The sequence below is a fragment of the Ursus americanus genome, chromosome 3, assembly GCF_024610735.1.
Source record: "Ursus americanus isolate L20-20 chromosome 3, mUrsAme1.1.p, whole genome shotgun sequence".
NCBI classification, from domain to species: Eukaryota; Metazoa; Chordata; class Mammalia; order Carnivora; family Ursidae; genus Ursus; species Ursus americanus.
Window position 1 is genome coordinate 6,892,107 of NC_142129.1, and position 70,158 is coordinate 6,962,264.

The 70,158-nt window shown below is 48.8% G+C and overlaps 1 protein-coding gene and 10 non-coding genes across 15 annotated transcripts in view; 5 read left to right on the forward strand and 6 right to left on the reverse strand.

The window, feature by feature from the left end:
• Positions 1 to 3,141: 3,141 nt before the first annotated feature.
• On the reverse strand, positions 3,142 to 3,213 carry TRNAC-GCA (transfer RNA cysteine (anticodon GCA)). Its single transcript has one exon. It is a non-coding gene; the product is annotated as a tRNA-Cys (tRNA).
• Positions 3,214 to 6,518: 3,305 nt separating this feature from the next.
• TRNAC-GCA (transfer RNA cysteine (anticodon GCA)) lies at positions 6,519 to 6,590 on the forward strand. The gene has a single exon. It is a non-coding gene; the product is annotated as a tRNA-Cys (tRNA).
• A 3,847-nt stretch (positions 6,591 to 10,437) lies between these two features.
• On the forward strand, positions 10,438 to 10,509 carry TRNAC-GCA (transfer RNA cysteine (anticodon GCA)). The gene has a single exon. It is a non-coding gene; the product is annotated as a tRNA-Cys (tRNA).
• Positions 10,510 to 14,235: 3,726 nt separating this feature from the next.
• Positions 14,236 to 14,307, forward strand: TRNAC-GCA (transfer RNA cysteine (anticodon GCA)). Its single transcript has one exon. It is a non-coding gene; the product is annotated as a tRNA-Cys (tRNA).
• A 4,984-nt stretch (positions 14,308 to 19,291) lies between these two features.
• Positions 19,292 to 19,363, forward strand: TRNAC-GCA (transfer RNA cysteine (anticodon GCA)). Its single transcript has one exon. It is a non-coding gene; the product is annotated as a tRNA-Cys (tRNA).
• A 6,867-nt stretch (positions 19,364 to 26,230) lies between these two features.
• TRNAC-GCA (transfer RNA cysteine (anticodon GCA)) lies at positions 26,231 to 26,302 on the reverse strand. Its single transcript has one exon. It is a non-coding gene; the product is annotated as a tRNA-Cys (tRNA).
• A 7,842-nt stretch (positions 26,303 to 34,144) lies between these two features.
• Positions 34,145 to 34,216, reverse strand: TRNAC-GCA (transfer RNA cysteine (anticodon GCA)). Its single transcript has one exon. It is a non-coding gene; the product is annotated as a tRNA-Cys (tRNA).
• Positions 34,217 to 35,609: 1,393 nt separating this feature from the next.
• Positions 35,610 to 35,681, reverse strand: TRNAC-GCA (transfer RNA cysteine (anticodon GCA)). Its single transcript has one exon. It is a non-coding gene; the product is annotated as a tRNA-Cys (tRNA).
• A 954-nt stretch (positions 35,682 to 36,635) lies between these two features.
• TRNAC-GCA (transfer RNA cysteine (anticodon GCA)) lies at positions 36,636 to 36,707 on the reverse strand. Its single transcript has one exon. It is a non-coding gene; the product is annotated as a tRNA-Cys (tRNA).
• Positions 36,708 to 40,901: 4,194 nt separating this feature from the next.
• Positions 40,902 to 40,973, reverse strand: TRNAC-GCA (transfer RNA cysteine (anticodon GCA)). The gene has a single exon. It is a non-coding gene; the product is annotated as a tRNA-Cys (tRNA).
• An 18,418-nt stretch (positions 40,974 to 59,391) lies between these two features.
• ZNF746 (zinc finger protein 746) overlaps positions 59,392 to 70,158 on the forward strand; it is a 20,815-nt gene continuing 10,048 nt past the window's right edge. The window contains exons 1-4 of one of the 5 annotated variants that reach the window (XM_045792384.2): positions 59,392 to 59,653; positions 62,657 to 62,956; positions 63,042 to 63,168; positions 64,129 to 64,242. In XM_045792384.2, the coding sequence (XP_045648340.1) occupies positions 59,630 to 59,653; positions 62,657 to 62,956; positions 63,042 to 63,168; positions 64,129 to 64,242 (565 nt within the window). In that variant the 5' untranslated portion in view covers positions 59,392 to 59,629. Of the gene's footprint in view, positions 59,654 to 59,960; positions 60,364 to 62,656; positions 62,957 to 63,041; positions 63,169 to 64,128; positions 64,243 to 70,158 lie in introns of those variants that run through there. The other 4 variants (XM_045792383.2, XM_045792388.2, XM_045792387.2 and 1 more) reach the window with 4 other exon arrangements.

Below are 70,158 nucleotides of genomic sequence, written 5' to 3' on the forward strand. Positions count from 1 at the left end.
TTTTATTATTATGAAGAACACTCTTTGCCCTGATAATACTTTTAATCTATAATTCATTTTGTCTGATATCGATATACTGAAACTAACTTTATTTTGGTTAATATTCGTTTGATATATCTTTTCCCATCCTTTCACTTTCAAACTTCCTGTATATTTATGTTTCAGGAATGTGTTTTATAAAAGCATACAGCTAGAGTTTGTTGTTGAATCCTGTGTGACGATCTCTATCTCAACTGGCAAATAGGCCATTTGCATTTATTGTGATTAGTAATATATTTTTCTTCATTCCTACCATCTCTTTCGTGCTTTCTATCTATTTTTATTTTTTCTTTGCCTTTCTTTCCATTCTTCTATTGGATCGATCCCTTTTTCTTTTTTCATCTTTGACGAATTCACCTTGATTCACCTTTTTCTCCTAATTTGAAAATTATTTAGTCTTCCTTTTCTATAGTTTTAGGGGTTACTCTTTAAATTTTTACACATTTTACACACACGTCTGATCTGATATAGTCTAACAATAATTAGTATTGCCACCCTCCTTCCACACACAAAAGAAGAACTTTAATGTCTTAGTTCAATCACGTCATTGCCCTTGTCTTCTGTGTAATTGTTCTCTTTGGTTAAGTCTTATTTTTAAGCCCTCCCCAACTCATTTTTTTGTCTTGTATCATCAGTGCTTTTTATTTTTTATTTTTTTTTAAAGATTTTATTTATTTGACAGAGAGAGAGACAGCCAGCGAGAGAGGGAACACAAGCAGGGGGAGTGGGAGAGGAAGAAGCAGGCTCATAGTGGAGGAGCCTGATGTGGGGCTCGATCCCAGAACGCCGGGATCACGCCCTGAGCCGAAGGCAGACGCTTAACTGCTGTGCCACCCAGGCGCCCCTAATCAGTGCTTTTTAGATTCACCAGTATGCTCACTAGTATTTTTGTTCACCATATTTTCTCTTGTCTCTTTCTCCTTCCTTCTGGGTTCAGTGTTCTCCTTTTGGAATTACAAGTTTTAAAAGCTGCTTCAGCAAGGATATCTTAGAAGTAAATGCTTTCAATATATTTCTGTCACTTCTGAATGATAGTTGAACTGAGTAGAGAATTCTAACGTGTTACTTTTCACTCAGAATACTTTATTCCATCGTCTTCTACCCATCATTGCTTCCGTTGAACAGTCTGCTGTCATTCTAATTATTATTCCTCTGTCCGTGATTTGTCTTTTCTGTTTGGCTGCTTTTAAGATCATCCCTTTGTATGGCACTATGGTACCATGAAAGCACTGCAGTGTGCCTAGGTGTGTTTGGGGGTTTTTTGGGAACTCATTCCTAATCTGAGGTCTTTGTACTAGTCTGGAAATCTCTCAGCTATTATATCATTATAGTTTATACTTGTAGAATTCATATTTGACATTTATCAGAACTCTATTCTACTCTGCACCCCTCTTAGCCACTCTTTTTTGTTTTGCATTTTTTTAGACCTTTATGCTTCATTCTTGGTAGTTTTTTAAGACATATTCTATTTCGTTCACAAATCTCTCTTCTTTCTATCTGCTATTATACTATTAATTTCAGTTATTGTATTTTTCATTTTAGATGAGTCTTTTTCCTCTTTTTGAAAGTCATATATTCTCATACATTCAATTTCCTATGTCTTTAATAATTTTGACCACACTTACCTCATAGTATCTGTATATTTCTCCTATCTGACATTCTTTATTTTGTCTGATGGTTTTCACTCATGGTTGGCTGATTCCTTGTTGATTTTATTATTTTGAATTGTGCACCCATTTTAAGCCAGGTGTCACCCGTGGGAATTCTGTGTGGCCTGGCCTGCAGCTGTGCCCTCAGAGTTTGTGTCTATTTCTTCTGAGTACTCCACAATCATTATTAGCCTAGGCACACTTTTTATGTCAACTTTTAGCATGGGGAATTTCTGAACCATGCAGGTAGCGTAAATTCAAAGTTCTAACAAGTATGAAGATAAATCTCTGGTTATGAATTTTCAGGGGAGATGCCTCCTCCCCCACTGAGAAGAGAAAGACCCCTTGTCTGCTCGTGCTCATGTTTTGCTAACCCACCCTTGTACTAATGGTGTGGCTCTCTGGGAGTCTGACTTTACAGGCAGGAGGGGCGTTTCAGGTCTAGACCTAATCTCCGGGATCCACATGGCTGTTAAAACTCAACACCTCTGCTGTCTCACCATAACCACAGGCATTCTTGGGGTCAAAACTTCAGTTCATTCCCCTGCCCCACCCCCAAGATAATCCTTTATTGTCATGCGAGCTCAGCTATACCTGTGATTGGGTATTTGTTTGATACCGTTTGTTAAAACCCTATTTTATGTTTCACTTCTGGGTGTTTTGAGGTAGAAGGAGTTTTAGATGATCTAGTCTAACATATTCCCAGTAACAGAAATCCTTTTATTTTAAAATAGCCCTCTCTTCTGTCTAGCTGTCCTCATTCCCATGACCATTTCTTTGTTTGACTGTTCTACCCACTGCAGACAGTTCTTGCTCAGCTCTGTCTTTCCTGTGTCTGGTATCAAGTGGGAATCAAATATGTCTTGAGTGAATGGATGAGTCCATGGATGAACAGATGGATGTCAGCCACTGCTCTGATGTCAGTAAGCATTGAGAGGATAGAGTAGGGGTCAAAAAGCCCATCCATGCCTCTTTAGGGAAGATGGATTAGGGACGGTTTGTGCTAGAGCTGGCTCGCACCAGAGAGTCACTTGTTAGCATATCTTCCCCATTCCATGTTCAGTGATCTTGTTTGTAGCTTGAAATTGACCACGGTGAGATTATTTACACCATGAAACTGGGAAACACTAAAAATCAGCAATGCCCTTCCCCCAAGAGCTGGTTGTTAAGTATGTAGCAGCATACCACTGATGTGGAGCAGTGAAAGTGTGTAGAAAAAGGGAGCCTAAGCCTACGTAGAACAAGACCCATGGTGAGTGAACTATGAAGTCACAGTTGGAGGAACCTATCACTCTGGGGCTGTGGTGCTCAGCGCCAGGGTTTTAAGCTGCCCCGGACTTTTTTTTTTTTTTTTTTAACCAGATTTGGAAATGCTCCATATCCTGAGGCTCAGTATTAGGGAAAGGAGCTGAATCTTTAATACCAGCTCCAGTGAACAAAAGTGAGAGACAGCAGGGGGCACCTGGATTTGAACCAGGGACCTCTTGATCTGCAGTCAAATGCTCTACCCCTGAGCTATACCCCCTGATGTAGGTGGGGGCCTAAGTAATACCTTTTACCTGTGCAGCCACACCCAACACCCCTATAAATTTTTGTCATAAACGTACATTAGCTGGACCTCCTGGAAGCAGCCAAGCCTACCTCACTGCAATTTTCTCTCTCTGATGAAAAACAAGCAACCGGTTCTCCTCCCTGTAGCTGCCTCCCTGCTTTTTCTGGAAGAGCACTGACACCAACATTTAAAGCTGGAAGGGCCTTCAGAGTCGCTAGTCTATGCCATTCACAGAGGGCATCTGAATACAGACATTCAAGATTACTAGTCTTTCACCACACAAAGCCCTTTACTGGTGGGATGAGAACCTGAATCCACTCTTCCTGACTTTGGGTTTAGAACCCTGTTACTGAACCAATGACTCTCTTACCTTCCTCTTGTCCCTAGCTTCCATCAGTCAAAATATGTAAAGGCCACATAATAGGAGCCATCTGAACAGATGTATACAGACCTGAGGCCATCAAAGGGACTAGAATGCAGGCTTCATAGAGCATGAGTGTGCCACACAGCTCAAAGACCACAAGGGGAAAGCTGATGGAGGAGCCCAGGATGTGACACGGTGCATGAACTGCATCCCTTGGGCCAGTCTCAGATTTTTGTACTTACGAATCATCTCAGGAGTTTGTCAAACATGCAGATATGATCTGGGCTAAGGAACAAGCTCCTTTTGGAAAGTCAGGAGACCCAGTTTGAGAAACACCTGCCACAGGTTTAGCTCGGCTTCCTCTTGCACCACCTGCAGGAAGACTCGGGTACCGCAACACCCAAGAAAGGAATGGGTTTGGAATTTGAACACCCTCTGGGATCAGCTGGGATTATAACCAAAGACCAGGGTCAAACTGCTCATCTTCTGATCTCTGCTCTAGGTCAGTGGTTCTTAATTTTAGGGGGCCTCAGAATCACCTGGAGGTCTTGTTAAAACAAAGATGGCTGGGCCCCCACCCTAAAGGTTTGTGCTGACAAGTTCTCAGGTAATGCTGATGTTGCTGACCTGGGACCATACCTTGAGCAGCACTGCTCTAGACCTCCACACATCTGTGACCAGGCCCTTATCATACCTGCAGCCACACCCAAGGCACCTGTCCACCGTTGCCTCTTCTGCACATTCACCGGACACTGGGGCCTTCACTCCGCCAAAGATAGTGTCCTGAGGTCCCGCTCGCTTTCCTCCCACCGCCTGCCTGGGACCAACTGTCAATTAGCCCTCCTTCCATTTTCCCATTTAGGAAACTAACACCCAAGAAGACTAATACCCCTCCCCAATATGGGGACCCCTTGTTCAAGCGAGTAAAGGGGGAGATGCACCTGTTCTGTCTGGAGCAGCCCAGTATGAGTTCAAAAGCCTAGTTTGTCTCAGCAAACTCAGGCTCGAGGGTGTTGTAAAATTATTCCCGTCTACAAATGAAACGGGAGATGAGAAAGTGTCTTCGGCCCCACAAAGGAAAGTATCCAGGTTAGACCATGGACATATGGAAACATCCGAACATTCTTGTCTTTGGACATTTCCTTCGCAGAAACTTACTTCTTAATTTGCTACGAGTTGTTTTTTTAAGCCGTGAGTAGTGAGACAGATAATGAACAAAGATCTATCTTACTATAATGCAGGTTGTAATGGGAACTGTGAGGAAAACAAAAACAGAGCAAGGGGATAAAAATGATGGGATACAGTTTAGACAGAACCACAGGAGGCCCTGCTGATGAGCTGATGCTGGGCAGAGCCCTGAGCAAAGAGAAGGCGCACCGGGAGTTTCTGGAGCAGTGCCCTTGGAAGAACAGCAAAGACCAGTGTGGCTGGAGGCAAAAAGGAAGGAGTTCGGGGAGGAAGCAGCTGGGGCCAGGTCCTGTAGGTCCCGTAGGCTGCAGCGTGGACTTTGTTCTTGGGGGAGCAGGAAGCCACTGAGCAGAGCGGGAAACGTCATCTGACTCCTGTCCGAAAGGGCTGTCTCAGTGGAAATAGAAGTAGGTGGAAGAGGCAGGGGGAGACCTGCCAGGAGAGGGTGGTGACGGGTCAGGTGGGCCTGGACCAGAGGTCATGACCGCAAGAACTGCTCAGATGCAAATATGTCTCACAGCAGAGTCGACAGGACTTGCTGCAGGCTTTGGATGCAAACAAAAGGGGTGACCCCACAGTGGCTGGCCAGTGTTTGGCCCTTGTCGCTGGGAGAATCATAGCACTTAGGTGGGCAACACGGGGTGGGAAGGGAGCTGGCTAGGGGTGAGAACTAATAATTCTCTCCCATGTTCAGTTTGAGGGGCCTATTAGATCTCTGAATGAGGAGGTCAAGTCTGAGGCTCTGGCTCCGGGAGGAGGCTGCCGGTCCCACTGGAGGGGCCATCATCCATGGGCTTTTCATGTCCTTGTTTCTCCCCAGGGTTCATGTCCATTCTCTGTCGGCTGTGGATTTAGTGGGATTCTGCTCTAATACATGCTTTCAGATCTTGTTCTTCTGGAATGTCCTTCTTTTGTCCTCATGCTTAAATATTAGTTTCCATGATTCAGAATTCTAGGTTGGAGGTTATTTTTCTTCATATGTAAAAAAATATTTATTTTATAATAGTATAAAATATCAATAAAGACAACTTTATTATTCTTCATCTCACCAAAGCAATTTTTTTTTTTTATTTCAAAATGCCACGGTTCAAGGTCTACACAGCTAAAAGGTTGTATATATCAGTGCTTAATACTTTGGATTATAATTCTCAACTACAACTTAATTTTTTTAATAACATGCACAGTAAAGGAAGGAATTACATAATTTAGAAAATATGCATTTTAAACAATCCTTAATAATTATGACCATCCTGGGTTTAATGTGAGAATATTTATGTCAACAAACAATGCAAACAGTACATTTGGGGCAGTGGTGATCTGAGCTGCAGTTTGAGTTTTTTACTTTGGGGGAAAATGTCTGTGGGGGGGGGGTTCCTACTAAAATATAGATCTGTTTGTTAGGTCTATTTAACTTTATTTATGTATATATTTTCACTTAAATATACAACTTTTTAAAATAAGAACGTTTTCCTGATTATAACAAAGCAATAAAGACGGTAGAGACCCACGGGACAAGATGGATGACTGTTAACTGGTTTCACATAGAAGAAAAAAAAAAATCATTCCCCTGAAATATAGTCTGTAGAGGAGTTAGTAGGGGAGGCTGATGGCCGGAAGGGTGCGGTTCTGGAGGCTCACTGAGAACGAATGGTAGTTAGTGTAGCGTTGGACACCCGGGTATTGCAACATAGTGAAAAGATGCTAGTTCAAAACATACAGTATGTGTGGGGGTATAGCTCAGGGGTAGAGCATTTGACTGCAGATCAAGAGGTCCCCGGTTCAAATCCGGGTGCCCCCTGTTGGTTTTTCTTTCCCAGTCGTTGCTTGTCCAGAATCAGACGTTTTGTCATGACCCTCTGACCAAAGTATATGTTTGGTGAGCTCTCCTGAGTCCACAGGAGGATGGGGGCACACACAGAAGCAGCCGCTGCGAGAACTCATAGGTTCAGCCGCAGGGGGGCGCTGTTCGTGCTCATGTGCCCTGGACTTCAGCCCCGGGGACTGATGCAGTACTTTTATTGTAAAAACGAGGCACACCTCTACCCTTCCTCCTACCCCCTCCACCCCGATGCTCACTAGACGATCTGACAGGCACGTTTGATTCTAAAGGGAGCTTGGCCTAAACGTGTTTGGTTCTCAAAGCCGGTGCCCTTGGCAGGGGCCCGAGAAGCTGCCAGGTGCGGAAGAAGGCCTAGTCAGAAAGCGGTCCGTCCCGGTGGCAGACCCCGCGGGTCTCAGGCAAGCCCACGGAAGACGTCGGCGACTTGCTGTGCTAGAGTCCTGGATAGGGCAGCTGGGGGGAAGGCGCCCTGGCTCCCGGGCGGGTCTTTTGAACACAGATCACGTGGTCTCTGATGCGTAATCCAGGGAGCGCCCACCTGCTGTCATTAAAAACATGCATGTTGTAGACTTTATTCTTAGAGCAGTTTAAGGTTGGCAGAAAAACTGAGCAGAAAGCACAAAGAGTTCTCATTTAACCCCTCCCCTCACCCTACCCCACCCCCCAGTTTTCCTGTGGTTAAGATCTTGCACTCGTCTGGTACATTTGTTAAAACTGGTGAGCGAATATCGATCGATACATTATTATTAACTGACACCTACAGTTTTATGGATTTTGACAAATGCATAATGTCACGTATCCACAATTAACTAGCATCATAGGGATAGCCCCAGTGTTCTAAAAATCCCGCCTGATATATCTAGTCATTTCTCTCCTCCCCCTGCCAATCCCTGGCGACCACCGGTCTTTATACTGTCCCAAGTTTTGCCTTTCCCAGAATGTCATCCAGTTGGAAGCACACTGTATGTAGCCTTTCCAGATCGGCTTCTTTCACTTAGCTATAGGCACGTAAGGTCCCTCCATATCTTTTTGTGTCTTCATAGCTCATTTCTTTTTATGGTTGAATAATATTCCGTGGTATGCACCTGCTGCCATATTTATTCAGACTTGCTGGCATTCCAGGTAACTGCCTCTTCCTGCAAGTAGGGAAGAGAAGAATTAAGCGTACACTTATCTTGATGAGCACCGAGGAATATACAGAAGTGCTGGCGCACCACCCTGTACACCTGAAAGTAATATACTGCTGGATGTTAACGACACTGGAATTGAAGAAGCAGAAGAAAAAGAAGAAGGAAGCGGGGAGGGGGAGGAGGGAAGAGAGAAGAAGCAGATCAAGCCTTTGCCAGAAAAGCTCCCCAGGCTGTGGCAGTGCTGTACAATTTCCCCCATTCCTTATTCCAGCACTGATCTAGTCTCACTTATGAGATCTGCGGTAGGTATATGCAACTACCTTTCTGACACCCTCAATGTTTGAAATTCCTTTCCGTGGTGGAGGGGAGGGGGATCCACAGCTGTCCATGACTGGTGGAAACCAGGACCTACCCGCACTACCAAAGGCAAAAGTACCAGACTCTGCCCTCCCACCAACCCCAGCAATGCCCTAAGCTTAGCCATCCACACGCACGTGATTGAGACTTGGAATATGGAATGAGGGACACACAGGCAGGAAGAGTCTGGAATTTATTCCAGGGGAGCTCTGGCATTGGCAGTGGGGCTGGGGGCTACAGCCAGTGTGCAACAGGGACATCACCAGCCCCCTAACCAGGATGCTGTTTGGGGGTGAAGGATCCTGACCCCCTGGCTGCCCTTTAATTCTGCCCGTTTTCTGAGTGTAGATCGCTAGGTTTCCTTGAGTGGTCTGAGATTTTTGTCTTTGTGCCAGTCATTTCCTTGTTTGCATCAATTAGCCATTATCAGTTTCAATTTTTGAGACAGAATGCTGCCAGTGTGAAAACTGATACTGGAAGTCAGGTGCAGGAAGTGAGGGGAACGTGGCGTCAGTTATCTGGTCGGGTTGGGGCTAAAAGCAGTGACCACCTGGCCAGGTATTCAGGAATTGGAACCTGGCCATCACGGACACACAGTGACAAAGCAGAGAAGTTGACTATTGCCTGGGTCACCTGGAGCCAAGTGCCCAGGGAGGGCCAGGCCCTGATACACTAAGTTACCACAGGGCACCGGGAAGCACTGTATGGTAGAGCGGCTGATTCTTTTGGCACAGGAACTCAGAGAAAGAAAATGAAGCTCAAACATGTAAATCCTCTATTCTCGGCAGCGCCAAGTGCACAGAGCCTTATCTCTTACTCCTGAATAACTGAAAAGGCCTCCAACCGAAAGTAGGGTTTGATCCTGTGGGTTACAGACTTACTATGTCAGTTAAAGGAACAATATCCTTGTCTCATGCGTGAAAGACAGGACACTAATCAGAAAAGAGTAGGGGCGCCTGGGTGGCACAGTCCTTGGGCGTCTGCCTTCGGCTCAGGGCGTGATCCCGGTGTCATCAGATCGAGCCCCACATCAGGCTCCTCCTCTATGAGCCTGCTTCTTCCTCTCCCTCTCCTCCTGCTTGTGTTCCCTCTCTCACTGGCTATCCCTATCTCTTCAAATAAATAAAAAATAAAATCTTTAAAAAAAAAAGAAAAGAGTGGGATCTGCGCACGCACTCGGCGCTAATACAGTGAACTCAGAAACAAAGGTCAAAACTTCTGGCATGGAGGCTAGGAACCAGCTCCACCAAATGGATTTCGCCTCACCCGGGGAACCTGGCCATGCCAGGGAAGGGCACCCGACATTCCAATTACGTCCCCTAATGAAAAGATGGTGTTTTAGAGGCTGGACAAGCGGCCAGCAACACGGGAGCAGGTCGATTATGTGAGAAACATCACGGACGGGGCGCTCTCTGTTCTCACTGGAATGCTGATTTTGAGTTTACCTTATGTTTTTGAAGTGAACCACCTTACCCGTGTAACAGAGGAATGTTATTGGTAAGCTGCACAGGAATGAGAAAAGAATCTCCCCTCTTCTACCCTATCTTCCACTGCATAGCTCAGTGTCCTCTGTGGTCTCTGGAAAGTGAATCTCACCGGTGTCTGAGGCCACATAGCGTCCCCTTCGGTTACTGCCCTGATGCCTTGTAGGAAGGACGGTGTGTGTGCTCTATGCACGAAGGTCTGCGAGCCGGGAGGGAGGGGATGGGGGTTCACATTCAGGGCCTGGGCTCTCCTGCTGGGGGGCAGAGGAAAGAGAGATCTCTGACCATATAGCAGGGACCCTTGAGCCGGGGCTGTGGGCCCCCAAACAGCAGCCTTCATGCGGCGCCCTAGCTTCCTCCGCTTTGCTGCCGGAAGGATTCAGGCGCTACTGCCTCTCCGGCTTTGTCTCTCCTGGGTTCACCCAAGCCCCTAGGAGACTGCCTCAGGAGGGCACTGGGCCGGGGAAAGGGGGGAGAATGGGAAGGCAAACAGACAGCCAGCTAGGGTGAGGCTGGGGAGGGCGGGGCGGAGCGGGTGGAGCTCAGCGAGGAGGGAAGTAAGGAAGGAAGGATGGGGGGGCGGGGTCCCGCAGAAACCTGGTACCTCCCGCAGTTCTTGCGCGGCTAGCGGAAAAGCTCCTATTAGCCAAGCGAGGGGTCTCTGGGGGAGTGGGAAGGCGGCCCCATGGGCACAGAGTGGTCTCTAGTGCGTTTGTGCTAGACCTGCTAGTTTCATAGGCCTACCAGCAACGAATGGAACTCAGGGGGCGCTGTGGAATGCTTGGGTGCGGCGTCACAGGTGAAGTAACGTAAAGAGGAGCCAACCCAGCGCAAGGGGGTATAGCTCAGGGGTAGAGCATTTGACTGCAGATCAAGAGGTCCCCGGTTCAAATCCGGGTGCCCCCTGCTGGACCTTTGCTTTATTGCCGAAGGCGGAGGAATGACTTCCCAAGTACCACCATCCATTTAACGTGCCCTCCCCGCCGCTTTCCCCAGACCTTGTCTCAGGTGCCTTTTCTCCCCCAGCATTGACCCATTGGCTGCAATTCTTCACCTCTAGGTTTCTGTGGCTCTTGCTTGCGACTTTTCACTCCCAGAGGTGAGAGCACTCTGCACCCCCTTGCTCTGGGCTCGGCGGTAGGTATCAGTCTGGACCAACCAGGAGACAAAACCCACACAGTAACTTAAGTGGGAAGTTTAATAAAAAGAATTATTGTGTTATAAAAAGAGTAACTACGGGGGTGGGGGAATGGGATAGGCTGGTGATGGGTAGTAAGGAGGGCACGTATTGCATGGTGCACTGGGTGTTATACGCAACTAATGAATCATCGAACTTTACATCAAAAACCAGGGATGTACTGTATGGTGACTAACATAAAAAAAAAAAAACCACTGGAAAAGAATTCGGTACAAACAAACAAAAGAGTAACTACACAGATGCAAAGAAAACTCTAATGTTATCCTGGGGGGACAGGGACACAAAGAAGGATAAATTTAGAAGGGGGACCCCTCCCCAAAGCTGGGACGAGACCCTAGGGAAAATGTGGTTGCAGTCCACGCTCCAGGTTGCCGCAACCTGACCTAGTCACAGTCTTGCAAGCAGGAAGCAAACTTCTTGGGCACAGGAGAGCGACTTGCAAGTGTGAAGTCTGGAGCGTGCAGCATCTGCACCTGGAGGGCTCGGGGACCAAACCTCTGAGCGGCAGAGACAAGCGGGCGGGCCGGCGCCCGCAGTGCGTGGGCGGAGTTGGGAGCGCCCAGGGTGGGTCACCCGCCGAGCTGGGGCTGCGAGGTCGCCATGGGACTTCGTTCTCTGGGTGCCTGGTTGGGTCCTCACACACTGACACCTCTGACCAACCACGCAGCAGAGACCAAAGGGAAGGAGGAAAAACAGAACAAAAAACAAAACCACCACCACCAACACGTAGCAAAAATCAGGGAGACAATCCCTTTTTTCCTACAACATCCCTCCAGCGCCCTCTACTGACAGCTGTTCATATTACAGGGGAAACGCTTCTAGAAACCTGTCGGTTATTGCAGGGCAGGTATGGGGGCATGAATTTGGACCCGACATTCAAAAAATTGATAGCTGGCACATCGTGTGACTTGTTTTGGCCAACAGGATGTTAGCAGGTGTATGCAGGCAGGGGCCTGAGATCAACTTGCGAGATTGGGTTTGTCCTCTGGCGCTTCTGGTATTACCGTGAGATGTGTTTATCCTGTGAGCTGCTGCCCCTTCAGCCAGGGCCCTCAGCTCGGCTCACCGAGAGCAGCCACAGCCGGCTGGACCTGCAGCTTGAAGCGGACTTACCCAGCCAAGCCCAGCCTAGATCAATTGATTCACGTTCAATATTCTGACCCACGGGCATGAGAATAAACGCTTATTGCTGTGTGTCACCGGTTTGGAGTGGCTTGTTTTGCGACACTATTGTGGATTAGGCTGGCAAATACTAAAGTCGACATACAGAAGGGGACTCCTGCTATAACAAAAGCCTAAAGTACGTGGCATGTCTTGCCAATGAAACAATGGGTGGCAAGGGAGCTGTTAACAATCAGCTGAAAAAATAGGAAACTATTGTTGAGGGCAGAGAAATCAGAAGCTCATGATAACCTTGAAGGCAGAAAATACACTTGAACTTGTAACGTTGGGGGTAGGATATTTCAAAGAAAAATATTGAATGCATGAGCTATCTTGTGTAAGGTCCTACAAAAAAAAAAAAGCTTTGAGTTCAGAAGAGAACTTACTGGTTTGCAGTCAGAATTTAGAGGCAATCTAGATAGTTCAGAATTGCATAGTCAGAAAAATGAAACCATTCTCTCCAAAACAAAGGTGAGGCTATTATGATATCACTTTAGGAAAAAGACTAAATCCAGAGCCTTCCGGTAAGACATAGTCTCAAACCAAATCAAGCTTAATGCCCTCATAGTTGGAATGCACTTTATTAAGAACACTGAAGACTTGAACTGGTACCAAGTATATCGTCTCAGTTGGACAAAAGTATCCCCAGAAAGACTAAGGATGTGCCCAAATAATTATAATTGAGCTGGAGGGAGAGCATATGTCAAAAAGAATTGTGATCACGTGGCTTTGGCACATGGATTCAAATAAATAGAAAACCCACACGTTGCTTGAGAGAGCGGTACTGTCAAGAGCATCACTAGCCTGAACAAAAAGACACGAAGACTGGGAAGTAATAGGACCTGGGCTTCCAGCATTCTACAGGGGGAAGCGAGCTGGGAAGAATGTCCAGCCACCAGAAAGGACATTTTTCCAATGATCTCTTCAAAAATTGCAGAGAAGCCGGAAGGAAAAAGAAGACGTCTCAGAGTCATGCAGAACAGTGGACAGGGAGCTCTCCCGAGTTAGCAGAACCAGAGCCAAATCATGTTGAATTTTGGGGTAGTCTGTTAGATAATAATATTGCAAAAAGGCTGGCAAATACAGACATTGGGATCCAGAAGGGGGCTCTGGCTGGAACAAAAGGCAAAAAAGAGCACGGCCACTTCTGCCTAGCATTTCAATTTCTGTGAGTCAACTTCTATGACTCTCGTGTGCTTCCCATCGGAACCCATCTTTGAATGTAAATGGTTTACTGCAGTTAAGTCTGTTCCTGTACCATCAATGGATTTTGGGTGTGTGAGTGGTAGATAATTTGTTTTTTAAGTTTATAGGTCTCTGGATTAAGAGAAGCCTCTCCTGGATCTAATGTAGGTCATAAGATCCTGGACTTTGCCTGAATGAGGTTTGGGGGGCCTTGGGATAAAGCTGAGTAGATTACACATGCGGGAGAGATGGAAGTAATTACGACCAAGAGGGCAGACCACGGTGGATGAAGATGTTGGCCCCAGTTCTGTGCTTATTCAGTGTGTTCCCTTTGCCACAAGACTTTTCAGATGCTCCCATTAAAAGTGGAAGAGATTTCCCTGCCCTTGATGCAGGGCTTGGTCCTGAGACTCCTTTCACTGGTGGGATGTTAGCACGTGGACACAAGCCGAGGCTTGAAACCTGCTTGCACAGGTGGCTGGACTTTTTTGCATTTCTACCGTTGCCAGGAGAAAAGTTTCCCTTCTAGCTGCCGCTTTTCCAACTTCGACCCAGGAATAAACAGACTTGGAGCAAACCTGAGCCCAACTCACATCAGGGATCCAAGCACAGATGACTCCCAGCTTGAAGCCGGGCCGCAGGTCAAGCCCAGACTAGATCCACTGACTGATCGCCATGCATGTTGCTGACCTGTGAACGTGAAAATAAATGCTTACTGTTGCATGCATCTGCATCTGGGGATGGTTTGTTATCCCCAAGCATTACTGGACATAGCTCATCCAGGCACGATTCTTACACTTCCTCTCCCTTCTCCTTCCCACCGGGTACTGAGTGAGGCGAGGGGAGGAGACCGCAGTTTACCCAAGGAGCTCAGGTTGTGGCTACAGAAGAGAAGTGCTATTAAACAAGGGAGGGTCTCTGGGGAATGGAAGGACCAACTCCTGGCCAGGGTGGTCTCCAGCCAGTTTATGGTGGGCTTGCCAGTTTCATAGGCCGAGCAAGAGAGAATAGGGTGTCCAGTGCACTATGGAATGCTTGGGTGTGGCAGTGCAGGTGAACTACACTAAGGAGGAACCTCATTCCACCAAGGGGGTATAGCTCAGGGGCAGAGCATTTGACTGCAAATCAAGAGGTCCCTGGTTCAAATCCAGATGCCCCCTGCAGGTGGCTTACCTTATTGCCAAGTGCAAATAAATGGCCTCATTTAGGGTCCTGCTCATTGTAAAATCACCTACATCAGCACCCTCCGTGCCGGGTCTGTGTCAGTTTCCGCAAGTGGCTTCTGGGGTGCTGTAGCTGTCATGGTGCTGTTGTTAAGGATGTATACGTGGCAGAAGTTTCTTACTTCCTCTTTAAAGCTGATCAGTTGTTACCCAGCCTGGATGTATACGTGGCAGAAGTTTCTTACTTCCTCCTTAAAGCTGATCAGTGGTTACCCAGCCTATCTGCCCCAGAATTACTTAGGGACCTTAGTAAAAATACAGCTTAGCCCCAGGAATTATGACTTAGTAGGACTGAGGAGATGCCTGGGAGCTTCCGTTTGGGGGAGGCACACCTCCCTACTAATTTCGATGGTAACATCCAGCCAATCCAAGTGGCTGGAAAGTTATTTTGGAACTTACGATGCTATGTTATTTTAAACAACATTCTGGTGGTAAACATCAATGATTTTTCAAGTTAGTCCTTCAGCCCAGGACCGAGGGAATTGTAAGAGGTGGGCTGTAGACGGACAGAGAGTGGACAGGGCGCAGAGGTAAGAGAATGTGGCCATGGTAGCATGGTGACAGATGGCACTGGCACAGTCCTGCTAGGTGGGCTGACAGCCCATAACTAATAACTCGACTCTGCATTAAAGTTCAGAATTGAAACACACTTATTTGACAAAACCGAATAAAGCATTTGATTGACAACCTAGAGGTCCCTGATTCCAATTCAGATGTGTTCTTCTTCCCTTTCAACCTTTGAACCCTCTTTCCATCTTTTGAGGATCCCCAATTATGTGAGCCCTGGTGGAAGAAATGGCTCTGCTTGCAGCTGCAGAATTAAAGGCTTTTTCTCCCTTCTCCTTCCCCCCCCCCACCCCCGCACTTCTGGCCAAATAGGTGCTCCTGACTCACACTACACTTAGACCGAGTGACACAAATTCCAGGGTTGGCAGAGTTCAGGCATCACCCAGCATCTCCCTAACGGGTGCGCGAGAGCCTAACTGGCTGAGTCCCCTTGGATCGCCCCTGCCTCGCAAACCTGCAAGCCCCAACCTTCCCTTCAGTGCTTTGGGCTCCCTGCCACCTGGACAGTGATTGTCTCATCTTTTCCAGTAGGCAGAACCAGCTTCTGTTTCTGTAACAATATGCCTAAGCTGATACAACATTTGGAGTCGGTTGCAGGCAAAAGACCTTAAAGAAAGTGGGGTGGATGTAGAATTGCTTTTCTGTTCTACTCGGGTTTGAAGTGGAACTCCAGTGAATCCTTCAGGGCTGAAAATCTGAGAACCAATGGGCTCTTAGTGGCAAATGAGCTGATTGATCGATCACATAGATTCAATTGACCAATGGATTGGAGGCAGCTTATCCATCTGGTAGGCATTTAAAGGCTGTTTATGGCTGACGTCTATTCTGATTGGTCAGTGTCCGTGCTGCAGCAATGGCTAAATATTTTGAGTATCACCCCGTCTTGGAATAAAGTTCCCACTGCAGGACAAAACCTTCAGGGACCAGCAGGTTATAGAACAGGATGAAGGGACAAGCCAAGGTGGACGGTCTAGGGAAGCGCAACGTCATACAATGGAAAGCTCAAAAGTCTATCTTCTCTTCTCCTGACACAGACAGACGTGGCAGACTTCCTGACCACTGCGCTAAAAACTCAGCTCGTGCTGCTGAATGACTGAGATCCGAAACACAAAGACAAGATCGTCCAATTGCGATCCTAGTTGGGTTCACAGTTTCACCCGCCTCTTGGATAGTTGCCACTTCACTGAAGCTTCATGGGAAGTCAGGGCACCTCCTCAAATTCCACAGGCAAGTTTCTACATCTGGCTTTCACCTTAGCCCTTATTGGGGCTTTTCCCATTCCCCAGGTAATGGTGCCAGGGAGGACAAAATACTCGGGCACAAAGGATCTCCCCAAATGGTCAGGTAGCACAAGGGGCATGGTTACTCCTTGCCAAGTTTCACCTACATGTATGTATGTTTTTATACTGTTTTTATATTTTATAATCCTCAAAGCTTTTCTCTAATATTTAACTTGTGTGCACCTGTACACGCACACGAACACACACACACACACGCACGCACACACACGCACACACACATGCACACTTTGATATCTCCCATTTGAATATATGTGATGGCTTAAACTTTCTGCTTTTTATTCAATAATGAGTTGAGCTTTGTAATAAGAGAAACAGCCCTGTTTCTTAGTCAAGGGCATATTTAGCAGATGCCTCAGCAAAAGATAAAGAACAGGAAAGCGCTGAACTCCTAAAGTCCCTTTCTCTCATACGTCCAGATGTGACAACAACTATTTCCTTGGTCAAGCACAACGGCCATTCCTATATATTTGCTGATGCAAATGTCTCAATAAAAACTGGTGTTGTGGACATGTAGGAATTGTTTTGGCTTCCCAACATCCAACTCCCGTCCTAATAATATCCCAATTTTCCTTGGATGCAGGCTGGTAAAACTGGAATCTAGGGCCCTCTATACCTAGGAGGTAGGCATGCCCTGATACTAGCTGTCTCATGTAGATGCTGTCGTTGGGATTCCGGCCATGGACAAGAGACAAAGCGCTCAGAGTGGCTGGTTCTAGATCGTGCAGAGGGACTTCCCTGCCCACACTGGCCTCTTGCCTTTCCCAAGCCTTATCTTCTGCTTCCTAGCAATTCTGTGATGTATTTCCAATCAGTTCCTTTCTAAAATTAAAAAAGGCAGTTTGCTGAAAAATACCAACTGATACAATGGCCTTCACTTTCTTCTTGCTTTCTAGAAATTAGAATGTGGCATGATGACATACTTGGACTGGCCCAGTGAATGAGGGACAGAAGCTTTGTAAGAAAAATCCATCTGATTCTACAGAAATGCAAAAACTCTCCCAAATAATAAAACCACTGGAGCCACCAAAATGATCTTGAATCTGGTGTCCCCGCACTCTGAGACCACCAGCCTGTGCACTGGGTCCTTAGTGCAACATTATCAGGAAGGGAACAGGTGGGATCAGGGCCGTTGGGACCCGTCTCCACTGACCCATTTCTAATCTTGATGGAATCAGTCTCTTTTCAGATAAAAGCATCTCTTGTTTAAGGGATACAGACAATTGGAATCGTTGCTTTTTTTTTTTAAGCAAAACTAACGTGTGTGGAGAAAGCAACTAGATCATTTCAGAGATAATATGTTTATAATTTATATATCCCTTTCTTACAAAGATGAAACTCTTTTTCTGTGATGTTTTTAACATTAAAAGGAATTGATTACTTTTTCATGCCAATAAAAAAAAGCTTTTAGGACACCTTTTTAGTGGCTGCAGAGGGTTCTTCCATATGGCTGCTGCGACTACAACAGACTCAGCCAACCACCTCTCCAGTTTCTGACTTGCACTGTGCGGACAAATCTACAATGGGTCTGTTTTTCACCTAGTTTTGCCTCCACGTGTGATGCCCATTTGGGTGATTGTCCTTTCTATGCATTCTTGGGGTCTCTGTGGTCTTTTGGCCCCACAGGGGTAACTTCCAGGGGAAACATCCACAGAGGAAGAGATCCCTGGTCACAGTCCAGGAGATAGTAGAGGCCTGAGTTTGGTGCTCAAATAGCCAGAACTTGTATCTGGTCTCAAGTCCTCCAGCTGTGCTGAGCTGATGGTGGGGAGTGGGGAGCTAGCATGGCGTCATGACCTCCTGGTGAGGCAACTTCCTTTAAACCCAAGGAGTAAGGGATGAGAAGAGCGGGGGGAGCAGAGGAAGCAACGTGAGAACCCCATTGTGCCGAGGGTGAGAGTCAGAGTGGGACTAGGGGGAGTGGGGCTGGTGAAGTAAAACCTGAGTGGGAGGGAAGGAACGAGGGAAGATTCCTGCTCTAAGCGATGATTCGTGCCCCCCACGGAGACTGAGGAGGTGGCAGTGCTGTGGGCAGAGAAGATTTCTAGAAGTCTCTGGAAAAGGACAGAATAAGTTCAGAGTCAGACAGAGGTCTGTCTGGATGAGGTGAGTCAGTCAGTTCCCCCTAGTTCCCTAGAGACGAGAAGTTACAGTGCACGATGGCTCACAGGTGACATGGGGCCCATCAGCAACGCCCAAACCGATAAGGGGGCAGAGTTCGGGGGCAGAGCATCTGACCACCTATCAGGTAGTCCCTGGTTCACGTCTATGTGTCACCTGTTGGCCCTTCCTCTTGTTCTGACCACATGTTTGCAATCACCCTGTCCTGTGTCTGTGCTCCGATGACCATAAATCTCTCAGTCCCACTTCACTGACATTCCATGCATTACACCCTCTTCAGGTTACATCTTCCATCCGACACATGGAAGGGTGCAACGAGCAGAATAAGGGGACAAAAGAAGACGGAGGAAGGGGGTAGTTCATCTCCTGCCCAGTCTAGTGCAAAGAGGCCTTTCATCATAAATGTGGATTCCAGTGCTAACTTGGTCATTAAACCAAGCGTGTTTTGTTTGAGCACGATTTTAATTACTGACGTTTTTTTCCCAGATCTATACCATGCAGGCCACAAAGTAAACTGATAGCTCCAAAATCATCAGGAGCTTGTTAGAAGCTCCAGTTGTCCCTCATCCCCTTCCCAGAGAGTCTGGTTTAGGGGTTCCCAGGTGGGGCCCAAGCCCTCCCCGACCCTACCTCCCTGACCCTAACCTCAGAGGGTCTGTGGAGCAGCTAGTCCTGAGTCCTGCTCTTCCAGATGAGTCCAGAGGATGTTCTAGCCGCAAACCTCAATGTTTTCAAGGCCAGTGCCTACAGCTAGGGGCTGTGGGGTGGAAGAACGCTGGTTCCAAGTAGAGGTAAGAGGCAGGGGTGGGCATAGCATGTGGGGCATGCTTACAGGGGTGTAGGACGGCAGAGCTCTGCCAAGAACACATTGCAAGCTGGAGACGGTCAGGGTGTGGCTGTGCATTAGAATGCTTATTAGACACCTAGGAACAAGTGGGGGTATAGCTTAGGGGTAGAGCATTTGACTGCAGATCAAGAGGTCCCTGGTTCAAATCCAGGTGCCCCCTATTATGCCTGCTTTTACCCCCCATAACAGCTGTTGTGCCCCCAACCCCTCGGTTTCACTTCCTGTGCTGTGCTGGTCAGGCCCTCTGGTGGCTGCAGGTGGGTATTTGTGTTACTCTTTGCCCAGCACCTGAACCCCAACCCAAAATAGTGAGTCTTGGTAGAAAGCCCAGCTCTGCAACCTGCTATACCAAACAGATGTGCCAAATACGGCAAACCGCCCCCCCCCCAACTGCTGGCCAAGGGCCCGGCTCAGACCTTCCAGAGTGAGCTTCATTCCAGGATCTAGAGCTCTGGCCCCTCGGCAGAGCGGGTGGTTCGTCCAGCGCCCCCTGTGGGCTTCAGTGCCTCCTGCCCCACATGCTACTCTTGTGGCTCTGGCTGTGACTGGGGCCACTGGGGTCCCTTGAAGCCTGACTCTCCCACCCTCCCTGCAGGGCCATGGGCTCCTGCCAGCCTGCCGGCGACCATCTAGTCTGTTTCCCTCAGACAGAGGCACATTCTGGGTTTGCACCTGTGCGTGACTAGTACAGGAACTGGTACCCAGAGTAATTTGCAAGCAAGAGATCCTCAGAGAAATGCAGACGTGGGGGGATCGGGGGTTAACTGCCAGACCTCGTTGTATTGAAGGCGGGAAAAGTCCAGCTGGTCCCTCCTGGTTAGGAAGCTAGTGGACCAGGGTTAACAGACGCAAAACAGCTGAATGCATTGCGGCCTGTAGTCAGCTGAAATGAAGTGCCGAGGGAGAGCAAGAGCCCTGGGGGCTGATTCTAACACCCCGGGAATGACTAGCTCAGAGGTCCAGCTTCTACATCCAGTCCTCAGAAGGACACACGGGGCTTCCGACGACCGTGCCGAGAAAATCTGCCCAAGGCACCACGTGGCAGAGCCGAACACCAGAGGCAAACTTTGATCCAGCAGTTGCTAACTTCCCTGAAAATCGGAGCCTCCTTGGGTCTCTTGGGTGAACGTTGGGGCATTTATCAGGGAAGAACAGTCCTCCCAAAATTGTAAAGGGGATCTATGAGAGGATATGGAGAACTCAATCCCAACTCCAAAGGCCACCAATCCCCATGGATTTCCTCTTACATCTGGACTGATGGAACAGCTCGCAGAGGGCCCAGCACCCCTGCCCCGTCCACCGAATGCAGAAGCTGTCCACTCACTGTGGAAACTGCAAACACCCAGGGGGCTTCCCTGCCCCTCAGCATCTTTGTGCTACAGGTTCAGAATCCGCACAGCCTGTGGCTCCAGGAGGAAACAGTGTGGGGTCCCCTGCAGGAGAGAGGGGGGTGTGGTCTGACTGTCCCAGGCAGTGGCTCAGCCAGCAAAGTGAAGGTCCCTGTGCCAGTTCAGAAGGCTTCTGGGCTTTGGTACCCCAAACAGGCAGCCTTAAACCCCATCCCTGCCCCTCCAGATGTGCAGAGCCCCAGACATGAGGCCTTTCGAGGCAGATGGGGCTGCTTACCAGGAGGTCAGCCTCCTGGCCAAATGCCTCCCCCAGGCTCAGCCCCAGGATTCGGCCTTGGGATGAAGAAGGGAAAAAGGAAGCAACATCCAGCCAGTGGTGGAACAGGTGAAGCTGGGGGAGAGGAGAGCAGGGGTTAGGACAAAGTAGCCCAGGAAAGGTGGGGTGAAGAGGGAAGGTGGGGGGGAAGGAAGAAAGCGTACCAGTGAGAGACAGAAGGAGGGGAGGGACTGGGCAGGGCAGAGGGGGCTTCAGGGCACTCAAATGAGAGGTCAGCGGAAAAGGGGAGGGAGATTATGGCCAGGAGAGGGTGAGTCAGCCAGGACATGGGGCCGGCAGGAATTAACAGAAACTACTGGGTCCTGGGGGGGGGGGTCCCTCCGTGGGGGAGGCCACAGTCATGAAATGGTGTCAATTAGGAAACAATGTGAAAGTGAGCTCTGGCTCAGGGGAAAAGATCTGACTGCAGGTCAGGAGGGCCACGGTTCAAATTCCCAGGCCACTGGGAGTTCGTCTCATTTAGTACTGGATGTGGGGTGGGCATCACTCGGGTCATTGTTTAGAAGGCCTATCTCATCCAGCCCAGGGCGGCCTCGGCTATGGGAGGGGGAAGCAGCTGAAGGCAGTGGGCCCCGTCGCGTCTTGTCCCAGGTTAGGGAAGTGCAAGGATCCCAAGTCCAGCCAGGTGGGATCTGGCCCCAACCCTGTGATTAATCAGGTGTGTGTGCTTGGGCACATCTCCTAATTACGGCCTCTTTTCAAGCCTGTAACACGGGGCACCAAACTAAATTGGCGGTTTCCAGTTCTGACTTTCCACTGGGATCATCCCATGAGCTTGTTAAAAATAGAGTCCCTTGGCCCCACGCCCAGCTATGCTGCTGCAGGCGGTCTGACCTGGAGCCCGTGAGCTGTATTTCCATGAAAGCACACTCCACGGCCCTTACCATCTCACAAGCCAGGTGCTGTGACGGGCATCCAGCTGGGGACCCGTGGCCTTAGAGAAGTCCAGAGCCCTCCACCCACACAGCCCTGCTCTGACACTGCCGTCCTTGGCCGTGGACGGCTGGCATGGCAGAGGATGGTGCAGGGGCAAGAATGCCCTCGACTGCAGCACAGCAGGGCTCGTGGACTGACTGGACATGGGGCGTATGTCAGTGTCTGAAGGAGTTCTGGAATGAGAGGCAGAGGCCAGAAGTCTTCCTGTCAGAGTGAGGTGAGCTTTTAAGGACAGATGCTCCTCCCCTATTCTTGTTCTTACTGATTTTTGGAATGCGACGCCAGCTTCCTGCTCTTCCCCAGGGCGTGGATCTTCGAGTAGGGAGCAAGGCCCCAGGGGGAGCTCTACAACTCAGTCCAGCCTCAGTCTGGCTTGCAGCCGGCATGCTGGGCTCCAAGACGCCAGCTTCCTGCTCTTCCCCAGGGCGTGGATCTTCGACAACTCAGTCCAGCCTCAGTCTGGCTTGCAGCCGGCATGCTGGGCTCCAAGACGCCAGCTTCCTGCTCTTCCCCAGGGCGTGGATCTTCGAGTAGGGAGCAAGGCCCCAGGGGGAGCTCTACAACTCAGTCCAGCCTCAGTCTGGCTTGCAGCCGGCATGCTGGGCTCCAAACACTGAGCCGCTCCCCTACTGCTGGGCTCCTGCTGGCTCAGCTACTCCTGTAAAACAGGGAGCCCACTTGTGATTAAAAACTGATTAAGAAAGGGGGCACCCGGATTTGAACCGGGGACCTCTTGACTGCAGTCAAATGCTCTGCCCCTGAGCTATACCCCCTGACCAGGGAAGTTAGTGTAGGTAACACCTTTTACCTGTGTTGCTACATCAGGCTTCAGCTCTGCTGGTTGGAAGGTCCTGGCCGGCTCTGCTTCTCCCGGCTCTGGCCTCCCTCCCACAGGAGCCCAGCCCTTCCTCTTCCTGTGTCCTGGGTCTCTACTATATGCACCTGGCTGACGACACCCCTGGGCGCCTTGTTGACCTTCACAGGTGGCCAGAGCTTTAAAATCATCCAGATGTCTCTCTTCAGCCATAACGGTTGTCGAGCACTCACTGCAGGTCAGGGACACGGGGATGGTGACATAACCGTGACCAGGTGACAGGCCTTCCCTGTGCTGAGAGACGGTTCAGAGCCCATGTCCAAGGGCTCAGTTACGCAGAAGAACGTCCATAAGGGGCGCCTGGGTGGCTCAGTCCGTTAAGTGTCGGCCTTCAGCTCGGATCATGACCCGGGGGTCCTGGGATCAGAATCCCTGCTTTGGGGGGAAGGGTGCCTCTCCCTCTGCCCCTACCCCCCACCTGCTCGTGCTCGCGCATGCGCACTCTCTCTCCCTGTCTCAGATAAATAAATAAAATCTTCAAAAAAAAAAAAAAGGAACATCCATGATAATCCGTCAAGTGAAAAGGCAGGTGACAAAACAGTGTCTGAACGAAATTGTAGATGATCTCAGCTTTTTTTCTGTGCTTCTATTTACCTTTCAAGTTTTCCATGTTGAGCTTGTGGCCTTTGTAAAAAAAATTTTTTTAATTAAAAAACAAAGTTTACTTAGGAAAAATTATACTCGAGGAGCGTTCCAGTCCTGGGAAGTTATCCCTCGGAAGTACTCATGTGAATGCACAAAGACACGGGTATGTGGGGACTCGTTGTGTTAGCAATAAACTGGAAACTACCTAACTCTCCACTGACAGGGATGAGATTATGACATGGTGCTGTCATCGGATGGGATATGATAGGACAGAAAAAGATAACATAGGTCCAGAGTACGAGCACGGAAAGGCTCTCAAACAATATCACTAAGGGCAAAAAGCAAACTGCGTGGCATGAGGATGATGTGAACTCATTCGGACTTTTAAACAGATACCAGGTATATATATTATTATACAATCCGGGGCGCCTGGATGGCTCAGTCGGTTAAGCATCTGCCTTCAGCTCAGGTCATGATCCCCGGGTCCTGGGATGGAGCCCCTCGTGGGGCCCCCTGCTCAGTGGGGAGCCTGCTTCTCCCTCTCCCTCTACCCCTCCCCCCTGCTCATGCTCTATCTCTGTCTCTCTCTCAAATAAATAAATAAAATCTTTTTAAAAAGATTATACACACATATAAAGGTATTTATGTATAAACATATATTAAATTTTTATATATATAAAAAAATTTTTTGAGAGAGAGAGGTGGGGAGGGGCAGAGGGAGAGGGAGAGAGGGAATCTCAAGCCAACGCCATGCTGAGCACGGAGCCTGACCCAGGGCTCTTGATTCCCCCACCCAGAGATCACGACCTGAGATGAAACCAAGTCGGATGCCCAACCAATTGCGCCGCCCAGGCGCCCCTAAAAATATATATTTAAATATAAATTTTTATATTTATTTATATGTTATATATCATATATGACACATCTATAAAATATACATATCATCTTCTATGGGAGAAAATAAACCAAAGAGCTACTGCCAACGAGGGGATGGGGGATTCTTTTATTTTCCAATTTACACACATAATAACCCAAATGTGTACACACTCCAGCCTTCCAGGTACTGAGTAGTTAAAAATAGCTGAGAGAAAGCATCACGAATATTCTTTCCTTTCCTGCCTCTGCAGCTGCACACGTCCTGATTCCTCCCTCTTCCCTAGACCCCAGTCATCCCCAAACCCCAAGCCCCTCCTGGTCTGCCCTTCCCCCACCACCTCTGTCCCGTGCTGGTTGAAGGCATTTGTCATTTCTGCTGGTTTTCTGCCCCCTCCCCTCCAGTGCTGTCACTGCTTTCACAGGCCGGGCGTCCACTGTCCAGCTAGGATGCACAATGTCCTCGGTTGGTCTGAGGGCAAAGGGCCAGCCCACTGTCCTCTCCGGACTCCAGCACCGCCCAGCCCCTCAGCCACACACCACCCTCCTCCACACCTGACCTCTCAGCCTCCCCAGAGGCGTCTCGGACTCAAGGCTCTGGTGCCAACGGTACCTGGAGGACACACCCGATGGGCATACAGACCCCCGTGAGGGGAATGCTCGCCTCCCAGGTCAGCGGAGACTCACAATAAAGTCAAAGGGTGACATTTCTAAAGGTAGAGAAAGGTTTTCATATTCACACTTGGAGCAAGACGATCGCAGAAGGGACGGGCCCCAGCTCGGCGATGGAAATCATACACGCGGCCTCATATACACAGGCTCTGTCCATAAGAGGGAGATGGCTAAATCAGGGGGCAGGGGGCACTAGGGGCCCTGGGGAAGGGCAAGAAACAGGCAGCTCCCGCTCAATTCCAGTGGGCCCCACAGGGAAGAGGAGGAAATGGACGGAGGCTGCCACCAGAGAGGTCATTTTCGATATCAGAAGGTGTCGTGGGAGGGCAGGGACAGGAAAGGGACAAGCCACCTGGCTCTCTGCCAAAGTTCCAAGTGTTTATGAACCTGGAAAAACAAGCACTAAGTCAGAAATTCTAGTCTCTCGCTAACAAAAAGGAGTCAGCTTCAGTGAAAGGCAAACTCCAAAGCACATCCCTGAAGATAAAAGAAGTTTTGTTTTTTCAGGCACTCACGTTGTCTGCTGATAACAGAACTCAGGAGAGAGAATATTTGCAACCCGGGGTGTCAGGCAGACAGCTCTGGGCCAGCTTACCGAGTTAGGCCAAGTCTGACCGCGCTGTTTCTCTGCTGCCTTTTCCCACTGTCCGGCGTAAGGGGACTGAGGCTTTCTTGCTGTCAAATAATTTATTATGAGAATCTGTTTTAGCCCCTCGAAAGTGTAGATTTCTGTTGATCGGAGCCTGGGGGTGGCGAAATGCATTTTTGGGAGTTGGGAGAAAGGTCATAAAAGATGATTGGTGTAAGGCGTGATAGAAATCACGACTTGCACTCGTGACTCCCACGCCGAATCGCGGAACTCACAATGAATTCTGAGATAGTCTACCAACCTGCTCAGCGGCTCGTTCTCCAAACCACAGAAAGTCATTAACTCTTTAGTTTTGAGACGGGGGATATAATTCACCGGTCCCTTAAGCAGAAGTTTACTTGTAAAGCTTGAGTAAGACATACGATTGTCTTTAATAGTTCCTCATTGTGCCCGTGAACATGTGGAGAGGGACCCACCCTCCAAGCCGCAGCTCCCAGCCCCTTGGCTTGGAAAGAGAAGATCCCTTCCACCGCGTTCACAGAATGCCTGAATTGAGAAGGGGGAGCATTGAGGACACGAAGGCAAGGACAATGACTGTTCCTGGAAGATACTGTTAACGTCGGGTCACTGATGATGCCCACTTAGGGGTGAATCGGAGGAGACCCGGAACACAGGGAGCTGGGCAGACAGAGCAACTATGGTAATAAGCGTCACCGTTTGATGGTTTCGGGGAGAAAACAACTTTACATTGATGTCTATTAAGGAAGAGGAAGTTTTAAAAAATGCAGCATCAATTTAAATTAGGACTAAATAGGGGGCACCCAGATTTGAACTGGGGACCTCTTGATCTGCAGTCAAATGCTCTACCCCTGAGCTATACCCCCTTCCGCTATGGTGTGACTTAATTAATATCCTTCATCTGTGCAGCCACAGCCGGACTGCCTATAAAGTGATGAGTAACCCCTTTGGCAGGACCTCTCTCGGGAACCGCGGGGCCTGCTGCAGTGAAAACTCGCCAACATGCTGCATAACAAGCAGCCCCCCTCAAAAGCCCTGCAGCCCGTGCCCTCCTGGCTTACAGCCCCCGGGTGCAGGCAGCAGCCTGGAGAAGTTTCGACACTGGCCGGCAGAATGGCCTGCGGAGGCAGACCCCTGTGCCCGTCCTGGTGAGTACCGGAAAACCAGAAACTTGACATGACAGCGTGTCCAAACCGACGTCATGAGGGCCTGACCCTCACCACCCTCGTGGGCTGACGTTCGGTTCAGGGTACTCTCCACCAAACCACAGGCTAGGACACAAGACGATCCTCCCAGCAGCCACTTCTTCGGTTAATATAGACCGAGGAGGATCCCCTCCAAGAAGTCGTCAGCAGTAGGTGGTGACGGAGATTTAGGAATCCCCAAAAGTATGAATTTGAGGACCAAGAAATGTTACTAGAAAAGATCCCCCTTTGACCCGGAGGCATTCTGATCTGTGGGCGGTGCCCGATCCCATCTAGAAGATACACTTACTTTCATTAGCGCTCCGCATCTCCAGCCGTGCCAAGTTCCTGCTCCCACTGCTGTCACGGGAGCTGGCGAACTTTCTCTTCTGCAAACCGTCTCTCCCCACTACTGGCATTTCCCTCCCCACCAGCCTTTCCCTTGGAGGCCTGGCGATCTCCTCAGAAGCCTACTCGAAGCTTCTCTTCTCCCCTCCCGGCCAGGAGGCTGCAGAAACGCTCATCTCTACACTGATTTCTACCGTAATACTAAAGTCCTCAGGCGTTCTTGTTTCTGCCAAAGGGGGTGGACTGCCAGGTCAAATGGAAGGATTCATGAGGCTGCAAGAGCACAGAACTCCCCAGAGGCCAGAGACTGGGTGCCAGCAAGAGCCCCGGAAGTAAGGATTAGGGTGGCCTGCAGTGTCAGTAGTACAAGCGTGAGGGGGCCGTTCCGGGGATGGAGCCTCAGGTCCCACACATGGTGGGCAATCAGAAACTAGACTGGTTTGCTTAAAGACAGCACTTAGGAAGGGCTAAGCTCTTAAGGAGCAAGGGATTCGAAGACAAGAAAGAGAAAAGCAACCCCAAGCACCCACAGCCCCTGGCCGGCTGACTTGCTTGGGCCCTGAGCGGGCACGTCTTCATCTGGTCTGAAAAGCTACAGGGAGTTATTTTCATTCTCGCTGGACTCGGGTGGATGGTGCCCCAGGTTCCTAGTCTAATGAAAATCCTCCCTGAAGGAAGGCACCAGGAAACAAGCTTCCTAGAACTCCCACGGGCGGGTTTTAACAAATCTAAGTGTGTGAGAAGCAGGGCAGCACGGAGGCCCGAGGCACGGAGTCCGGAGACGGAGAGCCTGATCCAAGTCCTGCCGCAGCCGTGAGACCTCGGCCGGTTACTTCCCTCTCTAGGCCTCGCTGCATGGGCTATAAAATGGTAATAACATATACCTGATGAACTGGTCTGTAGATTAAATGAGTTAATCCACGTAAAACACTTGAACCAGGACTGGCACATAGGAAGTTCCATGTCACTGTTTGCCGAACAAATTTAAAAACGCACGAGGAAACTAGTTGACATTCGTGAGAGTTGACGGAACAGGAAACATCGGAACTGGACCTGCAATGACTCCACCTTTGAAAGTATTTGAATAAATCAAAGAGGATCTTAAAAGAGAGAAATGAAATCTAAACTGAGGAGCAAAAGGCTCAGACATGGTCACATATATTGGAAAAACCAATCAAGACATTCTTGAAATGTAATTAACTTGGTTTTACTTCCTATTAAAGTGTAACTTGCACAAAGCACACAAATCTTAAATGTACAGCCCACTGAATGTTGACATATACACACACCCAAAACCACCGCCCAAATCAAGACACAGAAAATCCCTAGCACCTCATAGGGTTCCCCTACCCCCCTTCCCCACTGCCCCCCTCTCCCCAAAGATAACCACCATTCTGTCGCCATGGATTAGTTTTGCCTGTTCTTGGATTTATTCTTTTGAGTCTATGTCTTTCACCCAACCTCAGGTTTCTAAGATTAGTGCGTGTTTGGCCACTATAACAGTACTGTGTTCTTTTTTTATTCCTGTTTAGCATTCCATTGTAGGACTACCTCATGATTTATTTATCTATGCTACTGCTGATGGACATTCTAGCTGTTTCCAGCAGGGAGCTCTTAAGAGAAAGGCTGGTATGAAGCTTCTTAGATGTACATGTGCACTTTAAGTATATAGCTTGGAATAGATTTGCTGAATAAGAGAGCATTCATATTTTCAACTCTAACTGATAATGGCAGACAGTTTTCTGAAGTGGACCTATCCAATTGCACTACTACCGGCGGCGTGAGAGAGTTACTACGGCTCTACATCCACACAATGCTCAGTACCTTCAGTCTTCTCCACTCTAACCATCCTGGTGAGAATCTAGTGGCATCTTCTTGTGGCTTCAATTGCATCTCCCCAAAGACTAATGACATTTGAGCATCTTCTCACATCCCGGTTGATCATTTGGGTGTCTACTTTTGTGAAGGGCCTGTTCAAATCTCTTGTTCATTTTTCTATAGGGTTGTCTGTATTCTTCTTATTGTTTTGCCCAAGTTCTTTATATGTTTTGGATACAAACCCTTCATCGGTTATATGTATCCATGTATATCATGTATTTACAAGGAAGTTTGGAGGACCACGTAAGAGTCAAAGTTTTGGTGAAGGAAATGCCTTTGTTGGAAGACAAGAGAGTGAAGAGCTTTGCCGTTCATTGGATAGGAAGTTGGTATATTGGCACCTCTATCAGTTAAAATCTTGGATTTTGGGGTGTCTGGGTAGCACAGTCGTTAAGCGTCTGCCTTCGGCTCAGGGTGTGATCCTGGCGTTCTGGGACCGAGTCCTACATCGGGCTCCTCCACTGGGAGCCTGCTCCTTCCTCTCCCACTCCCCTGCTGTGTTCCCTCTCTCGCTGGCTCTCTGTCAAATAAATAAAACAAAATCTTTAAAAAAAAAATCTTGGATTTTTCCACTGACCCAGCTCAGTCCTGCTAAATTCACTCACTCACTCTGTGTAAGTTGTATTGTCCCAGGAAGTTTTCCATGCCATCTGAATATTATATTTTATTGGCACAAAGTCATTCCTAATATAATCCCATGATCTTTTTAATGTCTTTGGAAAGTGTAATAATGTATCCTTTCAAATATCTCTTATGTTGGTTATTAGTGGTTTCTCTTTTTCCTTTATCAGTCTTGTCTGGGTGATCATTTTCATTATTTGTTTTAAAGGGCAACTTTTGCTTCATTGGCCCTATTTCTTATATATTTGTTTTCTATTTAATTAATTAATGCTTTCATTAATTTGTCTTTATTACTTTATTTTTCCTTTGGCTTTACTTTCAATATTTTTCATTTTTTTAATTTTTAATTTTTTAGAGAGGGTGGGGCGGGTGCAGAGGGAGAGTGAGAGAGAATCCCAAGCAGACTCCATGCCTACCCAGCATGTGAGTCCGACATAGGGCTGGATCTCACGACCCTGAGATCACGACCTGAGCCGAAATCAGGAGTCAGTCGCTCAACCAACTGAGCCACTCAGGCGCCCCTTTACTGTCCCTTTTATATTTTTGGGGGGATAGATGAAGAATTAGTTAATTTTCACCTTGTCTTTTCATAATGCTGTGGGTGCAGGAAGGTGTTAAATTGCCCTATGCACACTGCTATGGCTGCAACTGACAAGCTTCAATATCTGGTATGTTCATAATTGTGTAGTTCAAATATTTTCTAACTTTTAACTCAATTGAAATTTCCCTTTTGGCCCCTGGATTATTTAGAAGTATAGTTTTTAATTTCTAAGAAGATGGGGATTTTCTAATTATTTGTTAGGTTTTCCCGTTATTTATTGTTACTTGAATTTTAATTTAATTTGGCCAGAATACATACTCATTGTGATTGAAATACTTTGGAATTTCTTAAGACTTGCTTTACACTCAGAATACGGTCAATTTGTGTGAATGTTCCATGAGCAATTGGGGGGAAAATGCATGTTCTTTAATCGCTGAGTGTAAGGTTCTTTATGTGTTAATTAGGTCCTGTTTGTTAATCATGTTGTTCAGATCTTTTGTATCTTTCTGATATTATCTCTGCTCATCCTATCAATTCACAAAAGAGGGTTTCAAAGATCTCTCCCACGACTAGAAAGTTGTTCATTTCTCCTTTTAATCTGTTATTTTTTGCTTCATATGTTTTGAGGCTTTGTTTTCAGGTGCATCAAATTTAGAACTGTGGTACCTAACTGGTGAATTGAACTTTTTATCAATACAAAATGACCATCTTTATCTCTTATAATGATTTTTTTTAAAGATTTTATTTATTTATTCGTTCAACAGAGATAGAGACAGCCAGCAAGAGAGGGAACTCAAGCAGGGGGAGTGGGAGAGGAAGAAGCAGGCTCATAGCGGAAGAGCCTGATGTGGGGCTCGATCCCAGGACGCCGGGATCACGCCCTGAGCCGAAGGCAGACGCTTAACCGCTGTGCCACCCAGGCGCCCCTCTTATAATGATTTTTGCCTCAAAAACTATTTGTCTGGTATTAATATAGCTACATGATATATAGTTGTCATAGTTACATCTTTCTGTCCTTTTATTTTTCAGATATTTATATCCTTATATTTTCTACCTATCTCTTGTGAACCTCCTATAGTTGTTTTTTTTATCCAGTTACATTCTTTGTCTTTTTATTGTAGTATTTTATACATTTATATTTAATGTTAATACTGACAACATTTTGGTTTAAATTGTCTATCTTCTTTGTCCTTCAAGTTTTAGGTTCTTTTGCTCTCTTTTACTGTCTTCTTTTGGCAACTATAGGAAGAGACCCCGGGAGTTGAGAGATGAGATCCCTGCACCGTGGAATGTAACTGGTAAAAATCCGCAAGAGTCCATGGAGCTAACAGATTTCTTTTTTTTTTTTTAAGATTTTATTTATTTATTTGACAGAGATAGAGACAGCCAGCGAGAGAGGGAACACAAGCAGGGGGAGTGGGAGAGGAAGAAGCAGGCTCCTAGCAGAGGAGCCTGATGTGGGGCTTGATCCCATAACGCCAGGATCACACCTGAGCCGAAGGCAGACGCTTATCCGCTGTGCCACCCAGGCGCCCCCTAACAGATTTCTCTTGCTGATAGGATCACACAAAAGATGGTGAGTGTGGGGCTGACAGACCCTGGAATCAAAGTGTAAGCAAGGGAACCAGCAACCTTGTCTGCTATTGAGAGTGACCTAGACTCCTTGGATTGGCACTTGCCTAGAATAAAAAGCAAGGAGCTAGAGAATAAAATCATTAGCACTTCTCCTGTGCTGACCTGGGTGGGGACAAGTGTCTCTAGGGGACAGCAATTTTCTCACTCTCCACCAAAGGTGGACTCACAGAGGTGCAGAACCCGATCACAGCTCCAATAAAGCTACACCCCTTTCCCACAGCAGACCCTCTGACTCCTTTGTTTCGATTACAGGCTCATCAGGGACATGCTCCCCTCCCCCACTACTATGCCCTCATTCCAGCACAAGACGCTACCCCTTCTTAACACACAGGACAGAAGAAGCCAGACCACAGTTCTTTGCTTTCCCGCCACACCTCAGAGACCCCTCTCTTCACCTCTCCTTTCCCATTCTTCTCAAAGAGAACACGCCCTTCCTCCCTTCCAAGTAAACCACTCCATCCGTACTCTGGTCCCCACGACAGAACTGACTCAGTTCTTTCTTCATCTTGTTCTTTCCCCTGACCAAAAGCCTGCTCTGATCTCTAGCCTAAATTAGATTAGGCTTCTCACCTTCCCTGTACCTACTCTGTGTTGCTCTTTCTGGACAAATGTAGTCCTCAGTATCCAACTCTACGTTCTCACACTATTCCTCGTCCCATACACCTCATCTGTCACCAAGTCCTGTATATTTTATCCGGAAAGCTTCTCTGGAATTCCTTTTCTCCTCTGCTCTGCTTCCTTACTCCATCTGTGTCACTGGGCAAGTTCTTTAACTCTGTTAGCTTCAGTTTCCTCGTCTCAAATGGGGATGAGTTTCTTGTGACAAATACAGTGAACTTCAGATAAACTGCCTGGCATGGTACTAGCACATAGTAGGTGCTCAAAAAATAATACCGCTTAAGGAAGGGTCTTTTGGCAAACTTGGTCATGTAGGCATTCTCTGTAATGTCTCCTAAATGATGTCCTGAAATGAAGAGACTGGCCTTGCTGCTGCTTTGCAATCTGTAGGACTCCCTGGGACCCACAGAACAAAGTCTGAATTCTGAAACCTCCCTTACAAACACACTCTCCTCTGTTGAACGTCCACGTCTGACTTTAGGTCACAGTCATGTACCCTCTATCCTGTCCCCTGCATAGTCATCGTGCACACACACACACACACACACACACACACACTTCCAACCTCCTCCAGGTGCACACACACACCCCTGCATGCATGATCACACACACACGTGCACCCACTCTGCACACACAGGTACTTACAAATGTGCACCATGCATACATTTTAGACCCAGAAAGCACTCCAACACATGGCATCTTTGTTTCTTTGTGCGTGTGTTTCCCACGCACGGCCTGATATTCACCGTCCAGACCCACCTGACCTCACCATCTCTGTAGAGCCCTCACCGAGTCAGCCCGGAGTGGCCAGGCTCCTTTCTAGCAAATCATTCTTCCCCACAAGAAGGAAAGCCTCTGAAAAGAGGGAGGAAAGAAAACGTCTGGCTAGATTTCACTCACCTCTGGACCCCCAGGCCTGGCCTCTTGCTTGGCACAAGAAGCATTTGAGGAATTTAACGAAGCGGGGCCGATTGCTCTCTGGGGTTTTGTCCAGCCCCGGGGGAGAGAGAGAGATGGGGGAGGGGAGGCTGCAGGGCTGCTGCCAGAGGGCTCCCAGGTGTCCCAGGGGGACCCAGGGGCAGGGGGAGTACGCAGCAGAAAGACAGATGCATTTTCAGTGGGCAGGCTGCCTGCTGCCTACAGGTCAACCCTGCTTATTCAGGAGGACAAAATCACCGGTGTGGCTTCAACGTAGAAAAGGCACTTGTTGGGAAGACACACTCATTCCTCTGTGCAGTGACAGGACACTTAATAGCTTAGATCTAGTACACTAGACAGGGGACTGAGAGGTCTCTGGATCACATCTCCATGCCCACTACTCTCTCGCCATTCTATTCATCGAACTGCTGTTAAATGTCAAGACCCTTCTCCCTCAGTAAGTGGGTGAGCGGTGACCAGGAACCTTCTGGACGGAGGCAAGGTTCTAGCTCTGAGTCTTTGTCTGACTCAGGAGCTCACAGCCTTTTCAACACCAGGCAACTTTTCTCCCAATTCCATGGGTCTCCAAGGTGGCCAGGGGAATCTGTTTGAGACATCAAACTTTACTCCCACTAGCTAGTAGACTCAGAAGGCCTGCAGAAGATAGCCAAGTACTTGACCTTGGAAATAGGAGAAAGAGTGGCAAAAAGAGAAGAAGAGGATCATTGGATGTGTGTTATAGGTTGACTGGCTGTGTGTGAGGCTCAGAGGAGGTAGCATGGCCTTGTACTGCAGCTGTGTGAGAAGCCAAGACCTCCCTCACCTGGTCTCTCCTCAAACACACCAGGCCCTGAGAGTCCTAAGTGACAGGAACCTAAGCCTCTGCAGGAACCCTGCAGACCGGAATGCAGGATGCCATAGCCCATTGTAATCCTATTGCAATGAAAACCCTTGGCACATAAATAAGGGGGCACCTGGATTTGAACCAGGGACCTCTTGATCTGCAGTCAAATGCTCTACCCCTGAGCTATACCCCCAGGTTGCAGATACTGCATAATTAATACTTCTCATCTGTTTGGTAACACTCAGCACTGCAAAAGGAAATCATGGCCCCCTTCCAGGACTGACTTTCTGGAAGTTGCCAGACCTGATTCATGGTAAGACATCCTCCCTCAGCCCTGTGGCTTCCCATCCTTCCCTCAGTCCCTGGTGAGGTCATTAGCAAGGAAAAGAGGAGAGAGCTGCCTGAAAAACCCCCAACCCATTGCCTTTTTGATTTAGCCCAAGACCTGGCCAACATGTCACCAAAGACAGGTTCAGATTTTTTCCTTGGTTTTCACCAGGCACCAAAAGATTACCCTTTCTCCATCAAAACTGCAGACCTAGCCTCCCTGGCCACTTTGATTCAAGGGGAGCAGGCAAGCTCAGGTGTAACCACACTGCCATTCAACATGCTTCCGCTCCCTTAATGTTTCCAGGAAGCTGTAGAGGGTGGCCTCTATCTTTCACTGGCCCTGGAGTCCACAGACAGAAATGGGCTGCTGTTTCGAATGCTATGAGCTCAACAGAGATTCAGGGCTTTTATTACATAATTTGGGCCTATAGGAACAATTCTTTAGAGACTGGAAAGAAATTCAAGTAGCATAAGAAGCCCCGTGGACCCCCTCCTAGCCGGGAATCAGCTTGTACCAATCATAGCATCTCTGCCACAGGGAACAGAGACAAGCACCCCCTCGCCACTGCTGGCCTGGTTCTATGAACTTCTCCAGAGGATACTGGTCCTAGAGTTTCATATCCACTGGAAAGAGTAACTCAACATCCACTAAGACCAAAATCATTGCCTTCAGCAGACATTCTCCAAAATAATACAATAATGCAAGGACTCACAAGCCACCATCTGTTCATTTACCTGAGGGCAGATTTGCAGCTAATAATAAAAACTGACATCTGTGTACTAGGTATTGTTCTACATGCTTTAAATTCTCTCTCTCTCTCTCTCTCTCTCTCTCTCTCTCACACACACACACACACACACACACACACACACACACACACACACTCTATGAGGCGGTACTATTATTATCCCCCATTTTATAGACACAAAATCTGAGGCACAAGGGAGATTGAGCAACTTATCTGAGGTGACACTCCCTACCTCCCCCCAGTGACCCTTAGAATCAAACCAGACTTCCCACCGGAAGTTTTGAGGTCTTCCTATTGTTGCTAGATGTATGCAAGGAAAACTTGTGTTCACAACTCTGAAGTTTGGCAAAGTGCTTGACACCCACCAATAGTTGGTGTTCAGTGATTCAGTGAGTGTAACTGGACCATCTGTGCACAGCCTCCTGGCCCCTTTCTTCTTAACTGGGAGCCTAAAGGAAGAGGGACTGGGAGGCAGGGGGAAGGACTATCCAAACTTGCACATAAATAAGGGGGCACCTGGATTTGAACCAGGGACCTCTTGATCTGCAGTCAAATGCTCTACCCCTGAGCTATACCCCCAGGCTGCAGATACTGCATAATTAATACTTCTCATCTGTTTGGTAACACTCAGCACTGCAAAAGGAAATCATGGCCCCCTTCCGGGGCTGACTTTCTGGAAGTTGTGAGACCTGGTTCATGGTAAGACATCCTCCCTCAGCCCTGTGGCTTCCCAGACCTCAGTCCCTAGTGGGGTCATTAGCAAGGAAAAGAGGAGATAAACCACCTGAAGAACTCCCAACCCATCTCCCATTGCCTTTTTGATTTAGCCCAAGACCTGGTCAACTGTCTCCAAAATTACCCACCCCATCGGGGCTCCCAGCCCTTCACTTTTCTCCCTTCAGTGAAGACAGAAATGGACTCTAATTCAGACAGTGTTGCAGAGCGCCAGTAGTTGGGGAGCAACACTTGTCTGTCTCTCTTGTTAGAGTAGCTAAGCCAGACTTTAGACCCAGAAGGTTGAAGAAAGTACGTGAGTGAGCTCTGGTGTGGGAAAAAACAGATCCCCAGAGGGAAGTGTCTATCCTACATGGAGAGAACCTGGGTGCTACGATTTGTCTCTGTAGGTCTCTCCATAACTCCACTGTGCCAAACTGGTTTTGGTAGGAAGGAGGGGTGAGGGTGATGATTTAAGGTTACCATTTACTCTCTGATCCTGGAAGTCTGTTGTATCTACTCCGGTCTGCCCTGGAAAAGGCCAGCAGAATTCCCAGCATACATCCCTGTCTTCTCTTTGAAGACCCAATAAGAGTTGAAGAAATTAGGTATATACAGAAAGGGGGGAAAGCTAGATTCCAAGAGGAAGAGGGATACCTAGAGCATTGGTCTAGGCAAACATACAAGGGGCAATCCACCCAGATTGCCATTGTGCAAGGGCTGACCTGTGGCTTCTGATTTTAGGAAGGATCATAATTAGTATGAATGAAAGGAAATTGGAATATGGGCAACAGCTGTGAAGAGGAAAACCAATAGGGAAGGGGGCACCTGGATTTGAACCAGGGACCTCTTGATCTGCAGTCAAATGCTCTACCCCTGAGCTATACCCCCCTGCTTGGCATGGAAGTCTAATAAGCACCTTTCACCTTCATAGTCACACCCAGAACTCCTATAACACATTGGGAGTTTCTACATGTCTCTAGAGAGCTGATAAAAACCAGCAATTTATTCCTCCATAAACTCACCCCAGAGAGGTCCTCGCCCAGTCCCCAGAGCCCCCAGCCTCACCCCACCGCACGCCTGCATCTTCCGCTGTTCAGTCTGTGCTGACAGCAGCAGCCCGAAGGAGCATTGACTTTAACTACTGGAAGGGCTTTTAAGATTCACTTGTCTGTGTTTCTCTTATTTTACACCACAGAACAGCAGCTTGAAGAGATCCTGCCTGACCTCTTTGGAGACACATGCAGTACTTACATCTGAAGATGTCTCTCCAGTATGTGCGTCTATTCATCAAACCTGCAGGGTGGTGTTGGGGGCAGCTGGGGGGGGGGGTTAGTGAGATTTCCAGTCCCTGACCTGGATCAAGGAGTTGTCCTCGAACCACCATGGAGACATGGAGACATGAGAACTACGCAGAGCTTCTGGATTCCAGCCAGGGAACTTCTGAGCTACAGTGAAAAGCTCTACCCTGAGCTACACCTCTACCCACAGAACATGGATGCTTTTAATATTGTGTTTTGTGTTTTTATTGAAGGATCTTGTGCAGTTATTTTTAAAAGTCAAACATTGTTTTTAAAGCTTATCACAAAAAAACTCAATCCTTTGTGTCTCCCTCCTGCCACCCACAGGCAACCACCCTCTACCATTTCGTCTGTTTCTTTTAGTCTATTTGCTGCCACGATTTCAAGTAATATAAATATGCCATAATATACAATATCTAACTTAATCAAGTTTAGACATCAACTGTCTTACTTTTATGATGAAGATTATAACTTATGTGCCTCCTTCCCCTCTCAGTTCCGTATTATAACTGCATCTCGGCTTTTGGTTAAGTAATTTTCTATGTTTCTATGTTTAATATTTTCATTATTAGTTAATAGTGTTCACAGTGCTAAGTGGAACTAAGAATTCTGGTAAAACTTTTTGTTTTTCCTGAAGTTAGTATTAACCTCATGTTTCAATTGCTTAGTTTTCTTTGAATATCTAAGGTTTCCCACAAACTTTAATCACTCCCTAGCTACCAGAAGAGCCAAAATGAACTCTGAGGAAGCAGTTCTAGCTTCTCCATCCCCAGTCCCTCCTGGCTGATGTGGATGTCAGGGATGAGGAGGGCCTGCTAGAGACCAGGCTGGGGACTGGGGCGGGGGACGGGGGGGGGGGCTAGGAGGCTGCCTAACAATGGAACAGACCTGCTGGTGAGCGGGGAGGCACACTGAGAACAAAGGAAAACTAACAGAACAAGACGCTGGGGCTCAACTTCCAGAAGAAGAGTGCGGATCAAGAGGTCTGTTTCAATTCCAAGTGCCCTTCATGTAGTCTGGCTTAACATCCACACAGATGGTTCTGAACTTCTCATTACTTTGCACCTGCTAGGTCCTGAATCTGTAAAGTCTACAAATAAAAACCACATGGGTTGGAACCTTGACAAAGCCCACTTCAGCCTCAGAAGGATGAGCTCCTCATGGCAAACTCCCCTCCTCTCCCTCCTGGCCCCACTCACAGGCCCTCATCCCAAACCATCTCTCGTTGTAAAGTCCTGATGAATGCAACTTCCCAGAGACTCCTGGCTTACCTTGAAAAGACACGTTTATGTCTTGGGTCCTCAGGAAATAATGTTGATTAAATAGTACCACCCAGTGCTCCCCTGGAGGAGAAAGGGCAGAGTGGTCTGGGGTGCAATGCAGTGTCTTTCCGACCAGAGTGGAGTGACCTGACCTCAGTGAGAGATGAAAATTGATGCAGAGAACAGAGGGGTAAAAGAAAAGTCTGGAGGGCTGAGAAAGGATGGAGGGTTTCAGTGGACTAAAACCAATTTCCGAGCACTGAATATAAAGCCCTCCCACCTCTGTCCCCTGCTCCCCTTGGAGCTTCAACCCGCTCCCTCCGCTTTTTGTCCCCAGGCACTCAGGACACCTCTGGGGGCACTTTATGTCCCACCTTTGCTTGCGTTCTTTCTCCTGTCCTGATTGCCCCTGCCTGCATCTCTGCAAGAGCCAAGGAGGCTTCCTGGAGGAGGCACCAGCTTCCTTCCACACTCTTCAAAACATGCAAAGAAACTGCCTTATGTCTTACAACATAATGGTATTTGTCCCTTAGGCTAATATTTTATGTGAGTAAGCAGATTGTAGCCACAATGATATTATTATTGACTATTATTATTTCTTTGTTTGGTGGGCGGGGAGGGGGAAACCTGCCAGGGATTATGCATGACTGGCTTTAGATTTTTGCTTTTAGTTGTTGCCTTTGAGTCTATGGAGAGGTCAAATAGGGTGAGAGGTTTCCTGGTGTCCTGAATAAGAATTTCAAGTGGAATAAAACAGAGCAGTAAATTGACACATTGTAGTCTGATACAGCTTGCAGGAATGGCTGGGTGAGAAGCACCCCCTGCCATGTGACCATGACGTGGGCATATTGACCTGAAATGTGAACTCCCTTGAGGGACAACTGGTCCACCACCTAGATGCTGGCACAGAGTATAACTGAGCGCTAATTAGAATAGAGCTGAAACCACTGCTTTTCCAGTCTGCCTCCGAGATTCCACCGGCCAGCATTAACGAACTCCCTGGTCACCTTATTCATCTTCCTGAGAAAGCATGTTGCAGTGTACTCACCCTCGTGGGCCCTGCCTGTCTCTGCTGCTCAGATGGAAAGCAGACGTCCCACAGTGCATTCCCGGGGTCCCTGTATGAATGCAGGGGGCAGAGAAGTAGCCCCAGGGTGGCGCACGGCCTCACGAGCAAAGTGGCTCACAGCCCCTTGTCCGTAAAAGCCAGCTCCTGGCAGTCAGCATGCTCCCTGAAGGGCCCCCTGGCCGCCCTTCCTTTAGGCCCTCTGCTCTGGGCGCTCCCTGCAGAGGCAGCTCAGGGCAGAGCGGCTGGAGCCCCAGGGGTCTGCTGTGGACACAGCCCACTGCTCAGTAGGGATCAGTGCCTGCGAGAGGAGCCAAAGTTCCATTCTCGCCGCCACGGAGGTGGCCCTGTGTGGTGGAGGTAGGACGACCCACAGGAAAGGTGACGTCTGCAAGGCTCTAAGGGTAAATGTTAACAGGGGGCCTCGGTCAGTCCTGAAGAAGTTCGCCTGCAGCCACAAGAAGCTGGAGGGGCTTTCTGGCAAAGATCCACACCGTCTGGGCTCCCTTCTCTCCCTGCAGGGAGACTCAACTCCGTAGGACCCAGAGGTGAAAAGGCAGTCCTTCGTAAATAAAAACCTGAACAGGGGTAGGAGACACGTGGTTTGAAGGAGAGACCACTTGATCTGCAGGTAGACCCCCTGCCCCCTCTTGTGCCCCCACTTGTTCTAGCTGTCTCCTAAGCACCTGTGTCGCCCCATCAACACCTCTGTTTATTTTCAGTCAGTCTATGAGACCGGCTCCGCCACAGACTGGATCCGTTCCTGCTCACCTTCTCCTTCCCCCGCCCCAACCTCCTTCCACCTGGCAGTCCTGCAGCCCCCCAGAGCAGGACCAAGACATCTAAAGCCACTGATGTTACCCTAGAAAGACATTTAGAATGCTCCAGAACAGCAGTTGCTAAATGTAGCAACCCAGGAGAATCATCTAGTGTTTCTGTGATGTGGGTAGATGAAAAGAAAGAGGGTGTTAATGAGAAATAAAGCTCCTTGGGCCCCAGCTCAGACCAGTAAACCAGACTCTCTGGATTGAGGGCCTGGGAAATACATGTGTTTAACCATGTTCCCTGGTAATTCTCTTGCTCAGACACACCTTGGGTCCATATATCACCTTCACAACACAACGCAGTCATGGCTCGAACCACATTCCTGGTTCTGGGACTTTCCATTGTCCCAGCTCAAGAGATGACTTAGAGAGGGGCGCCTGGGTGGCGCAGTCGTTAAGCGTCTGCCTTCGGCTCAGGGCGTGATCCTGGTGGGATCGAGCCCCACATCAGGCTCCTCCGCTAGGAGCCTGTTTCTTCCTCTCCCACTGCCCCTGCTTGTGTTCCCTCTCTCGCTGGCTGTCTCTGTCAAATAAATAAATAAAATCTTTAAAAAAAAAAAAAAGAGATGACTTAGAGAGCTTCCCTTCTATCCCCCACCGCTTTCACAAAGGACTAAAACTGAGATTGCATCAGGGGGCACCCAGATTTGAACCAGGGACCTCTTGATCTGCAGTCAAATGCTCTGCCCCTGAGCTATACCCCCTGCTTCGCTAAGAGTCTGATAAATACCTTTTCACCTGCATTGCAACATCCAGCTGCCTTGCGCACTGAAATTTCCATTTATTTTTAGAAAGTTCTGGAGATGTGGGAAGTATCCCTTCAGGAAATTAGCACCTTTTGGCCCTGTTCCTTCACATAGGTCTCCCCATTTAACTCTGGCTCCCAGAAACTTCTTTGCTCACAATCTTGCAGGCTCGTTTTTCTTAGCACCACTTTGAAGGCACTGCTTGAAAACTCATTGCGAAGAGCTGGACCCCTTCTGCCTTCCTCACTGTCCTCAGCAAGCCCCACCCTCTTGAGGCCTGCCTTCTGCACCCCCATCCCCCACACTGTTGAATGGGGGCGGGGGGTTGTTGCTCGTCTCCTTTCTGCTCTGTCTTCTCACCACAGTGACCTCCTGGCTGTTGGCAGGGTCCTGATTAAACCCAAAGTACTGGAATTATTTAGCCAGAGAGGTTGCAACCCGCATCCTGGAAGGGGATGCCCGGGAAGCTGCCCCAACTGTCCCAAGGAGCCTCCCTCCAGAAGGTCAGCCCAGCTGGAACAGCAGGCACTGTGCCCGAGAACCAAGACCAGAGATGCCTCTGCTGGACGGACCCCTGTCCTGAGGCACAGCGCGGCAGCCCTAGCAAGCGAACCTGGCAGGCCCCCGGCCAACACACCTCCAAGATCAAAAGGCCATTGATCTCAAAAGCTTGGAGAGAGGACACTGCCCAGAGGGCCACAGAGGCCGTGAGAATGCCTGGCGTGTGTGTCAGGGAAACCCATGCTCGCGGAGCACAGACTTGCAAAGGAAAGCCCGGGGTGGGGAGTATCTCCCCATTATTCCTTCAGTCGAGTTCAGTGCCTTAGGTTTATGCCACAGGTAGTAAGTCCTCCTTGTTGAAAAATAAAAAGCAATGTCTCCGCATCTTTCTGCAGTGCCCACCGCGACGTGAAGCATAAAAGTTAGGAGGCGATAAACCTGTCGGACGGAGGGACAGAGAGCAAACTTCACAAAGGCGTCTAAGTACGGAATAAACACAGATTATCTGAGGCGCCCCCAGCCAAGCGAACACTGCTGGTGTTCTGATGTCCGTTCCTTCAAACTTCGGCACCTCCATTCCCCCAAGTCGGGGCGCTCCTCTCTATTGCCAGAGATGAGCCGGTTCACAGCCACAGGATGACCTTACCAGCGGCTCTCCCTTGCTGGTCTTCTGGCTCTCTTAGCAATATTCTCCTCTCTTACTGAGAAGGGAAAAGGCAGGGAAGGAACCTGAGAAAGCCCCATACTAAAATTCCTCTTGTTGGAAAAAAAAAAAAAAGACACAAAATCCATTAGGAGGGCGTCAACAACAACAAAAACCCACCTCCATGGATCATGATACTCGGTAGGGCGATGTTGGAAGCCTTCTCTTGAGAGCTGGAAACAAGGCAAGGATTGTACCTAAAACCAGAGACGGTGTGTCAGGGCAAAAAAAAGGGGAGGGGAATGGAATGGAAGAAACAAAGCACTCATTATTCATGGATACTATGATTATCTCGATGGAAAATAACCTACAAATTATTTGAATTACCAAGTTTAATAAACTTCAAGATAAAACATAAAATTATTAAAATCAAATCTACTTCTATACATCAGAAATGAAGAATTAGAAATAAAATATTTGAAAAGATGTCATGTAAAATAGTAACAAAAATACAGGATCCCTAGGAATAAATATAAGCTGTACAAAACCTTTTTTTTTTAAGATTTTATTTATTCATTTGAGAGAGAGAGAGAGTGCGAGCGCACGAGCAGGGGGGAGGTGCAGGAAGAAGCAGACCAGGATCCCGAGACCATGACCTGAGCTGACTGAGCCACCCAGGCGCCCCCAAAACCTTTGCTTACACTATTTTAAAGTTTCCTTAAAAGGCATTAAAGGAGACCTAAGCAAACTAGGAAATATGCTATGTTTTTGGCTAGGACAAAACAATAATTTGATAAAAATGTTAATGTTCCCCAAATTCATCTGTAGACTTAATGCAATTTCAAGCGAAATCCCAATCATGATTTTCATAGTGCTTGACACTCGAGTGCTAAAGGTTAAGCGGGAAGAGAAAGAGCTGGGGACAGCTAGGGTTTTCCTAAAGAAAACGAGCTAGACAAGGAAACTAGACCTATCAGCTATGGAAACTTATAAAGCTGTAAGGCAGTGTAGCATTGGCACAAGGACAAACGGACAAGACCAATAAAGCAGGATGAAGATTCCAGAAACGGAGCCATCGGTAGAGAGAAACTTGCTATATGGGGAGGTGGCGTGGGGGGCAGAGCCGTGGGAAGGGATATGTTTTCCGGTACACGGTGCCAGGACCACCGGATATCCGTACACAGAATAAACCCCAGGTAGATCAAAGACTTAAATATAAAAGACAAATCTTTTAAACTTTGGAAGAAAACATAAGAGAAAAACCTTTAAGGAACTTGGCGTAGGAGAAGGGTGTCTTCCTTAAGACACACACATAAAAACCATGAATAAAGGACCGACGATGCACTCTAGTTCCCTAAAATGAAGACCTTCTCTGTACTAAAAGCCTTCAGAAAGAAAGTGAAAAGGTGAGTCACATATCAGGAGAGATCTGCCCGTGAAGGTACAGTCAGAAATCCGAAACAACACTGGGCATTTCCACGGAGAGAATGTAAAGTGGGGAATTGGTTCAGTCGTCCTCAGGACGTGCAAGCGAAGAGAAGGAACCGCAGGGCAACGCAGGCTTCTAACCGCAGGAGCTGAGAGGAGAAAAGGAAGGAGCTTGCAGTTTTCAGAATGGAGAAGCCTGGAGGCCGGGCTCCGGAGAGTGGGGGCTCACACTGGCCGGGATGGGGTGCTGGTGGCTCAGGAGCTCCGGGCCGGCTCCTGGGGGAGCACTGCCGGTCAGACTGGTTCAGGAGAGCCCAAAGAAGGCCGGCAAGCGGAACCTACGCGGCCGTGCGCAGAGGATCAGCGGGGGCTACCCTGGCGGGAACAAGAGGAACAAAGCACGCTCTGATTGCCTTCTGTTCCGCTAGCTTACTTTGCATTTTCTAGTACGGTATAAAAGTGGAATTACACTTTATGTCCTTTTTTGTCTAGCTTCTTTCACTCAGAAATGTTTTGAGATTTGTCCCTGTTGTCGTTATGTACCAATAGTTCATTTCTTTCCCCTGCCGGGTACTGTTCTAGCATAGAGCTCTATTAATGCTCACCGCTCACCTGTTCTGGTCTTTTCTGTTATTTCCGGTCTTTGGCTAACATCAATACAGCTTCTTACAAACATTCACGGGCAAATCTTTGGATAGAGACTTTCATTTCTCTTGGCTAAATACATCCGAGTGGAATGACTGGACCCAAGTGGTGGTGACATTTTACAGTCTGGCCAAGGGCATCTGTGTTCCACATCCTTGCCAACACTTGGTAGGCTCAGTCTTTTTAGTTTTAGCTATTCTAATGGGTGTGCCATTATATGAGGTGGTTTTAGTCTCATTGTGCTTTTAGTTTGCAGTTCTCTAATGACTAGTAATATCGAGCACCTTTGCATGTGTTTGGTACAGATGGAACTACTTCCCCAGAATCATTCCCTAGTGTAGGTCAAGTGACAGTTGGCCAAAGGAACTTGAGGTGGAAGTGAGGCAGCGGCCATGACGCTGGAAAGACGGGTGGTTAGGTGCTGGGACACACAGACACAGGTGTCGGCAGGTCCCGGCTTACCTGTGCTCCCCGCTGCTGTGTCCAGCTTTCCTTCCCAGCCACCAGCACCGTCTATCACCAGTAGCCCCAAGGCAGCCACCAGACACCTGCCCGAGCACAAGAAGTGGTAGCTAAGCAGAAGTGGTAATTTTCCACCAAGTTTTCGCCAGCCCCTTCCAGGTCCCATCCTAGTGGCAGGATGTGGTTGGCCTCCCAGATTCCCCTTCATCTCTGTTCCCACCTTGCTGTGCGTGACCATCTTCGATCCTCCAACTCCCTCTCCTGGACTGTTACGTCTACCAGCTCATCATGTAATTGTGCAAAGTCTTATTTCTATAATAATTCCCTTATTCAATAGTACTTACAGTGAGGGGCACCTGGGTGGCTGAGTTGGTTAAGCTTCTGACTTTGGCTGAGGTCATGGTCTCCGAGTCCTGGGATCAAGCCCGGCATTGGGCTCTCTGCTCAGCGGGGAGTCTGCTTCTCCCACTCCGTCTCCCTCTGTGCGCTCTCTCCCTCTCTCTCTCAAATAAATAAATAAAATCTTTTTTTTAAAAAAATATAAGAATACTTACAGTGATTCCACTGCTCTGGTTAAATACCGGCTGGCACATTCCAGTGGGTTTATTTTTTAAACTTTTTTATTCATGTAGGAAACATACAAAAATGCACCAATTATAAGTGTTCATCTTTATGAATTACAAAAAAAAAATACACCTGTGTAACCCAGGTAATCCAGATCGAGAAATAGAACATTATTCAGAGGTGGATGGAAATGAGATGTGGAGGGCTGGAATAGGGAGTGGCTCTTCCCTGAACATACATTTTCACATTGCCTTGACTTTTGAATCATTTTAATGTTTTACATTAAAAAAAATAAGTATGCGGAGATAAATCTAAAAATAAACATAAACAAAACCCCAAAACCTGACGGTATATCATATTGATACCATGACCACAAAAAGAAAACATCTGCAGTGCTGTGTATTCTAAGGGAAGAAAAGAGATATTGAACTACAATGAGACATTGAACTTCACTTGGTAAGTTGCTTTGGTATAACGTACAAAATCTATTTCTGAGCCAATAAGCAAATATATTGATGTTTGGGGGAACCAGGGCTCTAACTGTGGGGGGCAGGGGATACTGATGTAGAGTGGAGGAGGGCAAGGAACTGGAATTCCCTCTAGAGAGGGACTGGACTTGTCAGCAGCGGTGTGGATATACCCACGCACGTGCACACACAGGCACACACACATTTCCTGACCCTGCCTCTGGAAAGGGCTAGAAACAACGACGCGATGGCAATGAGCACTCCTCATGCTTGTATTGTGGTTACTAAATCCCATTAAAAGGAACCAGGAACTCTTAGAGAAATGGATGATTCCAGGGCCAGGCAGGAAACCTAAAAGGTGAATGACGCAGCATCTTGTGCCAGAGAGAGAGAGAGAGAGCTCCAACACTGTGAGTCCGTGTCAGCAGAACACAGGGCCCGCTTGAAAAGGTCTGGCGCTAGCTCAGTTTGGCACGATTTGAGCATCCAAACAAATAAAGATAAGAACGTGTTATGGCTCATTCAATGAAAGAGTCCACGAATCTGTGTTAATACTGTTTTTAAAAAACTTTAGGTGGAGAAAGGAAAACTGTTCTTTCCAAAAAAGCCCACTAATAAATGTAAAAGGACAGATAGAAATATCAAATCACCATTTTATAACCATCAGTGTAATAATTGATCTTGGGAACAATCAGTAATGGGTGCTGAATTTGCAAGGTGAGGATTGTTGGGGAAAAGGATATAGAAAAATCTGTCAAACATCATTTTAAGCGAATAATCAAATTCAGTCTCATCAACAGTGGAGCCAAGTGCCATTGTTGCCTCTTGCTGTCATGCACGGACATAAGACAAACACGTATAACACACCTATATATAGACACATACACGTAAATATAAATATAATATAACATAAAACCTGAGAAGGACAGAGTATCACCTAGGTAGTCATTTTGCCAAAATACTGAACTTCAAATAATGAGGAAACAATCAGACAAATCCTTCTCTCCAAAAGTAAACCACTATCCTGTTAACACATTTTTGGGCTATTTGTGGACTTTACATACTTTTGGTGAGAAAGAAAACAGAAGACTGGAGAAGTATTCTGGATTAAAGCAACCTAAAAACACGTGACCACCACATACACTGCACGAGCCTTGGCTGGACCCTATGTTGGAAATAAAAGACAGCTAACGATGACGTTATTGGGAGAATTGAGAAATACAGGATACAGACTGCATAATAAATGACTGGATCATATCATTGATAAGCTCCCCTCATGTGTCGTGGTTAGGTAGAATGCCTTTGTTCTTAGAAAATTCATGTTGGAATATTTAAGAGTGCCGGCATGTCTCCCACAAACTTTCTAATGAGTCAGAAAAAACCTCACACACACACACACACACACACACACACACACACACACACAGAAAGAGAGAGAGAGCACAAGTGTGGCAAAATGTTAGCAACTGGTGACACCTGTAGAATAAAAACGTTCATTGTACCATTTTTATAATTTTCCATAGATTTGAGATTTTTTGAAATAAAAAGTTAGGGTATGTTTAGCACTTCCCTTGTAAACAAAAAGAAGAAACATCATTACCAGCAACCCCAACACCCACGCCTGTGCCTCGTCCCCGTTGTTAACATCCTCTCTCCAAAGTAACTGCTATTCCAACTTTTGACCCCGTCTGTGGCCTATTTTTGGATTTTACGTGTCTTTCTCCCTTTGCTGTTTGTGATATCCAGCCACACTATTGTATGTGAGAGGGGTTTGTTTCCTTTCATAGCGGCATGGTATTCTGCTAAGTGAATATTCATTATCTAAGCTGCTGTCGAAGAAGGTTTAGGTGGTTGCCAGCTTAAGGCTATTACGAATAAGCAGCTAAGAAAATTCTTTTTTTTTTTAAGATTTTATTTATTTATTCGACAGAGATGAGACAGCCAGCGAGAGAGGGAACACAAGCAGGGGGAGTGGGAGAGGAAGAAGCAGGCTCCTAGCAGAGCTCCTAGCTCGATCCCATAACGCCGGGATCACACCCTGAGCCAAAGGCAGACGCTTAACCGCTGTGCCACCCAGGCGCCCCTAGAAAATTCTTGTGCCTGTCCTCGATGAACTCACGTACGCACTTCTGTTAGCAGCACAGTTGCTGGGTCATAGACATGCACCCGTTCTGTCTCAGTAGTTAATGACATAAAATTTTCCAGGGTGGTTGTATGGACCCATTTATTGGCCATTTGGACAATGTCTTCTGTGAAATGCCTGCTCCTCTCCCATTCTTCTATGGGGTTGCCTGTCTTTCTTCTCACAGATCTGTAGGCATTACTTTTATATTTGGATATAAACCCTTTGTTAATTATATGCATTGCAAATATCTTCTCTTTGACCTTCAGCTTTCTTAAAGCTGTCGTTGGATGAACTGAATCCTTAACTACGACGGTCTGATTTATCAGTATTCACCTGTATGTTTAGTGCTTTCTGCATTCTCTTTAGTAAATCGTTACATTTTCACCAGATCACAAAGATATTCTTTAAAGGTTTCTTCCAGAAACATATCATTTTATATTTTACATTCAGAGCTACAGTCTACCAGGAATTAATTTGGGAGTATGGGGTGAGAGTCTAGACCTTTTCGCAATGGATATCCACTAACCCAGCCTCGCCCACTGGAAAAACCATTCTTTCCCTCACTATGTGCACCAAGTTTGTCATAAATCAGGTCCCCACGTATGTGTAGATCTGTTTTCCGGACTTTCTCTTTTGTTCCGTTGATTCATATACTTACTCGCCCATCACTACCACCCTGTCTGATGACTATATACACCCAACTTTCTTCCCCTTCCTGAGTGTATTGCTGTTCCTGGCCTTTTGCATGCCTATAAAAATTTTGGAATCGGTGTGTCAATATCCACAAAAAAAGTATATGATTTTGGTTGAGATTATCCCAATCTATAAAGATGGGAAAAGAACTGCTATTGTTACTCTACTTAGCCCTTCATTCTACTAACTTAATATATCCCGCTACTTTCTAGGTCTTTAATTTTTCCCAGTGATGGTTTATAGGTTTCTGTAGAAAGATATTGTACATCTTTGGTTATTTTTACTCCTCGGTAGTTGGGTTTTTGTATGTTATTGGAAATAGAATTGTGCGAAGTGTTTCTACCTTTTAAATTTCTGTCATATAGAAATAGAATTGATTTTTTATTGTCATCTTGTATCCAGCGACCTGGCAAATTCATTTCACCAATGGTTCATCTGAATATTCTTTTGGATTTTCTGCACACACAATACTACCAACTGTGATTAATGGCAATCTTATTTCTTCCTTTCTTATTATTTGTGCTTTCTTATTCATTTTTTTTTCTCTTCTCCTTACTGCACTAGCCAGGACCTTGGAAACATAGTTGAATAGAAATGGTAACTCTGGGGGTGCCTGGGTGGCGCAGTTGTTAGGCGTCTGCCTTCGGCTCAGGGTGTGATCTCAGCGTTCTGGGATCGAGCCCCACATCAGGCTCCTCCGCTATGAGCCTGCTTCTTCCTCTCCCACTCCCCCTGCTTGTGTTCCCTCTCTCGCTGGCTGTCTCTCTCTCTGTCAAATAAATAAATAAAATCTTTAAAAAAAGAAAAAAACGAAATGGTAACTCTGGATGTCCTTTCCTCTTTCCCAGTCTCAAAGGAGAGCCTTCCAGTATCTTCTTATGAAATGTGATGCTTACTAGGAAAGTCTTCTAACCGCCTTTATCAGGTTAATAACTTTGCCTTCCATGGAGTGCTGAATAATGGCCCCCAAAGATATCAAGTCCTAATCCTTGAAACCTGTAAATGTTTCCTTATATGGACAACAGGGTCTTGGCAGAGGTGATTAAGTTAAGGATCTTGAACTGGGAGATTATCCTGGAAAATCTGGGTGGCCCCAAATGCAATCACAAGTGTACTTATAAGAGAGAAGCAGAAGATTTGACGTGGACAAAAGAAGTGAAGGCAACACGACATGGAGGCCAAGGCTGGAAGGATACAGCCACAGACCGTGGAATGCCGGGGCCACCGGAAGCGGGAAGAGGCGAGGAATGGATTCTTCCCCAGGGGGCGCGCTGACACCTTCATGTTGGCGCAGTGAAACTGATTTTGGACTTCCGGTCTACAGAGCATAAAATAATAAATGTGGGTTGCTTTAAGCCCCCAAATCTGAGGTTGTTACAGCAGCGGTAAGAAACTACATTGCCCATGAATAGTACGCTCAGTGTTTCTTCATCACAAAGAGACGCTGAGTTTTTCAAACGCTGTTTCTGCATCTATCAAAATGATTGTGTGATTCTCCTCCTTTATTCTATTAATGTGATGAATTATATGGATCAATGTTAAATCAACCTTGACTCATTCCTGGAATAAATCTGATTGGTGGTGATCTTTTATCCGTTTCGATATTCTCAGATGCATCCAGTTCATAAGAAAGATTGGCCTATACTAGTCCATTCTTACCCTGTCAGGTTTAAATATCAATGTTACCTTGGCTTCATAAAACATGTTGGGAAGAATCCCCTGTTTTCCTAATTCTCTGGAAGGCTGTATATGTGTTTCGTATTAGTTCTTCCTTACATTTGGAAGAATTCGCCAATGAAGCCATCAGAGCCTCAAGTTTTCTTTCTGGAAAGTTTTTTCTAGGTCGACAGTCTATTTAACAGATGTGAAAATATTCCATTTTCTATTTCTTCTTGGTCAATTTAAATAAATTACATTTTTCAAGGAATTTGACATTTTCCTTGAAAACTCCATCTAAGTTTTTAGATGTCTTGGCATCAAGTTGTTCATAATATTCCTCCTGTATCTCTGGTGTCTCCAGGACCTGAAATACTCTCTCATTTGTCATTCTTTTTTTTTTTTTTTTTTTAAGTACGCTCCACACTCAACATGCGGCTTGAGCCTGACCCTGAGATCTACCGACTGAGCCAGCCAGGGGCCCCTCATTTGTCAGCCTTCATATTATCCACATGTATCTTCTTTCTTTTTCTCTTGATCACTCTTGCTAATGGCTTATGGATTGTGTTGGTTTATTCACTCACCAACTTTGGCTTTGCTGATTCTATCTATGAACATTTGTTTTCTTTTTTTTTTTTTTAAGATTTTATTTATTTATGTGACAGAGAGACAGCCAGCAAGAGAGGGAACACAGCAGGGGAGTGGGAGAGGAAGAAGCAGGCTCCCAGCAGAGGAGCCTGATGTGGGGCTTGATCCCATAACGCTGGGATCACGCCCTGAGCCGAAGGCAGACGCTTAACGACTGAACCACCCAGGCGTCCCTGAACATTTGTTTTCTGTTCTTATCTTTATGATTTCATTCCTTCTACAACTGGGGGGGGTTCATTTATTGTTCTTTTTCTAATTTCTTGAAATGGTAATTTAGATTACTGATTTCTCAGCCTTTCTTCTTTTTCTAATATGTGAATTTAAGGATTTAAATTTCTATCTAAATGTAACATACAGACTTTGCATATGTTCTTACATTATCATTCATTTCAAAGTATTTTCTAATTTCTATGAGTTATTTAGAAGTGTGTTGTTTAATTTTCCATCCCCTCCCCCATGCTTCGGACCTAATTCCTGTCTGGAATGTTCCTCCCCCAACCTTGTCTGCCCAGCAAACTCCTGCTGACCCTTCACTGTTGGGTTCAAGTTGTGTGCTTCGAGAAACCTCTGCCCACTGCCCCCCACCCCCAGCAAGACGTAGCACTCCTTCCCTCTACTGGCTTTGTCTCCAGATTCATGCTCCTCCCATCACTGGTGTACGCATTGGTCCCCCCCTGAACAGGGAGCTCCTTTCAGGCAGTGATCCATCCGTCATCACTGTGCTGAACCCTGAGCAGTTTTTGTTGAACAAATGAACTTGCGTGCTTGTTTACTTGCGTGCTTGTTTTCCTTGGACAATTATTTGGGTTTTTTAAAGGATTTTATTTATTTATTTATCCGCGAGAGAGAAAGCACAAGCAGGGGGAGCAGCAGGCAGAGGGAGAAGCAGGCTCCCCACTGAGCAAGGAGCCCGATGCGGGACTTGATCCCAAGACCTTTGGATCATGACCTGAGCAGAAGGCAGCTGCTTAAGTGACTGAGCCACCCAGGCATCCCCTTGTTCAGTTTTAATTTCAGTTATTCCCTTGTATCCACAGGAATCTATTAAATTGTCCCAGATTTTTCTAGAGCTAGGGTCCAAAAATTACATCTGCCAGACTATCTCTTAGCACCAATAAATGACATAAAAATCCTCTGTGATACTAAAAACCCTGGGGGTTTTGTTTAGAAAATATGGTCGCCTTGATTATATACTCTTCCTGCCCAGTACGAGGCTGAGAACCTGCTAGTGAGTCAGTATAGACTTGTCGACTAAATTCTCACTGAGTGGGTTTTGTCCCTAGCCAAGCTAGAAATAACTCGGTACCCCTATAAAATATTCCTAATTTCAGCTGACTGGCTTTGATGTGACAGGTTCCCCCCCAACTCCCGAAAACCATAAGGCGGTATTGTATTCATTACGAGGTCACCCAAAATTGATGACTCAAGTGTTAGCCTTATAAAACTTCAAAATCTCTCGTAAAAATGAGTCAGATCTAGTAATAAGCTTGTTTCTATTATAATTAATAATGTCTTTGCCAGGGTGGGCCATGTTCTGCACAGTGTTCTTTAACGTACACGGTGAGAAATCTAATTCTCTTAACTATTTTCAAAAGCTGTGGGGAACTTAGTTATGGGGAAATTCAATAACTTCAGTTATTGAATGCTTAAAATAAATCTAAAAACAAACTCTGATGCTTGTTTCATATAAGTCTGGATTTTTCCAGCTTTGGAGTTTGCTTAAAGTAAGGCCCACCTACATTCTTTTGCTATACTCCACATCTTTACCAGCTCCAGGTGACCTCACTTTTCTGCCCCAGAGAATCCAGGCCCAGAGACTTTTCCTCTCTTGAGGAAGGCTGGAATGCCCTAGGGTTCAAGCCTTCATTCCTGACGCTCAGAGCTCTGTCCCCATGGAAGATGCCAGGGCCCTGGGATGGGTCACTCTCTAAGCTGTCATCAGTCACTGGCGCCTTCAGCGTAGGCAAGTTTTGACATCAGCATAGTAGAATAACTGAGGCTACAGAAGGTTCTAGAAAGTATGAAGGGCAATCACGGATGCCAGGGCACTGAATCTTCCTCTACATATTTGCTACATGCCCACCTTACCCCAGCTCTCTTATGCCACCTCAGGAGCTGACCTCTAGGTTGGGTGAGAATGGAAACTCAGGGGCGGCTGGGTGGCTCAGTTGGTTAAGCATCCAACTCTTGGATTCGGCTCAGGCCATGATCTCATGGCTCGTGAGACTGAGCTCCTTGTCGGGCTCCACACTCAGCGGGAGTCTGCTTGGATATTCTCTCCCTCAGTCTCTTCCCCTGCTCTCTCTCTCTCTCTCTCTCTCTCTCTCACACACACACACACACACACACAAATAAATAAATAAATCTAAAGAAAAAAAAAATGGAAACTCAGCAGCCCTGAGACCCCAGAGCTAGCTTTCTCTGACTGAGGCATGGACCTCCCCACCACCGCAACGGGCGGCCCCGAGTAACGAGGGGTGTGGGAACAAGAGAAAGGTCTTGAAGCATTGAGTCATCATTTTTTCAGTAGTCAATAAGTCCAAACAATCTTTTAAAATTCAAACGAGCATGAGAATGTTATAAAGGAACTCCAAGATCGTCGTGGATCGTTAGTGTATGACAACTCCTGGCTTGCTGAGGCCACTCCCGGCAGCGTCCAGCCCCACGAGACACTCCCTCACGGTGCTCTGTCTTGGGGCGCTGCCGGGCGGAATGCCGGGCAGGCGCTGGTCCACAGCCGCCAGGTCCTGGAGACCGGCAGAGCCTCCTGGCCGCACAACAGGAGAAGAGGAGCACCTCAGAGCTGAAAACAACCCCCGTGCAGCTTTCCCTGAGCAGTTCGAGGAAAGGCCCTGGCGCGGCCGTGGAGGAACTCCAGAGCCAAGTGCGAGTTCTCCAGCACTTGGCCCGTGGGAGCTGCAGGGCAACATTCTCTGTGGGAGCCCAGAGTCCCTTCTTTTCCCCGAGGGGAGAAGTCAGGCTTGACCAGACACCACGTGCAGCCAGGGACACCTGGCCTCATGCCTGGCCAGCCTCCACCGGGTCCTGGTATCAGTCAGGGTGGGTGAGGTTAAGCTGCTGTAGCGATCGACCCCCAAACTGCCGGACTTATTACAGCAAAGGGGTTTTTTTATGCTCCTGTTACATGCTTATCAGGGTTGGTTGAAGGTCCTATGCAGTGTCTCCCGGCTGTAGACTAATATATTAGCCACCTTCTCAAATATTGCTCATCACCATAGTGGAGGAAAGAAATCCCTGGAAGGTCCCAACTTATAATTAAACACTCAGCCCAGAAACGACAACGTCTTGGCCTGATCCAACCAGAAGAGGCCAGGGAACACAATGCAGCCACGTCCCCCAGGGGAGCCAACTGGAAATATTCGGTGACCAGCAGTCATGACTACCATAACCTTTTTGAAAGGCCTAGCACCGAACTTTTGGGCTGTGTGCCTGGTCCCAAGAGAAAACCTTAGGCCTAAGGGAGCAGCTGGGGAAATGGAGGCCCCTGCATACCACTGCCCCTGCCCCAGCCCAGGAAGTACAGTGGGGGGTCCGCATCTGAACAGTCTGAGCCACATGCTCCAGGCCTCTCCAATCCCCTGGGTCGACAGACGATCTCAAGGTCACTCGTCTGCCCCCTCCTGCTGGGTGAGCTGCTGATGATCCATGACCACCCACCGTGGATTTTTCTGGGAGGCTGGAGGTGACGGGAGTGGCAGTGGGAATGGACCAGCAGCGAGTGATGAGTTTGTGAGACCCTCGCTCATCACACCACAGAAAACAATCCATCAGGGGCGCCTGGGTGGCTCAGTCGTTAGGTGTCTGCCTTCGGCTCAGGGCGTGATCCCGGTGTTCAGGGATCGAGCCCCACATCAGGCTCCTCCGCTAGGAGCCTGCTTCTTCCTCTCCCACTCCCCCTGCTTGTGTTCCCTCTCTCGCTGGCTGGCTTTCTCTCTGTCAAATAAATAAATAAATAAATAAATAAATAATCTTTAAAAAAAAAAAAGAAAGAAAGAAAGAAAATAATCCGTCAAGATTAATCCCCTGTGATTACTGTAGGCTCAGTAAACCTACCCTAGCTGGCACCGTAGAGGAGACAAGAAAGAAGAAATAGCCCCTGCTGTCGAGAAGCTTATAATCTGTGAGGCGAGTTAGGACCCTGTTACCTTGTGTTACAATTTTTCTCTAAGCGCCAAATGAATGGTACCAATACGAAGTTATGAGCTTGGCCAGGACAGAGTTCATGCAGCCTTGACTGGAATGGAAAGGCTTGGTGGGAGAATTAGGGCGTGAGCTGGTCTGGGACAGACTGGGGGTCTTCATGTGGATAAAGGAAGAGGAAAGAATATGAGGAAAGGCACAGGCCTGGGAATCCTCATGCCTGCTTCTGACACGTAGATGGACAGACTGCACCATAAAGTTGGAAATGGAGGGAGAGGCTACAGAAGGTCTTGCGTATTGATCTAAGGAACAGAAAGGTAAAAAAAAAAAAAAAAAAAAGGTTAAAAAAATGGGGCGCCTGGGTGACTCAGTCGTCTGAGCAGCTGACTCTTGGTTTCAGCTCAGGTCATGATCTCAGGGTCGTGAGATCAAGTCTGCTTGAGGTTCTCTGCCTCTCCCTCTCCCTCTGCCCTTCCCCCCTACTCATGCTTGCTTATGCTCTCGCTCTCAAATAAAATAAATTAATTGAAGTTTAATGTAATGGGGGGAGGGGCTGTCTTTACTCTTTTTGCAAACAGGGGCTGGAGGGCCAGCCAGGGAGACTTTGCAATGGATTCTTGTCTCAGGTGGAAGGTTGGGCCAGTCATTCTTTCCCCAACTTGGCTGTGCCCCAGCCCCACCCCTGCACCCACCCCCCTACTATAAGCTTGTTAAAAATAGATCTTTTTTTAAAAAGATTCCCCACAACACTCAGCACCTATCCCCAGAGATTTTGCTTCTGCAGATCTGGGACAGGATCCAGAAATCCGTACCCTTCACAAGCTTTCCCACAAGGGAGCTGGTCTGAGAATCCACTAGGATAGGCACATATCAACAGTTGGAGTTTTAAGTCACGTTCCTGAAAACTAGCTCCTGTGTGTACTCTTGTTTCTGTGGCAGATACACGTGCCACCCCCCTCCTTCAGACGCAGCCGCTCAGCGCTCGCTGGAACTCTTGCTCACGACAACTCCACTTCATTATTGCGTATCATTTACAGCTCTCTCTCGGTTGTTCCTTCCTTCCTGGTCCTGCTTCTGCTACACTTGGCCAGACGTTTTCTCACCTCCCGCTTGGACTCTGCAGGACCCTCCCGGCGAATCCCATCCCGCTCAGCCCTCCCCACACGTCGCCTTCAGGTCAGTGTCCCTGTCTGGCTCATTCACTGCTCAGCCCCAGTTATTGGATCCGGCTCCTCGGCCTGAATAAAGTTTGTAAAGCTTATCCCAATATGGCTCAGCCTGTTCTCCCTTGTGGTTTAAAGTCCTAGCCAAACGGGCCCATGACCGTGTTCCCTCTAAACATGCTTTGTACCTTCCTACCCCATTTCTTTCTCGACTATTCCCCTAGCTAACATTCCTACTACCACCCTCTGGTCTGAAATGCTCTCTGCTTATGAAAATTCTGCCCGTCCTTCAAGATCCGGCTCAAATTTTATCTACTTTGTAAGGTCTGCCCTGTTTGGAAACCACAGGGAAAACTACATATACGCATAACACGCACACGTGCACACCCACACTTTCGTCCCAGGGGCATGCTAGCAGTTTGCCAGCCTTGGAAAGTACAGAGATGAATGGGTCCAACCGCCTGTGGGTGTGCCTTTCAACTGTGCTCCGAGGGGGCACCCTTTGCTGGAGGGAGGAACCAACAGGCAGCTCCTCTCTCCTGGAAAAAATTCATTCCAGAGACACAGGTTGAGCCCTGCCCACACTGCTCACACTCCCTGTGAGGCAGGTGACACATGGCATCACGGAAGCCTGGGGACCCTGAGGGGCCATATCACTGTGGAGGTAACACCTCTGTCTCGAAAGGGAGGCAGCCCCCCTGTCCAAGGCAATCCAGGAACTGGCCAACATGTGGTATCGTGAGACTCCAAGCAAGCTCTCCTGCACAGCCCAGCACAGGGGCCACGGTGGGAGCAGACACAGCGGTCTTCTGCTGGGTCAAAGCAAACCGGTGGTGAAAGAAAGGCCAGGCCCAGGAAAGTCACAGAATAGCCCCGTCCAATCTTCTCACTACATGTGAGGGGCTGACTGCCTTGCCTGGAGATCTGCACCAGCTAATGGCAGAACTTTCGTTATTTCTCTGACTCCCACTTCCTCCCGCAATACCCCCAGGGCACACGTCCCATTAGACAGGCTTGGGTATGTTCCCATGCTGTTTTTTGTTTCGTTTTGACTTTTAATCAAGGACCTTACCATGAAGCTAATAAATCTTCAGATTCGGATCACCTGCCTGGCACCAGCTCTGTGCCTACCTTTACATTTGCAATTTTGAGAAGTTTTTTTCTTAATAATATTCTCTAAATCACACAAGATGCAACCATTTCAAGCCCATAAAACCTGAGTCCACCCTGGCAGAGGGAATGTGTTATTTGGGAGGGGAAGGAATCCTGTGGAAATAAAGGTAGAAGAAAAAAAATAGGAAAAGGACCATGGGCAGGTTCAGAAACATTTTCCTACAGTGAGCGGGTCTGCTATATCCTTTCAGGGACTTCCTCCAAAAGGCGAAAGGGTGCCATGGGCTCCACCCTGGCAATTCCCTATCCTTCCCCCACACCATCCCCACATTTGAGGGGCAACCTTCAAGAGCTGGGGGCATCCAAAAACAGATGGGCTAGCATCAGTAAGAAAGAGAAAATTAGGCTCAGGGCGCTGACTCTGGAGTAAAGTGCCCCCCCCACCCCTCCTGGGGAGATTCAACTTTTACACATTGAGAAGAGTGCATCCGGGATGACCCCCGGTTTTGTAGCTTCCGGCCAGGCTGATGGAGAGAGAGCAAAGAGCATGTGGAGACCCCTACCTACTAGACCCCAAAACCCAGCAGAAGTCTGGACCACGTGGGGCACAGGTTCCTCCTGGGAAAAAAGAGTCCCACTTAGAGGAAATTCTGAAAGTTTGAAATGCCTCTTCGTGACCACATGGGGGCCCCATTCAAAGGCTCCTTCCATCCGCGAGCCTGGGTTTGCCTCTTAAGGAGTTTTTCCATTTATTTATTTAATTTTTGTCTCCTTTTTGTTTAAAAATTCTGTTATTACTACAAAATACAAACAGGAATTGAAAAAAATGTTAGAAAATATATTTAAAAAAAGGCCCGTGGTCTCAGTGTTAAAGAAAAAGGAAGCTACTTTGTGTTGAATTGTATGCTTCCAAACTCACGCATGTGTTTTTTCTTTTACACTAAACTGAGATCATTCTGGACAGACTTCTCTTAGAATACCGCGAACGTCTTCCCACACCAAGTTCCTCACCAAAATAATTATAAATGTGGTATTGTGTTCATTACATTTAGAAATATTTATTATAAATAATAAACACATTACAGAAAGTTCTAAGCGGCTGCCTACCGGTATTTACCGAACTATTTTCCTATTGCTGGAAGAATTTATTCCATTTCAAACCAAGGCAGACGTGAGTTACAGCTGACCAAATAAATAAATAAATACATGAAAAGCCCAAACTGCCCAGCAAGGACCTAAAGCAGCAGAGGCGACGTGGCGGATGCCCTGTGGGAGAAGGCACGGGTCTCCTGGGGCTGTCGCCGCGGTCACCCTGCCCGGCCCGGCTGGTTCCTGGAGCCGGGAGATTCCTTTTGGTAAGCGAGTCCCTCGGGGTGCGTGGGGTCCAGAGCGCGAGGCGCGGCGGGCTGCGGGTCCGTCGCGGGGTCCAGGCGGTGCCTCGGCGCACGCCCGGCCGTAGGCCGGGGGGGGGCGGGGCGGGGGGGGCGGTCTGTAGGCCCGTGGGTCGTAAGGTCAGGGGCCCGTGGGTGGGACAGCGTTGGTGGGAAGGGGGTGTCAGTGGGTCTGGGGGTCCAGAAACCTGTGGGCCGAGCAGCATCGGTGGTGGTTCAAGGGGTCTGGAGGCTGGTGGGTCGGCTGGCCCGTGGGTCGGACAGCGCCGGTGGGTGGGTGGACGGGTGGATCCAAGTGGGTCGGCGGGTAGGGAGGCCGGTGGGTCTGTGGGTCAGTGAGTCAGGGTGTCGGAGGGGTCGGCGGGCCGGTGGACTGGTGGATGGGAAGGTCAGGGAGTCGGGGGGGGGCGGTGTCGGAGGTCGAGAGGTCGGTGGGTCGGGAGGCCGGTGGGTTAGGAGGTCGGGGGGGGGGGGTCTGTGGGTCCCGGGTCGGGTGGTCGAGGATTCGGGAGGTCGGTGGGTCGAGGGGTCGGGAGATCCAGTGATCCGCTGGCTGGTGGACCGGCGGGTGGGTGGGTCGGCTGGCCGCGGGGAGGGGCGGGGCGGGGCGGGGCGGGGCGGGCGCCGCGCCTGCGGTTCGCCTCTCCGGGCTGCAGGTGGGGCTGTGCGGCCGCGCTGCCTCCAGGAAGCCTCACGGGCCTGCGCCGGCTCCCAGGATGCAGTGTGGACCGGCCGGGCGCTGACGGCGGCGGCGCGTCTGCGGGCGGAGCGGCGCGGGCCGGCCAGCTAGGAGCGCGGCGACGCGGGCGGGGAAGGCAGGGCCGGGCGGGCGCCGCCTGCGGAGAGGCCGGGGGCCGGCCTGCGTGGAGCCGCGCGCGGCGGCGGCGGCGGCGGCGGCAGCGGCAGCGGCAGCGGCGGCGACTTCCTCCGGGCCGGGCCGGACAGCGCACGGCCATGGCCGAGGCGGCCGCGGCTCCGGTAAGGGCGGCCCGCGCGCACCGACGCGCGGACTCGGGGCCCGGGCCCAGCACACGGCGCCGCAGGCCCTGGGGAGGGGCTCCGTGGGCCGGGCCGGGCCGCCGGGCCTGGGCTCCGGCGAGCGGGGCGCGGGGTCCTCCGGGGCCTACGGCGCCCGCCGGCCGGGCCCCCCATTCGCGGCCGAGCCTGAGCAGGGCGGAACCGGCCGACCCCGCAGCGGAGGCCGCCCCACGCCGAGTTCCTGCAGCCCTCCGCGGCTTCCTGCCCCCGCCCCATCCGCTGGCTCCTTCATCTCCGCGCCCCCCACCCCGCGTCTCCTTTCTCTGCCCACCGCTCTGCCTCAGCGTTCCCTACCTCCCAGCTCCCCCCAGCGGCCTGGTGGCACCTGGGAGGTGTCCGAAGCGGCTTCGATTCCGCACACGCCGAGTGCCCAGCTCGATCGAGGTCGGGGCGGAAGACAGCTGCTCCCTCTTGTAGAAGCAGGCGGGCACCAGCCCTGTTAGGCATTATTTTGTCCTCACAACAAACCTGTGGGGCAGTGCTCGTTCCGTCATACAAAAGAAGACCCCGAGGCCTGGAGAAGTTAACTTGCCTAGGATCGCACAGCTAGAAAGTGTGTGAAAAGACACAGTTGGTCTGTATTCAGGGACACATCGTGTGCTGGGGGAAGCAGGCAGGTACACTGGTGATAATGGTGCAAACAGAAAGAGGTGAGTGGTTCTTGCATCGAGATAGAAGGGTGCTGTGGGAGAGCAGGGGAAGGAGAGGGAGGGGCTGGCACCCCTTTGTGGCCTGTGCTTCTGTGATTTGAGCTGGGCTTTTAGGGAAGCCTAGGATTTCATCAGGCTGAGTGGACCAGTGGAGCTTTTCAGGTGCGGAGGTCAGCTTGCGCTGGGAGAGAAGGCAGTACCGGTAGTGTTCGAGGACCAGAATCCAGTTCCTGCTCCACGGAAGATGGTTTTGGTAGGGAGGCAGTGGGAGAGAAGGCTGCGGGGAGAGCTGGAAGGGGTTTTAATGCCTGGACTTCATCATATGGTGGGGGGTCCTTGAAGGATTTGGAGTTCTCTTACCATCAGCTCCTCTCAAGCATACGGTTTCCCCTTCTCTGGCAGGAGTCTGAGGACAGCCCCATATTATCCACCCACCATTTAGTAAGGACTGGGCCTGAGCAGAAACAGTCACCAACTCCCCCTAAATAGTGCGAAGGCCCAATACAGGGCTCCCTGCCCCGTTAAAATGGTAAACACACCTTGTGCCTTACTGTTTAGAAAGGTTATGCAGGTGTCCTTTTCCTGCAACGCAAAGATTGCAGTCCTATGGCAGTCAAGTGCACTTGGAGGCCGAATAGGATTTCAGTAGCTGGGGAGCCGGGTGACAAAGCGAATGGAGACTTCTGGAGCAAACTCTTGGAGGCTGGGGTCAGGTGTCAGGGATTGATCAGAAAGGACAAGTGGGCAAGGAAAGGAATGGCAACTGTTGTAGACCGTGGCCCAGGGTGCCAGCCCAGCGCAGTCCCTGCAGCCTCGGGGCACAGGCACCTGCCTCCTGAGAGCAAGAGTCCCGCCCTCATCCAGTTGTGTCCCTCCAGCAGCTCTCTGCCCATCCAGCTCCTCCCCAGCGAGAGCCCTTCCTTCTTCAGGTCAGAGGTCATCTGGTGCAGCCTCCCTCCAAACAAGCACGGAAGTGCTGATGGTGCTTGACAGTGTTTTGGCCTCTGCTCACAGTCTCTGCTCACTGTTTTCGGAGGTGTCCACCCATGCTGTAGTTCTCGAGGACTTTCTCCAAATGAGCCCAAGCTGCTCCCTACTCGTCACTTCTTCATTTTGCAGATAGTCACCAAACATTTGTTTGGGAATGGTTTCCAGCATGTTGTAAGGAAACATGCGTCCTCAGGCACAGCCAGGACAAGACGCAGATATCTGGACCTCCTCTCTGACCCAGGGGGCCCACCTTCACATGTGGGTTGGTCAGGTGGTTCAGCCCCTACCCAAGGCAAAATGTGCCCTTTCCTCGGGGTCTCCAAATGCCAGTCAGGTCACTCAAGCTACATGGGAACTTTCCAGCAACAGGGAAGTAAGTCACTGCTTGGGGGAAGCCTTATGACCGTGATCATACGTATAAAAGTCTAACCTCGTGGCCTATGTTTTACCTTCCTCACCAATCTGTAAGATGTGTCACTGATCCCAGAGTAGCTACAAAAATGTCAGAGACTAATTTTCCCCTTGGGAGGGGTGGGGACAGTGAGAGAAACAGACTCTCAGGGCCCAGTGGACCCATGTTGATTTTGTCCCCTTGACCCACCCATGCCACGTGGGTCAAAAAGTCTAACTCTTGGCTGGTGGAGGTTTGCAGTAAGGGTGATTTTTAGTTTAGGGAGGAGCAACTAGGGAGGGGACAAAATCAGATGGCACTGGGGGGGGGGAAGGGATTAGCTGTTTGATTTTTATGTTTATTAAAAAGAGACACGAGATGCTTTAAAAAAAAAAAAAAAAAAGCAGTTGAGCAATTCTCATGTTTGTGCCGGTTCAGTGAACCAGCTGTTTTTTTTTTTGCTAGGTCATCATCCGTAGACAGTTCCTGTGTGATTATGATGGGAGGTGCTGGCTGGCCTCTCGTAAATCTGCAGTTGACTGTTTATCCACTGAAATGCCCCAGCGGTGCTAAGTCACTGTTTATTTAGCAGAATTGCACTGAGCACCTTCCACAGGCCACGCACTGTGCCGCAAAAAGCTGCAACACTGCCTTCAGAGAGCCCGTCCAGGCAGATGCAGGAGGTCCCCAGGTGGTGCGAGCCGAGCCTGGAGGGAAGGCACCTGCCTGGACTTCGACCGTGTCTGAATTACCTAGAGGAGTTGATCCTAGGCTGAGATCGGGCACACGGTCCAGGGCGTCCCTGCTTTCTATCTGAGCTCCCCGCCCAGCTCCCCGGCACCTAGGGGAGAGGGGCTCAAGGAATGCAGTGGATGGAATGAATGATGGTGGACTTCTCTTTGTTTCCGAAAGATTTCTCCGTGGACGATGGCAGCCACAATTCAGGCCATGGAGAGGAAGATCGAATCGCAGGCTGCCCGCTTGCTTTCCCTAGAAGGGCGGACGGGGATGGCCGAGAAGAAGCTGGCTGACTGCGAGAAGACGGCCGTGGAGTTCGGGAACCAGCTGGAGGGCAAGTGGGCTGTGCTGGGGACCCTGCTTCAGGAGTACGGCCTGCTCCAGAGGCGGCTGGAGAACATGGAGAACCTGCTGAGAAATCGAAATTTCTGGATCCTGCGCCTGCCCCCGGGCAGCAAGGGGGAGATCCCCAAGGTATCTCGGACACCTGGGGTGGGGCAGCCCGAGGGACTGTGCCTGTAGGTGTGTGGGTGAGCGTGCGTGACACTTGTGGTTCCAGGTGCCCGTGACCTTTGATGACGTGGCCGTGTATTTTTCTGAGCAGGAGTGGGGCAAGCTGGACGAGTGGCAGAAGGAGCTCTACAAGCACGTGATGCGGGGCAACTACGAGACGCTGGTGTCCCTGGGTAAGGCATGATACTCATTCTTCTGTTAAGTGTGATTTCGAGAGTCCTCAAACCTATCCATGCTGGTGCTTTTCATCGCAACCATATGTAAATCGCTAGAAACTCTGACCGTGCAAAGGGTTATCTCCCCCTCCACTAAAAAGGAGCACCAGGTAGCCCCCTCAACCTCGTGAAGTTCATGGGTGGCCAGACAGAGAGGGGTGGTGGTGTTTCTCCTAACCAGGCCCGGAGCATGGACGTCTCTGTCCTGCTGAGACCAAGTCTGAAGCCTCAGGCTGCTCTCGGGTCCAGGACGTAATCGACCCCCATTCCTTTAGCCTTCCCTTACAGGGAACCGTGACCTTTCTGGCCACACTCCTCCGGGTTAGGGGAGAATGTGGGCAGACCATGCTTCCCGTGGCCAGCGCTGTCGTCATGCCTCGAGGCTCTGCTCCCTCAGACGCGGGGGCCGCCGTCACTGTCCACATGTGGCAGCCCCAAGAGGCTGTTCCTGCCTGGGCTGCTTTCCTCTTGGGATGGCTTCTGTGTGACCCCAGATCTAAAGGCGATAAGTCAGGCCCGGTGAGGAAGGGAACGTGCAGGCATGATGGTCTGTTTCGGTTTGAAGAAATGCACTGCTGCTTAATGGGGAGGCTCTACCGGTGTGTCGTGTGGGGCCTGCGTGGACGTTGGGGCCGGGTGATTGTTGTGGGCTCGTCTGTGCAGTGTGGGTGTTCGGCACCCTGGCCTTGACCCACCCATGCCAGGAGCACCTCACCCCCAGCCCCCGGGGATGACAATCAAAAATGTCTCCAGACTGCCAGACGTCCTCTAGGAGACAAAATGGCCCATGGTTGAGAACCAGTGCTCTATGCTAATCCAGAAGTTTCATTTCTTGGCCACTCTTGGATTTCTAGGCTGCGGGTCCCCAGCTCTGAATGGAACCACATGGCAAAAGCTAACCTTTATGTCCTTCCTCAGACTACGCCATCTCCAAGCCCGAGGTCCTCTCCCAGACTGAACAGGGGAAGGAGCCGTGCAGCTGGCGTCGCACTGGCCCCAAGGTTCCAGATGTTCCTGTGGACCCGAGTCCAGGTGAGGGGCTGACAGAAGGCCAGGGACACCGGGCAGTCAGGTGGAAATAGAGGGTCCCCTAGACCCCCCTAGAGGGTCAGGGAGAGCATGACCTTTCCAGGAAGAGCCGAGGAGAAACCTCAGCCTTGAATGTTTTAAATCTAAGTTCTTTAATAGTTGAGTTATGACCTGGGGCCTGTTCCCCTGACACTCCAGGAACGCTTCCCAGCGTGGAAACAGGCAGCAAACCTAGTGTTTTGGAAGAGCTAGAGCCAGTGCACACAATTAGGGGAGGAGGACACTCGTAGAGAAGGTAGGAGTGTGTCCAGGACAGAATTTAATTTCTTCCCAGTTGTATGAAGAGCCAGCCTTGCCCCATCCAGGAGCCAGTCCCATTGGCTGGCCACATGTTTCAACACGACTAGAACGACAGATTTATTTGAGGTGAATCTGGATACCTGATAGCACTGCCTCGGATTTTCCTGGAGCCAGTCAGCACCTTTGAAAGTTAAGGGAGGGACAGGGGGATGCGTGAGAGAAGCCAGGTTACTGAACTGAAGCCCCCCCCCCCCCCCCCCCCCCCCCCCCGTCCCGGCAGGTGTGGGGATGTGACAGTCCATCCCTGACCAGGAGACCCCCCTTCTGCAGGCTGGAGCCTGCTTTCTGCACAGACCCGCCGGGTCTGTCCCACCTGCCTTGGGTTCCCCTGGCGTCTGAACACCAGTGTTACTGAAAAGTCTCGCTGTGTTTCATTTGTGATTAATGACATGCATCTTGCGCGTTCGCTGTTTGATCGCAAGTGGGGTTTCATGCTGCCGGAGCGGCGCACGCGCAGAACCGGCCATTCCGTCGGTGCTCAGGAGCGCGCTCACCAGTTTAGTTCCACAGACGTCCTCTGAGACTTTGCTAGGTGCCAAGGACAGAGCTGGAAGTGGAGGACAGAGAGATGACTAAGCAGAGCGCTGTCTCCGTGGAGAAGAGGGCTCTGACACGGAGCCCGGCCTCCTAGCCTCCGGGGGAGGTCCAGGGTGGGTGGTTCATTTTACTTCCCACCCCCTCATTCGTGGGAGTGAAAAGGGGCCCAGAAATACGGTGGCTGCTGGCAGGACCCCCGCCACGCCCTCCCGTCCAGCACAAACTCCACTCTGTGCTGCAAGCCCGTCAGCAAGAACCCCGTTGCCCCCCACCCACCTCAGCGGGAGAAGCGGGAACGCCCAGCTCATGCCTCACCCCCTCTGGGCTTGTGCATCTCCTTGGCGGACCTCCTCTCCACTTCTCTTCAGTTCCTAAATTCTCCCGCCGGGCTTCGGGGAGCTCCGCCCCAGCAAGACCTCACATCCTCAGGCTTTTCCAGAGCATCCCTGCCCTTTCCTATCCAGAGGAGCCCTGGTTCTTCCGGGGGCCCTGCATCTGCTGCGGCCCACCCCGTTCCCACGTCCCTCCTAGCCCCCGCCTGGAAGGCAGTAGCGTCCTGCTCCTCCACATGGCCTCTGTGCTGGTCTCCTCTCCTCCCTGCAAACCCCCACCTTTCACTCAGATGCCTCCCGTCTTCCTCCCGCCTGCTGCAGACCTCGTCTCTGCTCCTGCCATCATGCCTGGTGAGGGCAGTGTGCACAGACAGCCCTCTGAGCACCCCAGCCTCCACTCTCTCTCCACCACCCACCCTGAGGTCACTCCCCTGTTGCCCACAGTGATGCACCCTTCCCATCATCTCAGTTTGAGCTCAGCCCCCCAGTGCCCCTCCCATCCTTGCGGATCTCTCTTCCCAGTGCCCCGACCCCAGCATCTGGCCCTTTCACTGCCCAGCTGGTCCGGAGTGCCCTCTTTGCCCAGCCGAGGTTCTGGTCCAGATTCCCCCTCGCCCCTCTTAGTCATTGTGCTCACCTGGCAGAACCATAAACTTGGTTAAATCTGTCTGCCTGTCCCCCACCTGTTCCCATGCAGCTGCACAAGGCTGGAGAGACACCCCCTCCCCCAGCACAGCCCTCTTTTTCTCACCTGCAGTCCCTGGGTCTGCCCCCCAGTCACCCGGCATTTCCTTTGTCCATTCAGGTGCCCAGAGGCTGGCAAACTGTGGCCCGTAGGCCAGATTGCCCACCATCTGTTTTTTGGCTCGAGAGCTTAGAATGGTTTTCACGTTGAACAAGTACTGTTTAACAAAAAAAAAAAACAAAGAAACAGAACTCACAGCACTCCCACCCCACTGGCCTGTCTGCTTGATCCAGGGGTCAGCCCCGACCCTTTCTCACATGCGCAGCCATCGGCCATTGGAGATCCTAGTAGCTAGCCCTCCCTTCAGACTTGTCCAGAATGCTGTCACACCCCATCTCCTCGACCCTGCCACCCAAGCCCATCGACTCCTGCGCTCACCTCCCAACCAGCCTACCCGCTCCTGCACTAATCCCCCAGAGTAAGCCCTGCGCCCTTTCCTTCAAATCCCCTCACCGGCTTCCCACTGACTCAGACTGGCTCATGTTTCTGTTTGTGTCTCACTCCCTCTGTTCCCGCCATGCCGTCCTCCCTGCTGCTCCCCCCCTGCTGCTTCCCCCAGCGCTCCTGGCTGCTCTGGACTCCGACTCCAAGCCTTTGCACCCCCTTTAGGTCCTCCCAGGGCTCCACCCATTACCTCCTTTGGGGCTCTGCTTATTTAACATTTAAATCATCACCTTATTTAAAACTGCAGCCCCTGTCCCCACCCAGAATTTCCAGTCTCCTTTCCTTGCTTTGGTTGGTTCCACAGCAGAGAGCATCATCTATTATGTGTATTTCTAGATTGTTACATATATTTTACATTGATAGAGATATAGATATTACATGTATTGCAGAAAGAGAGAGGATAGATTTCACGTTTATAGATGAATATATGGCCGACTGGGCTCTCCCCATTAGGATGTAAATTTCAAGAGGACAAGCACTTTTATTTTTTTCGTATGATCATTTCAGGCACCTCAAATACTGCCTAGCACAGAGTAGGAACTCAACAATTATTTGTTGAATGTTAGTAGTGTACGTAATTTAAAATATTTCTGTGTTAAAATATGTGTGTTAAATTCATTGTTAGATTTCCCAGTCTCATTCCTCCCCAAGGTAACCAGTTGTCCTGAAGTTGATGTTTATCCCTTCCTTCCGCATTTTAAAACTTTCATTTAAAACTATTATGTACCTATGTAGCCTTAAGCAATATATGATATGGTCTTGTGTGTTTTGAGAAATGGTATAAATGTCATTATATTTATCACTCAATATCGTGTATTTCAGATTTATCTCTGTTGATGCAGATAGATCAAGTTCATTCATTTTAACAGATGCTTAATACCCCAAAAGCAACTTCGTTCCAGCTCGTTCTCCACTGGTCTGTTGATGTGCACTTCAGCTGTTACTGGTTTTTCACTCTCATAAGTGGTGCTGCGGTGGGCAGTCTTACCCCTGTGCGTCTGTCCATGCGCTGCCGCCTCTCCGGGGAACGGACCGGGGTGGACCCCCTGCGTCGCGGGGCGTGCTTGTCTGCACCTCCGCCATCGCCATGGTTACGCAGCTGGTCGTGCTGCCATCAGCAGCTACGAGTGCCCGTCGTCTCACATCTTTGCCCTCTTCCTGCATTAGCTTCCTGCCAGTCTGATGGAGGTCGAAATGGCATCTTGTTTTGATTTGCGTTTCCCCGACTCTTAGTGAAGCGGGGCGTCCTTTTCGTGCTTATTTGGTTTCTTCAGTCAGTTGGCTTTTTCTGTTTTTCCACTGTTGCTTTTCAGTCTCTCACTGATTCCGGCTTCTGTCTATAGGTTCTGGATCTGAACGCTCCATCTGTTCTTTGCATCACAGATGTCTTCTGTCGGTCTCTGGCAGGTCTCTTAACTTTGTCGTGCTTGTCCTGAAGTCTTACTTTTGGGGACAGTCAAACCTACCAGTTTTTTTCCCTTGTGATCTGCTATTTCTATCTTAGGATCGCCTTCCCTACCTCACTCCAGGTCAGAAAGACATTCTTCTCCATCTTCTTATAAAACTTTCAAAGTTTTGCTTTGCACATTTAAGTCTTCAGTCTATCAAGAATTAATATTTGTGTAGGTTGCAAGGGAGAATTTAAATTCTTTTCCCCACAAGGACATCTGATTTCCCAACAAAGTCTGCTGAATATTCTGTCTTTTCTCCAGTGATTCGTAATGCCGATTTGGTCAGCAACCAGGTTCTCATGAATGCACGTAGTTTCTGGGCTGTTTATTCTGGTTTCTTGGTCTTTGTCTGTCTTTATGCCAACGCTCTCTGTTTTAGCTTCCTAAGAAGCCCTTGTATCTGGAAGACTAAGCCTTCCCTACTTGCTCTTCAGAACTTTTCTGGGCTATTCTTGGACCTTTGTTCTTCTGTATGAGTTTCAGAATCTTCGTGTCACGCTCTCAGAAAATCCTGCTGGAATTTTTATTGGAACTGCATTTACTTTATGATTTCATTTCTGGAGAATTAGCTGCTCACAATACGAGCCCCTCTCCCTGTGGGAAGACTCACTGAGTGAAGGGTGGGCTGAACAGGCTTCACGGTTTTCTCCGATTGTTGTTTCTGTTGTGAATGGCATTTTCACATTAACTACATTTTAAATAGTTATCACAGGGGCGCCTGCGTGGCTCAGTCGTTAAGCGTCTGCCTTCGGCTCAGGGCATGATCCCAGCGTTCTGGGATCGAGCCCCACATCAGGCTCCTCCGCTGGGAGCCTGCTTCTTCCTCTCCCACTCCCCCTGCTTGTGTTCCCTCTCTTGCTGGCTGTCTCTGTCAAATAAATAAATAAACTCTTTAAAAATAAATAAATAAAAATAAAAATAAATAAATAGTTATCACAAGTACATAGATCTGCTGTTGACTTTCTTTAGTAAAAGACCGCTTTTGCTCAACTTCCTTATTATTTCTAGTAATTGACTCGTCAGTTCAGATTCTCAGGGATTTTGCTCTGCAGACAGTTGTACCTTCCTCAGGTAACACAAAAGTTATCTCTGCTTTTAAAACTGTTATAACTTTATTTCTCTTGTTCGGCAGTTTGGCCAGGATGTTGTTGAGTCATCCCAGAGATAACCGGCATCCTTAACTGCACAGTGCTTCGAAGGTCTCACAGTAAGGATGCTTTTTGCCATTGACCTTTGACGATACTCTTATTATAAGTTTATAGACGTTTCCTTCCACTTCTGGTTGAAGTTACTGTGACCAGGTGTTCTGTTGTATCAAATGGGGTTTTTCCTTTAGTATTGTGCTTTGTTTCTTTAAACATCATACATAACATTAACAAATACATACAGGGGCGCCTGGGGTGGCTCAGTCGGTTAAGCCTCTGCCTTCGGCTCAGGGCATGGTCCCGGAGTCCTGGGATCGAGTTCTGCATTGGGTTCCGTGCTCAGCAGGGGAGCCTGTTTCTCCCTCTGCCACTCCCCCTGCTTGTGCTCACTCTCTCCAACAAATAAATAAATAAAATCTTAAAAAAATAAATAAATAAACCATACAGAATAAAATCCATGTAACCCTTAGAGAATTCTCAATACCCCAGCATCAGAAAGAGATCACAACCAGAACCTTCCATCGCCCCGTGGTCCCTCTCTGATCCCTTTCCCCTCCCTCCCTTTTACAGATAAAGGGAAAATTCAGGAGGAGATGTGATCAGTCCCTTGCTTCTCTTTACATTTGTATTCCGTATGTACTTATTCCTAAATGACATCGTGAACTTTGTATGAATGAGCTCACAGCATCCATAGTCTTCTTCAGCTTGCTTCTCTCACTGGCCCTTGTTTCGGAGAGCCCTTGTCCCATGTCGTCGCGGCACAGCTGCCCTCATTGCTTTTCACCAGCCCATGGTTTTCTGCTTTACCATGGCCACACGGCGCGTGCGTTCCCTCTGTTAATGGGCGTTGGTGCTGTTTCTAACTCGTTTGCTTTTAGGAACAACGCTGTTGTGAAAACTCTGAA